The 72089-nt window shown below is 36.0% G+C and overlaps 1 long non-coding RNA gene across 1 annotated transcript; it reads right to left on the reverse strand.

Moving 5' to 3' along the window:
- Positions 1–27188: 27188 nt before the first annotated feature.
- Positions 27189–30438, reverse strand: LOC149784809 (uncharacterized). The gene is made up of 3 exons (XR_016413960.1): positions 29769–30438; positions 28135–28211; positions 27189–27891 (listed from the first exon to the last, which is right to left on the reverse strand). It is a non-coding gene; the product is annotated as an uncharacterized LOC149784809 (long non-coding RNA).
- Between the last annotated feature and the right edge of the window lie 41651 nt (positions 30439–72089).

Below are 72089 nucleotides of genomic sequence, written 5' to 3' on the forward strand. Positions count from 1 at the left end.
ATGCACAAGAGAAAAGTGAAAAAGTCAACCAGTGTGTTAGATTTTTCTGGGTCAAGGGTGCATTCATCCTATTATATTACTCTAAACCGTTTACATTAAAAGAGTTCAATGAGATTCTTGGACGTTACCCTGAGTGGCAGTGGTCAGAAATTAGTCACTATGTGGATTACTTTTGCTCTAGGAGAAGATTGTGAATTGTACGGACTGACCTATTCATGGATGCTTTGCTAGAGAACATTCATGCTTTGCCTGTGGAGTTGAGAGAACGCATTTACCGAGAACTGGTCAAAATACAAGTGAAACGTAAAGAACAATTGCATCCGTTACGTCACCGGTGTTTGAACCACTGGTACCAGAATGCTATACAAGGACTGATTGAGTTGAAAGTGTTCCATTGGACAGACATTGATCAACGATTCCCCTGGTTTTACAAAAGGATTGGTTTGCTATTGATGATTCTATCTACTACATTGTAAACTTACTGCATCGAATTCCAGAGGAAGAGTTAACGAATTACCAACATCTTTTACGCAATGTCAACTTAGTGAAAGAGGAAACTTCTGAACGAATTGTAATGTGTAAATTAGTGATTAAACGATTTAAATTCGACACTGAATTAAAACCATGTCTGTGCAAACGGTACATTTCTTGTGTCAGAAGAGGATTTAGTATGACCTATTCATGGATACTTTACAAGAGAACATTCGTGCTTTGCCTGTGGAGTTGAAAGAACGCATTTACCGGGAGCTGGTGAAAAAAGAAGTCAAACGTAAAGAACAGTTGCATCCGTTACGTCACCAGATCTTTAACCACTGGTACCTGAATTGTATAAGAGAACTGATTCGTCAGAAATTGTTTCAGTGGTCAGACCTTGTTCAATACTTCCAGGCCCCCGATGATCCACGTGTTGACAATTTTGGTTACTTCGAGATTCACCTAGTGCAACGCATTGAGGAAGACAAGTTAAAGGATTACCAACATATTTTACGTGGAATCTACTTAGAGGAAGAGGAAACTTCTAAACGAACTTTGAAGTTTAGGTTATAGTTTGGAGCATTTAGATTCCCCACTGGAGAACGAAGATCTCTGGCTAGAAAGTACGTGTATTGTTTCCGAAACAAAGAGAGTATAAAAACAGGTTGCCATGCCACGACTTTTATCACATGTGATTGAACAGATTCCGTGGAAGGAACTCAATGACCATATTCAAACCGTGGATCATTACCATCAATTATTACAAGAACTGTATCCATTCAATTTGGGACGACGCATAGTGTGTGTCTTAGTGACTTGTTTTCTGGGATTTCGTTTACCAGCCGATTCCTTGTGGAGTCTTTACGCACAGTACTTACCACCCAAATGTCCTTAAATGGTCACGAAAGACTCCTTTTGCTCAAAGCCTTGCGTTTTCATCTGGATACTTCTTGACCTCTACGGGAAAAAAAAGATTCGTCAACTTTTAACTACCGAAGACGTGTATAACGATGTGTGTGTAGCTTGTGACTTACACCCCCATTGGACAGATGTTCGTGACTGGAAAAAGGGGTGTTTTGAGGCTTGGACCTAAGAAGCAGCCCAGTATGCACAAGAGTTGTTCAAGGAAAAAAGTTACTTTTCAACCAGTGTTAGTGACAGTGCCAGAAGAACCCGGAACGGAGAACAACCACTCGCTTCAGGACAGGACTGTCATGGACATTCCTGAAAGGTCATTCCGGGAGGACACTTGTGTGACAATACCTCATGTAGAGACTGTAAGAATATTACACAATGTCCCTAGGACATCTTGGTTACCCAAAACATGTTGTACAGAGATTTGTTTATATTCCACTTTGATCGTTTTGATGTGTTTTTTATTGATGTACATAACTATTTGGCTTTTATGTATTTTTGTCTTTCGTGCTGTTCATATTTGAAACATTCAATAAACGTGTCCTGAAAAAAAGTATATAAACTCTTGTCTTGTCTGTTTTCGTGTCACAAGTGACATTCCTAACACTATGGCTACCTCTGCTGTCTCTGCTCCCACTTCCTCCACTGTCAAAGTCATCGACGAACACTTAGATCGTGCCAGTTGGGAGGCTTTGTATCTTCGCCATCCCTTTGACATGCTCGTTGCTGGACCTAGCGGTTCAGGCAAAACCGAATTCGTCAAACGTTTGATCGAACATAAACATCATTTGATCGATCGACCACCTCAACGCATCGTGTGGTGTTACAAAGAGTGACAATCGTCATACAGCCTCTTGCGAGAAAGTCAAGGCGATTCCATCGTGTTTGTGGAAGACTCCCGTCAAACCCATTTGGTCATTTTCGACGACATGTTAGGAGAAGACGAAGAAGAAATTAAACTGTGGTTTACGCGCAAAGGGCATCACCGTAATGCCAGTGTCGTTTACATCACTCAAAATTTGTTTCAACAAAGTAAAGCCCATCGCACCATCAGTCTCAATGCGTATTACGTGGTCTTGTTTAAAAGCCCTCGAGATAAATCGCAAGTGCAAGTCTTAGCCAAACAGTTAGGAACGCCTTGGCTGACTCAGGCGTACGACGATGCCACTCAAACTCCACACGCCTATTTACTCGTCGATTTGAAACCTACGACCCCCGATGATTTGCGATTTCGTACCCACTTGTTTCACCACTGGTGCCAAGATGGAGGGCCTGTCCTGTACACGTCTCTGTCCTCGACTTAACTTCACTCAACAAAAAAAGATATAAAAGCCTCAGACACTTTTCGTCTGTCTCACACAGTTTGAACATGACGTCCCTTCAGTCGCATCTTCCCGTCAAAATTGATTCGTGCCTTGTATGGCATCAGTCGAGAAAAAAATCCACAAATATGGGCTCGTGTCTTAGAAGCTAGTCTCAGAGAAGTCTTACGATGGTTCACGGTGACAGCACGTCAATTACTGCAAGGGATCATTCAGATTCCTCATCAAACCAAACGCTTTTTTGATCGAAACAAAGTCGCTTTGACCCAACTGGCCGATCCTCGCATCGACACTCAAACCAAAAAACAAATCATTTTGAAACCTGGAGGGAGCGGTACTCTAGGAGGGGTCATCATTCGCTCTCTCTTAAGATGGGATCCTAATGCTCCCAAACTTCTCCCCAAGAAAAAAGTCAAACGAAGCTCCAAGAAGAAGAAAAAGAGCCACGGTGTCAAGACCGAGTCCCCAAGGGGACCCGTGTCTCCAAGAACTTCTCCAGTGGCGGGACCCTTCTCTTACCAGATACCACCCCGGAAAAAGAAAAGAAGACCCCAGAAAAAGAAACAGAGAAAAAGTCCCCAGAAAAAGAAAAGTCCACAGAAGAAAACTAGTCGCAAGAGAGGCACTTCGGCCAGGACGCAACCTTACACTCGCAAACCACGACCTGCAACGGCGGTGACCGCGTCTCCGGCAGCCTCAGGTTCATCCACTTCCCCGTTGATGACACCAAGAACTGAAGAGTACTTGGAGACGTTGATCACACCAAGAACATCTCCGTTGATGACCCCAAGAACTTCTCCAGTAGCAGGACCCTCCAGTTTAGTGGCAGTGGCCGCTGCTCACAAAGTACCTTCTCCCAAAATCAAAATCCAAGAAAGATCGGGCATGTTACAAAGATTACTGGATTTGTCCAAGCAAGAACTGGCTCGATTTAGTCCGTTGCGTACCCCTGCACGACGTGTCATGCCTGTCCTGAAGTTGATACGACGTAAAGACAATCAGTGGCGACGCGTTCCAGTATAAAAAAGACCTGTGACTAAGTAGGGGTATCAGTGTTTTGGTGCTCCTGAAGATGTCACCCTCCAGAAAACATCCCTCTTCTAAACAGCCCCAAGGAAAGAAAAGGAAAGGACTGCCTCCTCGTTTAGTCAAACATGGGGACATATTATCTGTCCTGTCCAAAGCTTCTCCACCCCTACGAAAAAAACTCATTCAATCAGCTTCCAAAGGTCATCGATACCGTGTGCGAATGTTGTTTGAACGTCTTGAAAGGTACGATCCCTTTGTCCAAACACCAGAAACAATGCTTAGGCAAACATCGTCACGTTCTTCGCCAAATGGTTCAAAAGAAAATCCCCATTCGTCAAAAAAAGAAGATGTTGGTCCAACGTGGAGGAATTTTACCCCTCTTGTTAGGTCCATTGCTGAAAGGAGTCTTGGGAACCATGTTGGGAAGACTGGTGGGAGCAAGATAAAAAGGCCCTCTGGAGTCCCAAGATCTCAGAATCGACCCCTGACAACCCCATGGAAGGACGAAAACTAGCTTTAGTACCTTACAAACGATGGATGGAATACCATCGTTGGCAAGAACAACGCACCCCGCATTTACCTCCCAATCCCAATCTGAGCGAGATGTCCCAGTTACAACACGAATTGCAGTCCTTGATTGATCGCCAAGATTTGTCCGAAACAGAAAAATCGCAAAAGTACGGTCAACTGTTTCAACGACTGCAACTCTTTCACCAGAAAGCCTCAGACGAAACAGCTCTTCCCACTCTGAAAGATTTTAAGACCTTGATGAAAAGTCCAGCACCATCACCAGTACCACTATCACCACTACCAGTGACCAAGACAGAAAAAGGAGAAGAAGAAGAAGGGTTTCAAACTCCACCAGAAAAAGTACGCAAGTTAACAACACCACCTACCTCCAGAATTGGATGAATTAAAAAGATGATGACCACCCCTTCTTCATCAGAAGAGAAAAAGAAAGTGAAGACAGAAGTGAAGACAGAAGTGAAACAAGAACCGATATCCCCTGTTCCGACAACCTCCTCCTCGACACATATTGCCGGTCGCACACACAAAGCATTGCAATCCAAGAAAATACCCCAAGAGAAAAAGCATCCTCCAAGAGTGGGTGTCTTATTAACAAACACAAAAAATGGAAAAAGTGCTAGCCAGTATGTACTACGATCCCTCCCATCCTGCAGGTTACGCATGAGTTCAATAATTGTATCGTGCTGCCAAAACGCAACTGAAAAGTCTCCGTTTACCTCAAGTGCAACGATGGTTACAAGAACAAGCTCCTTACACTTTACACAAACCCATTCGACGCAAGTTTTCCAGAAGTCACACCCAATCCAGGAGGCGATGCTAGAGTAGCTCCTGTCAACAATTTCATGCATTCCTTGTTTAGCGAAGGGGACTTGTACTTGAATAACAAACTGGTCAGCAGCAGCATGGATACTTACCCTTACCGAGCGTACCTGGAAAATCTCTTGACGTACGGAAAAGAAGCCAAGAACACTCATCTAGATGCTTGATTGGTATGGAAACCTGACAAAGCGAGTAAGTTCAACAGCATTACAGTTGCTGGGGATGCTCAAAATACAACGGGATTTGTAGAACGACGAACGAAAATTCATCTAAGTCGTAGTTTAGAACTGATGGATCGCTTGCATCTAGACATGTTTTTACAAGAAAAGTATTTGCTGAACCGGGTGGATATCCGCTTGAGACTGAATCGCAGCAGTGCCGCTTTCCATTTGATGGCTGCTGATGGTTCCACTTACAAAACCAAAATCGAAGAAGCCAGACTCTACGTGCGTCGTGTGGAAGTGTTACCTAAATTGGGAAACGACGTCAGTCAGACGTTGAGCAGAACGACCGCCAAGTATCCGATACGAAGAGTGGAAGTGAAAACGTTCACCATTCCTGCCGGACAGCGATCCATGATCGAAGATCATCTGTTCCAAGGACAGTTACCCAAACGTTTAATCCTTGGTATCGTCAAGAATTCAGCCTTCAACGGAGCCTACCATGAAAATCCTTTTGAGTTTCAACATTACAATGTGTCCAAGATTGAAGTCAGTCGCGATGGCAAGATCTTGTTTACCCGACCCTTTGAGCCTAACTTTGGTGCCGCGAAGAATTATTTGAGATCGTACTTGTCCCTGTACGAAGCTACCGGACAGTTAGGAACCAACACCAGTCACGGTATTACGTACGAGGATTATGTAGGAGGCTACGCTTTGTGGGATTTTGATTTCACTCCAGACCAAGGCAACGACGAGGGACATTTCCACCCTATAAAATCCGGCCAGATTCGTGTGGAAATTCAGTTTGCGAGTGCATTGCCCCCAGAGATCACAGTGAACGTCCTCCTGTATGCAGAATTTGACAATACCATAGAAATCAACAGTTTGAGAGAAGTCATTCTAGATTTTTAGAAGCTATGAAAGACTGTTATCCCTCTTTACCTAGTGGACAAACTTTGAAGATGGAATGTGAGGAGACCGTGGAAGAAGAAGAAGAAGAAGAATCCCAAGACGAAGAAGTTATCATGATGAAGTCAAGATGGCCAGAACAAGAAGCCCATTTAGTCTCCTGTTTTGCTACAGTCCTGGCAGATATAATGAAAGAATTGATCAAGAAAGAGTGCTATGGATGTCACAACGATCATCCCAGTCAAATTCAACACGACAAATGTCTGATGTTGAGTCAAGAAGAAAAGTTGGACGAATATATGGACAAAGCTTGGGGTCACATCGAGATAGAATTCGTGTTGAACGAGTGGTATAAAGGCTTGGATAAACATTCTTCTCCTCCATTAACGTCTCTGGAGTGCCATCGCATCGAATCTCTCTTTGACCAGAGTAAGAAGTCGGAGCTAAACGCCTTTTACTTGTCAGACATTTTCAAGCAAAAAGTCAGGATCGAATTGATCACTTATCATTACCTGTGAAGAAGAAGAAGAAAAAAAAAACACAAAACATGGATACCTGGGAACTTTATTACCTTTTGAACCACAGCTCGTACACGGCTTCTTGGAATCCTGTCGTCTGTGCTAAAGATGAACTCCCTCGTCGCAAACCTCAAGACCATCAAGCTTTTGTGATCAACACGGACGACAGTCATCTCCCAGGAACCCACTGGGTAGCCGTCTACTTTCCTCAAGAGGTTTTGTGGAATATTTCGATTCGTATGAATTGCCTCCTTTGGAAGACGATATCATTAACTTTATGAGAAGAAATGCTCAGACCACCCGATTCAATAATGTGAAATTGCAAGGCACAGATTCCTTGGTGTGTGGACAATATTGTGTGTATTTTCTGCATCACCGCAGCCTGGGCTATTCCTTAGAACATTTAGTGACTCATTTTGATCCTCGTTCTTCTTCAAGAAACGATGTGAAAGTAGATAAATGGTTTTGTGACCATTATGCTTATCTTTTGTCTCAAGATAAGAAACGTAGTGTCCATCAATGGCCTAATGACTTCCAACAGTGGAAATCACAATTTCATTCACAACGTTGTCAGCCCTGTTTAAAGTAGAGTGTTAGTTGAAAAAATGTTTTGTCATTTGAAAAAATGTTTGATGTTATATTGTTGGATTATTGTTAAAAATGTTAGAGTTGTTTGTTAGTGTTAAGTGATTTTTTGAATTAAAAAATGTGTTTTGAAAAGAAATGCCTTTGTGGTTTGTTTGGCTATAGGAATCTTGATTCATGCTCTTTGACTTCTTACTATCCCTCTCATGACACTCATTGAACGTTGCGGCTCGAAAACCGTATAGGGATATTTTCCTTCACGTCCGCGCTTTGACTTTAAAGCCGGGGTAGCCTCCAGTCTAACCATCCATTGCCGACTCATCCTCCTACGACGATGTGCTCCAGACTAGCTAAGCTAAACGAAACCTACGTGAATTTGCATAGGGTTAGACACAGTCTGATACCGAAGCCAGAAGAGATAGAGAATGTGAGAATGTTAAAAGTCACTGAAGACCTGATAGAAGAGCTCTTCAGAGAAGAAGTGAACAGGGAGAAAGAAGAATGGACAGAGAAGTACAGACTTCAAAAACAGCAGAGAGAGCAGCAACAGCAGCAGCAGCAACCTGAACCTGACAGAGGCTTTGTCGACTGTCTTATCGACACCAAAGCGTTCTTCTTCTCTTTCCGAAGAAGCAGACCTATCGTCAGAAAGTCTATCGTCAGAGGACGTCGCATTCTTAGAAACTAAAAGATCGCCCTAGCTTCAACTTCGCACACAAAAAACAGCCCTTTTCAGGGCTACCCCAATCTCTAGAAAAGAAATAACAATAGATTTGCCAATGTGTGTATGTAGAGTAGTGTGAATATAAACACTGACTCTTTTGTGGTGTGAGTGTATGTGTTTGTGATTGTAAGAGATCAAGTACGTTTGTGTGGATAATGATAATGTTTTTTGCTGTTTGACGTGCGTGGAGAGTAGATTTGGGATTTGATTTGACTGATTTGCGTATGTGAATAGTATATTGTAAGTGATTAATAAAAAATTTTCAATTAGTAATGGATAGTAAAAAAGTGAGTGTTTCTTTTAGGTCCACGCGTTTTTTGGTGATGATCTAGGTAATATAACTTTTGTCTTAGGGGATGTTTCCTTCACATCCGCGCTTTAACTATAAATTGAAGATCGCTAGGCAGTCTAGCTACCCTGTTCATTCGTTAACAAGACAATGAATACCAGAATAAGCAAACTTCTTGAACTCCAGATGCATCTGGAATACGCCAGGCGCCTGTTAAATGAACTGGCAGCGGAGGCCATAGTAGAAGAGGGAAGACTAAAGAAGGAAGAGGAGGAGAGAAGACAGAGGGAAGAGGAGGAAAAGAAAATAGGAGAGAGGATGTCGTACAATATTCCAGAGACAGAGGATTGGGGTGCTGAAGCCAATCATCCTCCCTCTGCGCTCCCAGTCAAAAGAAGAGTGAAAGGAGACTGGAGTCGGAGACGTGTGTGTGGTGCCAGATCTGGAAGGTGCCATCATTAACCAGGTGCCCTGGAGTTCAAAACAAGCAGCCCTTTTCAGGGCTACCCAAACCTTTAGAAAAGAAATAACAATCGATTTGCCAATGTGTGTATGTAGAGTAGTGTGAATATAAACACTCACTCTCTTTTTTCCTAGTGTGAGTGTATGTGTTTGTGTTAGTAAGCACTCACGTACGTTTGTGTGGATAGTAGATTATTGGGTTTTGTAATCAATAACGTATGTTTGTGTGAATATTAGATTTGGCTTTCATTTTAATGCTTTGCGTGTGTGGAAAGTAGATTTTGGAATTGTTTATTGCTGCTTCACGTATGTGGATAGTAGATAATATGAGAAGAGAAAAGTAGGGGGATGTTTTCCTTCACCTCCGCGCGTTGTTTGGTCATATTCTAGGTAATATAAATTTTGTTTTAGGGGGGTGTTTTCCTTCCCGCCCGCACTTTTCGTATAAGAACCCACAAGGTTCGTCGTTCGCACCATTCTACGGAATAACCGATACAAGATGGAAGTGTCAGCACTGTTTAACAATTTAAGAAATGTTTACTTTTGGATGATGGACGGAGAATATGCTATAGAAAGAATAGAAAGAGAATGGAAGTTAAGAAAAAGTCTTCACTATGTGAATGAACTAAAATTAGCAAGGAAGATGATAGAGGAGATGATAGAGGAAGAAGTTAAGAGATTGAGAGGATGATTCAACCAGAGTATGTCAGAGTGGGGACAATAAAAGAAGGCCATGGACAAGGTAACAGAAGTAAGAAGGTTTTTGGAAGAGATAGAAGAAAGGTCAGACTGGTTCTTTGTGGAAAGGGGCAGTGAACAAATAAAGAAAGCGGAGGAACAGATGAAAAGGGTATTAGATGAAGAAGTGCAGAAAATCAAGGACAAGTGGGAATAGATAGGAAAGAACAAGAGAATAGAAAGAAAAAGGAAGAATATGAAAAACTGAACAATAACTGGATAAAAATCCAACAGAAGTTTAGAGCAATGGGTCACCTTGACTGGATACCGGGAATTGAAAATAGGAAGAAGAAAGGAATAATGGAAAAAGTGAGAACTTGGTGGAAGAAGTGGAGGAGTTAGAAGAAGAAGAAGAAGAAACCCAAAGGCCATTTTCAGGGCCACTCCAATCTCTCGAAAAGAGATAGACTTTCAATTGCCTACCTTTTTTTTTATTTTTTTATTTAAAAAAAAACAAACAAAATCCCATGTTAAATTCCCCTTGTCCCTAGACAGACCCAAACTCTATTCCCCATGTTCAATTCCCCTTGTCCCTAGACAGACCCGAACTCTATTCCCCATGTTCAATTCCCCTTGTCCCTAGACAGACCCAAACTCTATTCCCCATGTTAAATTCCCCTTGTCCCTAGAGTGACCCAGCAATATCTCCCATGTTAAATTTACATAGTCCCCAGAGTGACCCAGGGGTGTTTTTAATGGTAATTCCCATTGTCCCTAGAGTGCCCCACTTCACTACTGACATCAACAGTTCTACAAGCCCAGGGACATCAATAATAAGTGGAAAGAAGTTCCATGTTAGCAGTTATTGTGCCATATTCATTTTTATGTTGGACCATGTGTGTGTCGTGCTGGAATTTCACATGAATAGTTTAGGAAATGAATTATCTTACGTTCCATGATTTCGGAATATCAAAGCTAGAAATATGATGTTAGTCCATAGTGACTTAAACCATCTGGTGGAATTTTATTGCCGAAAATGCGAAGATGCAGGATAGTGATGGAATCAATGTGCCTAGCCAAAGAATCACATTTTTCTTCTCAGATATTTGTTGAACAATAAGTTAGAACTAATGTTGCTGTTCATTATTGTAAGTTCTTGGTTATGTAGAACTTGTTATTTTACCTTAATATGCAAAATAGTATGTATTTGATAGGGACTATTTCTGACCGTGTTACGACTCATTGCATCATTAATATATTGTACTCTCGCTTGATTCGCATCGAAATTCACTTTCGTTCAGTTCTACATAATCATAGATATGAATATACAAATAAGATTAAAAGTAGAAACGCACATCACGGACATTTTGAGAGAACAACTTAATTCTGTCTAAATGTTGTGTTCATAGGGATTTTTCCATGCAGTTTGAACAGTTGACTTGGTTACCGCCATGCCTAGCCATGAGAAGGAGAAATATTGATTGGCTAAATAAAGTCATGTGACATGATAGGAGTCTATAAATATGAGTGCAGACAGTGCACTGGCAGAAAGCTATTAGAGCGGCAAAGTATGAACATCTAAGTAGAAAAGAATTTTGGCCATGTATTCTATAACCATCAATTATATATTTTTAAATAACCGTTATTAACTTTGGCACTTTAAAAGTCCCAAAACTGAATCAAATTGTTGTGAGAAATTTTAAGTAGATTTATTACATGATTACTACTGAATTTAAATGCCTTATAATTATTATATTGTACTTCTTTATACAGCCGGTGCTATCTCCCACATCACTGCTCAAGTACACTAGTACCAACAAAAAATTGTCATTGATATCGCGCTACTATGCCCGAATGTGTTACAGTCAATCTAATAAATTTAGCTGTTAATATACGCACGAATTTAATAATAAAATTAATTTCACCATACTATGGTGTATTACAACGTTGTCTTTTTGCATTTAGACAAACAAGACTGCTCTTTGTTATCAGAAGGTGATATTGTCGTGACAAACACTGTGTTGATGTAAAGTCGGTATGCGATATTGAAAGGCATATTCTATCTCACCTTTATTATTGATAAAATGTATTTTTTAAAGTCCTGAATCCTGCTCTATTCGATTAATAACACACAAGGTGTTACAAAACATAAAACCATGAAATTGGGACTACAACCAATCATTTAGAATAATAATAATTGAGTCGTCGTCCGCAAATACCCTTGCTGTATTTAATTTACATTAAAGCGGCTCTTCTACATTCCTTCAACTGTCTACTGCAAAAAAACAGGCCTGAAACCTGTAGATAGATCTCAGTAACGCACACGTAGTTAACTGTTCGCGAACACACCCACTAGCCTAGCAGGTCGGTGGTTTTCGTTCACCGTGCTTTAGGGTTATAAAGGGGAGCGTTCGTCAATCGCGCCATACCAAAATCAAGCATCCCTCAAAACACCAACCATAATTACCAAGGATCAAAGAAGAAACCACGACCACGCATGCAAAACCAGCCAGACGTAGTGTTGCCTTTAGAAAGGTTTTACTGTTTCATGTTAAGTATAACTCCCTGAGTAACACGGAGATCGCCCATGGGCTGATAACTCAAGGAGTTGATATCTCCAGTGCATACAGACTGTTGACCAACCGTGGTTTCATGTCCTCGGCAATTTCGTTAGAATTCACTTCAAATTCACCCCCTCCCCTTTCTGGTCTTCTTTGATGGCTACTCATACCCTTTTGAGGAGTATATAAACCAGCCACACTTTTTCAGCAATTGCAATTCACGGGGCCACCACGCCACCAAGTGCAACTTTAAGCAAACGAATGACACTTGAGGTGGTTGCCACAGTAATAAGTGCACATTTCCGGGCCGCAAATGTGCAAATTGCTATGAACTCCAGCACCCCATATCGAACGCCTGCTCATACACCAAGAGGGAAAAGAAAGAATTCGACTTACGACGGAGCAAAACCTAATTAAAAGCCAAAGAGCTGACACCACTTCAAAACTTCTCAACAGAATGAGGAAACAGTAACCCCCTAAGTAATGCAATACGTAACACTCCTACATCAAATCAGCTAATACGGAAGCCACCCTCATTCCCCCAAAGGCTATTCAGCCAGTAAATTCGTCATGAGGGATAACGAAAATAGGGGTGGGGGTGGGGGGGGGGGGCTGGCTATTTCTGTCAGTGACTCACTCCCAAATACAACTTTCGGACAACATTCAAACCCTCAGGTTGACTCAGGATACCCTAGAGTACCACTCGCTTCTCATCCACATAGGCCAACTGACAATATAAATTTTTAATATTTACGACCATTGAAGAACATATGCTGTTTCCCCCCTAAGCTATGACCAGATACCCAGATCTGCAAATGAGTATATAATTTGTGGCGACTTCAACGCACATATCAAACGTTGAGGAGTAACCCGCCTTAACAAGTGAGGCTCATTGATCGATGAACGGGTATACATTAATAACCTAGTGATGCTCAATGACGGAACTAAAACTAGGATTTGCCCAGAGGATGGTTATTTATCTGCATTAGATCTAACAATCTGCACTCCCAATTTAGCCACCTTGACAAACTGGGAAGTGGATAGAGAAACAACATTAGGAAGCGACCACATTCCTATACACATTACCATCAATTTTACCAACCCAACCGTTACCTTCTCTAATGTTCAAAAATGGAGACTGGATAAAGCCGACTGGCACACATTAAACTCCTTACTCGTCGACATAACTAGAGAACAATTACAAAATGAAGACATTGACACATTTAACAATAACATCCTAGACATCATAAGCGCGGCTGCCTCAAAAACATCCCCAAAACAGGAAAAAAGAACAAATCTATCTCAAAACCGTCCAACCCATGGTGGAATGATAATGGCAAAAATAGAATCAAAGAGAAGAAAAATGCCCTTAAGACATTACGGCACACCGACCAATCAACAGACTACCTGGAATGTAAATCCAATCAAAAGCATACTAAGCTTGTTATCCGCAAAGCAAAGGAAAAATCATGAAACATCATGAGCTTAAAAAATGGAACTCGAAGCAGGTTTGGAAACAGATAAAAGTTATGTGAGGAAATAACACCAACATGCCCAATATCCAAGGAATGAAAACAATAAAGACAAAGCTAACCAACTAGCAAAACATTTTGCAGGAATGAGTAGTAATAACAATCATTCAGCCCAAATCCAAGCACACCGAAGAACTTTAGAACATAAATACCATCATCTCTTCATATACTTGAATACCAAATATTCCCCACTTAATGCTGATTTTTTCATTGAAATATGGAAAATAGCTATTAGGGACAAACAATCCACCTCACTAGGAAAGGACAATCTAGGATATGAAATATATATATATAAATATCCCACCAAATATGGAAACATCCTGCTAGATCTGATAAATCAATGTTGGAAATCAGGACAGATCCCGACAAAATGGAAACAAGCAATAGTTATTCCAATCCCTAAAGCCGGAAAAGCCCCTACAGAACTGTGGTTAACATACGAATCTCATTCACTGACACTATACGTAAGGAGATGGAGACAATGATCAACAACAGACTAAAACACCATCTTGAAAGTAACAACCTGATCTCGAAAAACCAAAGTGTTTACCGCAACAAAAGGTCCACGTTGAATGAACTAGTGAGGCTAGAATCATGCATTAAGCTAGCATTCAACGCTAAACGTAAATGCGATCGACATCTCTTAGCAATTTTTCTTGACCTAGAGAAAGCCTTTGAGCTAGTTTGTACTGATTGCCTTATCGCTAAGCTGAACCATTACGGGATTAATGGCTATATGTACGAATGGATTCGAAACTTTCTAAAAAAAAGACTGATCAGAACCAGAACAGTGGACCACTATTCAGAAAATTACGAATTAGAGAACGGTACCTCCCAAGGAAGTGTGTTAAGCCCAACTCTTTTCAACCTTATGATCAACGACATAGAATATGTTGTCGACCTTAGCAAAATTGACTTATCACAGTTTGCTGACGACAGTGGCATATATAAAGCAGGTAACCCATCCAGCCAACAACTCGTCGTTGATTTACAAACCAATCTAAGAAAAATTGTTAAGTGGGCTGACAAATGGCGATTTAAACTATCAAAAGGGAAAACAACCGGAATTGTATTCTCCCCTAACCCGAAGTACATGATAGATCCTCACCACCCCCACCCCCGTACATACAAGACGAACCTATTATATTTGAGAAAATAGCCAAATTCTTGGGTATGTACTTTGATCAGCACCTCACATGGAAATACAACATTAGTGAACTAACCCGGAAATGTAATTGCGACCATAAACCTCTTAAAAAAACATCAAAGTACTGAAATGGAGAGCCAACCAAGATATACTTGTAACTCTTTCTGGGGCCCTAATTAGGTCAAAACTGGACTATAGGTGCCAGATCTACGCATCAGCCAAACCAACCCTCCTTAAACAACTAGACATAATCCAATCCATGGCGTTACGTATATGTGCAGGTTCCCTAAAAAATCACTTATAAAGAAGAATTACAGATCCTCACAGGTGAAACACCGATCGTACTGAGAAGAGAATAACTGATTTTAAGATATGCAGCAAGAATCTGATTACATGATCCATCCTATCCTACGAAAGACATCATCAATAGATGCAATATCCCGTTTCGCAAGAAACTCGTTCCTAACCCACCCTCAGGAAATAAGATACACATTAAGTAAGGAACTAAATATTAATACCTTCAGGCGAAAACCATCCAACACCCAGACCCAATCACATGGACATCCAAAACTCCAATTATAAACTTCATAGCAACAACTTTTGGCTCCATAAAGGACCTACCGCTAGAGATAAGATCCAAAATAATAACAGCAATGACAACTCCAATGACAACTCCTATGAAGAATATATCAAAATTTACACAGATGGATCAAAATCTAATAACACAGACAGAACTGCTGCAGCCAAAACTATCCCGAAAATAGATGAATAACTGGGAACGAGTCTCCACGACAATTGTTCTATATACACAGCAGAGATCTCGGCCATATTTGAAGCAATATAATTGGTAGACAATCATAAGTTCCTCAAAACGCTAATAATTAGCGATTCGCTACGTGATTTAAAATCCCTGGGAACCGGAAACTCAACGGGTGAGAAAACTTTCTAAAAGAAACAGAAATGCTCCTAAAATCATGATGAAACAGTACCAAATTGTGGAATTCATGTGGGTACCATCCCATATCAATATCTCAGGCAATGACAAAGCCGACTTGGTGGCAAAATCAAAACTTAACGACTCATATCCAATCCATATCGACTACAGCATCCCAGATATACACAGTATGATATCCAAGAAAATCACATCAACAAGGTAAACTGAATGGGATTCCTGCCCCAAAGGTCGTACACTATACTCAATACAGAAAACAGTGTGCCGCACAACCAAAGCCCCACCAACACTAAATAAACACAATTAACGATTCGTAAACAGGATTAAAACTGGCAAAACTTTGCTAGCATGCAGTATAGGGAAACACGACAAATTCAATATAGAAAGAGGTTCAAATTTCACCAATTGGTACAAACACTGAGGATCTGCAATACGTGTTCAATTTCTGACCCAAGTACAGAACACAAAGGGAAAAACTATTCAGCTCCCTAAAGATCATTTGTTCGCCCTACTCCTATCCGGAATTGCTGTATCGGAGAAATCCAAATCCAAACCTAACAAACGGACCAATTCTACTTTTCCTTAGAGAGATGTATAAAGTTGGAAAAATTTAATAGCACTCCAACATCGCCCACAATTATTACCATTTAGCTTATTACCATGTATTCTTACATACCTGAATTATCTTGCAAACTCCCACTAACTGATCATGTAATTAGTGGTCCTGTCAGACGGTCCCTCTGTGGCACTGTGGGGGCATAAAAGTGATCCGTCAAGCAATGCAATAGAAGTACAGGCATTCCACTAAATAATTAAATATTTTATAATTTATTCCCTCTTACCTACACTTCCCATCATCCCATTCCGTTTCAATAGCATTACAAGCTTGAAACAACCTACCATACTATCAAATCATGTAATTGGTACCGCTATCATACAGACTGCTATGAATTCAAATAAACACCTTCTATGTAGGTGTGCCAAGGGGGGAGGTGGGTTAGGAGGTGGCATAGGGGTGATCAGTCACATAAGGGTAGTACTTGCCAGTGCGCGGGCCGATGATACACTTGCATCTACTGCCCCGAAACAGCACGGCAGGCGGTATTATTAATCTGATCCGTTAGGCAATGCAATATAAGTACAGCAATCCCAAAGTGGTTGGCAGCAAAATCACCCCTATGATTATTTGTTTTAATACAGATACCACCATGCTAACGAAAACGTCCATCTTCTTTCTACATCTCATGATGTAGTGGAATAGTTAAAATATAATTTTTTAAAAAAAAACAACAGGCCCACTAAATTTAAATAATAAAAGATGGCTTAAATCACAACCATCTGGACCAGCTACACAATTTGGCAACAACTCGTTTACATAACTTAATAAACATAGGTAAGACCCCAAATTACCTTTATAAGGTGGCTAAAACCCAAAGCCATCAGGGCCAGCCGCACAATGTGGCCACTTAATTACTTATTTAGGATATAGGACTCAAAATTATATGTATAAAGTGGCAAAATCCAGCCATCAGCCCCCCCCCCCCCGCACAAGGAGGAAAACTTTAGAATTAAAATAAGTCTCCCCAAATATTAACTTCTTAAATAACTTCCCAATAAAAATATTAGGTTGGTCCACTGTACCAACACCTCCACTACGAACAGCACAAATAATATTTTAAAATTCATAAATACGGTTAGACGTCAACATTTACCTTTCGGAAAACACGGGAACCAAAAAAGAACCAGCCTATACAGCACCTTCCTCCTCTAAACACCGACCCTGCCTTGCCACTTCCGGACATATTGTGCTCACCATATGAGTGAGTGCGTGTGAGTCTATTCCCACTCACCACATCTCCCGTGGGACAATACGTCCCGAAAAAGGACTAAATCAATTAGCACACTGTGTGCATTAAAGCGATGGAGGTCGCGGAACTATTCCGTCCACCTTCGAAAAAGTCATTCAGCCCCCTGTGGGGGCGTTAATCGGTCGTGTATGCCCTTATGTACGAATGCGACCTAAATCCAACAATCGATCGAACGAATAGCGCCAGTCAACATTGAATAACAAAACAAATGTCAAGCGATCACGTCAAAAAAAAAAAAAATGCAGACGTTGCAAGAAGTGGTGGAAGATATTGTAATTGTGGAGGAAATGTAGGCTAGGTTGGAAGATGGGTCTAATAGTCTTCTCAGAGTAAAAATTGAGATCAATAATTTAAGAAAGGCCAAAGACAGGTTCAGAGAGCTTATAAAGAGGATAAGGAGAAGTCGGACAAAGAGGAAAATTAACAAATGAGAATCTACGATGCTCAGCTTGAGAAAGAAGAGGAGAATGAGAAAAGGAAACAAGAGAAGAAGGAGGAGGAGGATAAAGAGAATGGGACGAAGAAGAAGAAGACAAATATAATGGATAAGATGAGAAGATGATAGAGAAGAAGAAGGGAGGAGAGAAATTAGAAGAGACTTAAAATCCCCTTTTCAAGGACACTCCATTGCTTCGAGAAGATCTATATTCTCTCTTGTTTCAACAATTTTTAGTCGACTTCTTGTGTGATAGATTTATGTTGATAAATCTATGTGTAATATGTATATGTCTCTGTCTATGTCTCTAACTACATCTCTATGTCTATGTCTCTTTGTCCCTAGAGTAGTGCTTACTCAGGTAAGCCCCTTTCCACAATGTTCCGCCCTATTGAGGTCAGCCACTTGCAACATTGTTGCCGGTGTCCAGTACCGTGACGTCACCCCTCTCCAAGTTCTATTGATCCTAGATAGGCCCAATCCATTGTCGCTATAAATTCCCTATGTTAAATTTCTCATGTTAAATTCCCATATACCCTATAGTGAAAATGACCAAATTTAACACTGACCCCCATAGACCCTATGGTGCCCCCATTCACTACTATCATTGCTCTTTCCAACTTACTGAAGTTACGGATTGTTACAATTATCTAATCGTTAACGGGATTTGCAAAAAGAAATAAGTGCGAAAAGAAACTGACTTTTCTTTATTTCTTTATCAAATTAATGTTGTTTTTCTTTTAAAAACGAAGAATGAATTACACATTGACTGTAGCATGAGGTACGTAAAACTACTTGCGAAATGGAGAAATAAGAGCAAAACAAAACGCATTTTCGAGTAATTTCTTTATTATTTGTTCAAATTCCATTTTTCTCCTTTTAAAAAAACCCAGATAGGGCAAACGATATTGAAAAACGTATTTACAACATATCATATAAAAACGTATTTACAATATCCCCAATATTAGCACTTGGGATAACGGAGAAATCCTGCCAGTCATTAAATATTCATTTATGCAAATATGCAAATGATTTTGTTGAAACGATGGTTTTCATTGGACATTGTGGTTTTAAGCAAATAACATTGACGTTGAGACTTGTGCTGCTAGAAATTTAGTATTGTTATCAGACCGGTAGTGCATATACTTCAACCGTTACTAATAATTCATTATACGTTTCATTTCAGCGCTGGTAATTACATTTTATTTTGTTTACTATTACAATTTTTTAAGTACTATTTGAAATTGGACCGCCATTGGTGGCGTTATCAATTTTCGTGGATTGGTTGAATTGCAAGGTTATTTCGCTAGTAGTTCTAGTTTTATTATTATTATTATTATTATTATTATTATAACCGTATCTATGAATTCTTTGTACGTTTATATTTTTCAATAGACACGTTTTTAAATTAGAACTGAAATTAAACGAAACAGTACGCCTCATACCCATTTATGACCGTTATCAGTTTTCGTGGTTTAGTAATAAGATCGTATTATTTTATCTGCACGGCATTACTCGTAGTAGTATGTATACTGACAGCGTTACTAAGAAATAAGTTACATTTTATTTGGGTACTGGCAATTACATTTCTTTCCGATTAAAACACTTCTAAGTTTATTACCGTTATTAATTTTCGAGGAGTGGTAAAAGAAATCATTGAAAAACCCACAGGGGCTCGTATCGTTGTTTACAGTGGACCTGTCATACATGTGCTATATTGTAGTTATTATATAGTACATTAGTCCGAGTTTCCTCTGACCCTTGTCTCCCCATTTTTGATATTTGGACAACATAAATATCGTATAATAAATAGTACATGTATGTATGACAGGTCATTTGTAAGTAACGATACGAGCCCCTGTTGAAAAACCAATATGGTGTGGCCTAGCTTCCGACGATATTGGTTCTGTGGTATCTCGATATTTGAACTTTTTGGTAAAAATAATTCGAATTTTGAATAATTTTAAATCAAAAACTGAATTGACTGAATCTCATAAATTTTGTGACATAACTACACAATTTTTAAGACCCTTTTTGGTCTGCTTAATTGATAAATATGCATTATACAGTTTCATCACTCAAATGTATGTTACCGTAGTAGTTGTAAAGACTTTGCTGGGTCTATATACTGGTCCATATCTTCCCATATCCTAGACGTACCAAAATCCATTCAAAAATCTCCTAAAGCAAACATTGGACAACCTTGATGGTAATCATATTGATATTTTACAGTCAGCTGATCATTAACATCAGATGTCTGTTTAGCGGATGCATTAAGTTGAATGATAACTTTGTCAGTACATATCCATATCTGGTGACAATAACAATCAGTACTGTTCGAGTTTTACGGATAACATGTCCATATAAATGTACATTTGCCTGTATATTATAGTATGTGTTTTAGATTTTTAACATAGCTTTAAAAAAATTTAAGTGCGAAATGAGTGTTTGGTATTGTAGTGAGCAGACTGATCATCGGAGTTTTATGATACCTGTATCCAATGACGGATCTTAAGGAGATAAATCTGTTAATACTTTGATGAGATAGAGAGTTTGATTTTTTGGCTAAGTTATAGCCTTTCCAATAAAATTTTGACTAAGTCGTTTTTAGATGAGTTTCGTCTTTTTCGGTGAATATTTTGGTAACCCCTTTGACTTGCTTGCTGACGTTAGCCCAACCAGATGAGCCCAGTAAATACGCATGCTGAGACACCTAGCCTATGAAGGTAGCTTGAGGGCTTATGGAGTTACTTGGATTCGAGTGACAAAACAGACCATGTACGACATAAATTGCAATCAAGCCCGTCTTCCAAACTAGCACCATAAGACGGTCTGCTGGAGGTAAAATAGCCAAGTTGCCACATCAATATTTTCTGATTATCTGGAAACCGCATTGAAATTTTGACATGCGGTTTGCTTGCTAGATCGGCCTTGGTAAGACAAACATAAGGATGGTTCGTCCGCCTGTCTCCGACCTACAACTCCCCCATAATGTGAAACGAGTGTTTGGTACTAAGGTAGCGGACGGATCGTCGAAATTATATGATACCTATGTCCAAAGGTGCGTCTTCATAAGAGTAATCTAAAAACACCTCATTGGTGAGAATCGGTCGATGCATTCGTTAGAAGATTGGATTATTGTGACTTAGGGTTAGGGTTTAGGGTTATGTGCTTCTGGTAATAACGCAAGGACAATACGATCTGGATGCACATTTTACAGCAATACGTGTCTCATGGAGCCCGAAAGATCGGAACTTGGTTCATGAAAATTGTTATTAGTAGTTTGGGAGAAATTCGGATTCTTGTGATTTCCCATCGATGTGGCATAGGTTAGGGTTAGGGTTACAGTTTTCTGTTAATAGCCTACGAACGGATGGGGTGATCTGGATGCAGTTTTCACTATGATACATGTCTCATGGAGCCTGATAGATAGGTAGTTACTTCATGAAAATTAGTCCAGAGGATGTGTAGGAAAATGGATTTTGTCATTTCGAGTTAGGGATAGGGTTGTCTGTGAAGTAACATCAATATTTCGGTAACTCCAATAATGTGAAATGAGTGTTTGGTACTGTTTCGGGCGGACGGATCAACGGAGTTCTACGATACACATGTCGATTTTGTCATAAGAGGTTTCCTATGCTGGATAAAGGTAAGTCTGTGATCACAGTTAATCATATGGAACTAAGTTTTATCCTTGGTATTGATTACACGTCAAGTACTAGTCTTGCTTGGTGGTGTTCACACCAGTTACACGTATGCAAAGTTTTTGTTTTATAAAATTTCAATTAATCTGCAGATGATAACTCCTATTGAAAAATATGTAACATACAGGTAATGACCATTAAATGTTGTTTTCTGCTAACATCTTCAACACTCCCATGACTCAGGAATACGATGTTGTCAAGACTTTTTTTGTATCGGTTAGTTTAATGTATATATATATATATATATATATATATATATATATATATATATATATATATATATATATATATATATATATATATTATTATTGATCGGATGTTTATTGTATCGATAGTAGTAAATATAAATAATTACTTATGGGAGGATTTGTAAATGATTAGTGTACATAGGCTTAGACCTTGAGATTACCCTTCTGTTGAAATTGAAAACTGTTCTTTGTCGCCATCGGGCTAGAGAAGTGACCAACGTTTATATGGGGGGGGGGGGGGTCGCAGTCGCTAATGAAGGATACGAGTACAGGATGGATGATAGTCATTTTCTGAACGTACGTGCTTGTGGTGTTTGTTTACGCATCTTATCACTTGTAAGGCGTGAACTCGTATTTACCTAGGTGCAACAGAATTAGTGAAGAGTTGGTGTCAGCTATGTTTTTCTGGGTCATACGGATAAAGACAAAACCCAAACCAATGTGCACATACACTAGAAATAACAGGACATAGCATACAGCACACAGACGCTCAAAATGTAGATAACAGCAGAGCAGAGAGATACAGTGAGCGAGACAGCGAGAGAGAGAGAGCGAAAGAAAGCATGAGACAGAGCAAGAGAGCGAGTGAAAGACAGCGAGCGAGAGACAGGTGCAGAGAAGCGAGACGCAGAGCACGAGAGACAGAAAGAGAGAAAACGAGAGCGTGAGAGAGTGAGTGAGACAGAACAAGAGATATCAAGCAAGAAAAGCAGAAAAAGCCTAAAACAAAGTTATACAGGGAGAAGACGGATAGAAAGAGTAAGTGGGACAGAGCAAGAGGGAGAGAGGGATCGAACAAGAGAGAGAGAGAGCAAGAGATAGAGAGAAAAATAGACAGATGTATATATATAGAGAGAGAGAGCACGAGACATACATATGGAGACAGAGTGAGAAAGAGACATAGAATCTGTGTTGGGGTTTGGACCGAGACAATGCTATCCCAGTCAAGGGGTTACATTATTTGTCTCCCCACAAGGCTTGCCGAGGGGGATTTCCTTGTCTCGGTCTTTTTATATGTCTCGGTCCATAACCCAATGAAGATTCTTTTTCTCACCCAATAATTTCCTTTAAAGTAAAAAATAACTTCTCACTTTTGAAGTGTAGTTTACGTACAAATATTTACGTGGTGCATTCATACAAACGTGTATGAGGACTGTGGCGTGACCGTGTCATCTAAATACACAGTAGTTATGCATGAGCCAAAATAAACCCCAAAACAACATTAAACGTTGCATAGTATTTAAGTATTATTACATTAATATATGAATGTTATATGAAATTAACAAGAAATAACTAATTTTTATTACAAGAGAATTTTTCATTTTCATCAGATCTGATTTAGAAAATTACATTGTAAATAATGGAACGATACTGGGCCCACACTTCTGTTGTAGTAGTAAAGGCTACGTGTCGACGGCTAATTGATTCATTCTGGCTGGTAAGTGCAATATTTGTCGTTAACTATTGTAAGTATATTTTTGATTCAACTGGGGCAGATAGGATATGCTTAACAAAATTAGAATAAAGCTTGTTTGACAACACATTTCTTGCTGTTACTAAGTTTTCTGTAGTTGTTAAGAGAGTTGGGAGGCTATGAAGTGTATAGGTCTATAGTCTGTGTGCACAGATCAGTGTTTTCTGTCATAGTTCATTTCACACAGCAATGAGAATTTTGTCCCATCTGTAGCACAGTAAATTTTCAGGTCAGTGTCATTAATTGTTGCAAATAGTATATTGTTTTACACGAAGTATCTAAAACTAGTTAGGTAGCTTTAGCTACATTTAATGACGCTGACCTGAAAATGTACTGAGCAATGCCGGCATATGGGATAAAATTTACTATGTTGTGTGGAACAAACTAGCATAATATCAAAAATCTCGACATCGTATGCATGTGTATTACTGTCTCTCTCTCAAAATGTTTTTGTATTTTGTGTTCTCAAAGATGGATTGACATAAGTTACTATGTTTTTTGTTATATATTTTTGTTGTTTGATTTTAGAACAGCTACATCAGGCACAGCAGCAGACAACAAGGATTTCTTTTTTTAAAAGTAGTTCTGAGTGCATAGACATCTTGACTAAGACGACTAGACTGAGATAAGAAAAGTAAGGTTAGCAAAACAGCTAGATTTTTCTGTCGCATGGGTGAGAAAAACAGAATAATAGCCATTTGAAACGTTTATTATGTATTCCCAGCCACAAGAACAGCATAAAAAATTTAGGAAACATTAATAATTTTCAACAGTGGTAACATCAATAGAGCGGTTCAAATACAAATATTGAAAATAAAGTTTTATAAATGTTCATCTCACGAAGACGTTTGATGAGTTTCACTATAAAACGATACAACAGACGACAGCTGATAATATGAAAAAGAAACATTAGTGGGTCAATATTTGAAGCACAAATAGCTCTGGTTGGTTTCACGTGGACATCATATAACAGAGCAAAATCAAAACCCATTTATTGATGGGATAGAAATGTAAATAAAAGTTTGGGGTTAACAAAAGAATTACTGACTATATATCATGATGAACGGAGAGGAAAAAAATTCAATACTGTTTAGACTACCTGCATTTTACGGAGCCGAGCAGTGAGAACCATTAACTATGTCATATCCAGTATGAATTGACTTGCAGTCACTCTAGAATTAGTATTGGTGTAAGAAAATAATAAATAAAAGGAAAACAAACTGTCCAATATATGGAAATATTCTTAATTGGAACAGCTATCAAATTTATTACATCAAAGAAATGAAAAGATTTCTGACTCTCTACTAAGTTTTTTATTGACTAATACGACAATTGTTATGTCAGTTAACAATCATGAAAATAAATGAAGAAAACACATTAAGTATATGTGTGTATGTGTTTTAGATTTTTAACTCATCATTAACAATCTTTCAGTCACATCGCTATAATATATTCAGTGTGACAGTTTGCAGTGATGTCAAGCACTGGGGCAGCATGCCGCAGATATGGGGCATCATGTTGCAGATATGTAGCATCATGCCCTACCCAGTCACATTATCCCGTCACCAGGCCAATCAGTCCTAACACTAACCTCTTAATACTAAGTGCCAAGTGTGGCAGCTGCCAGTACCATTTTTATAAGTCTCTGATATGACTCTGTCAAATGTCACTCATTCTTACCAGCATGTACAATACCAGTGCATTTTCTACTTACTGATATGTATTGATTAGGGCTGAAAGCAGCCAACGTTTTGTAGATACAAACAATGGAAGCAGACAGTGCTGTTTTACAGAAGAGCAAATTTCAAATGACCTACTGACAAAAGTCGAGGATATAATATATAGAACTAAATTCTTATCTGTCCTTTCAGATGCTACTATTGATTCTGCAGCAGTTAGAGACTCTGGGAATGCATTCTTTTTAAAGTTGTAGACCCTAATAATAAAAGTGTGTTTCAGCTGTCACAGATCTCAACTGCATGCATTTATATGGTGCAGCTTAATAAAAGTAAACTTTTTTAACAGTCTTGCCTTCCACTATGAAAACAAAGACAAGAGGGTCATTTATACAGACAAGTCAACTTTTTAATTTACTTGCCCATTGTCAACGTGTTTTTGACAAAAGTTCTGCACCCCTGTTCTCTCTCTGTGCCATATTATTTTGCTATTGTATTTAGAAATACAATATAATACTATGTACTATTGTTGAACTACTAGTTTGTGGGATGGATCCCATAACCATGGCTACCTTTGTATGGAAAATAATAATAAGGAAAACAAATATTAATGAAACTATCAAATGGGCATACAAGGAAATGTGATGCTATTATAATTAAACAGTGATAAGAGTATTCTACTCTTCAATATGGCTAGAGCAGAGGTGGGCAAACTTTCCAGTGCAAGTGCCGCATACTCAAATTTACACCCTGTCGCGGGGCCCCGAGTGGCCGAGTGGTCTAAAGCACTCTCCGTTACGGATCACTGCCATCTCACATCTGTCCGCGCAGGTTCGAGTCTCAGATTCAACCAATGTGGGTATGTGAGAAAGCTTGCCAGTAGCTTCTCGTGGGTCGGTGGTTCTTTCCGAGGTTTTCCCAGGTTCTTCCTCCACCATTAATACTGGCCGCCATGTATGGCCTATCGTGTGCTGAAAATGGCATTAAACCCCATAACAACAACAAAACCCTGTCGCGGGCCGCATAGTTCATTAAGTAAAATAATTAATATTTGAAATAGCAAAAACAAAAGGTTTTTCTAAATAACATCATAATTAATTTTCAGTTGTTAATATGTTGTTAATATTTGAAAACTTAAACTTCAAAAGAAGCACATTTATTTCACAAACAGAGTAACATAAACAGAGTCAGTGCGAATGATGACTTGTTCCTAGGCCGCACGAAAACCCTTGGCGGGCCTCAGGCCGTAGTTTGCCCACCCCTGGGCTAGAGTGTTAAAAACCTGAAAACTTGTATACTCTACACATAAGGAAGATATTATCACAATCACAAATAAATCTTATCTAAATCCAGAAATTTTTGGTTAACATAATAACTTTAGCAAGGGATCCTGATATGTGTACAAATACAATTTCAAATATAGGATGATAAGAAGGTATTTAATGTACACTGTATACATGATTATCAGAGTTAAAAAATGTTACGTTAACTAAAATTCCAAAAACAAAATTTTACGCATTTTCTCCAACTTCCAATTATTATTTCATATATAATAAATAAGTACTTTACTGCTGTCCACTTTTATTTTAAGTAATGTAAATATGAAAAGTCCCCCTCTACACTGAACAATTTGGAAAAGTGGATACATTGATAGCAGCATCCTCCAACACTTGAAGCTGCTTATTTTTTGAATCCATGAAATGGCACTCTATCAAGTGAGTGATCATGTGATGTTCAATGCAAATGGCTTTATGTGATTTTTCCAAATTGGTTGCAAACATAGTTTTTGCAATGGTAACTTCTGATAAATCACACTCTCTTTCAACCGCTCCGTTGGCCTTGTGGTTAGAGCGTCCGCCTCGGATGTGGGAGGTCGTGGGTTCGATCCCCGGCTGAGTCATACCAAAGACTTACAAAAATGGTACTAACAGCTCCCTCGCTTGGCGCTAAGCATTAAGAGGTTAGTGTTAGGACTGGTCGGTCCGGTGTCAGGATAATGTGACTGGGTGGGACATCATGCTACATGTCTGCATCATGATGCCCCAGTGCTAGACATCACTATAAACTGCCACATTGCAGACATCGTAGCGATATGACTGAAAAATTGTTAAAGCTATGTTAAAAGTCCAAATCACACACACACACACACATTTTCTTTCACAATTATATTGCTAACAACTGGTGGATGTAATGAGGTTTCCTGCAGTAAAGAATTGGACATGGGAGATATAACTTCTATGTTGTCATCTTTTATCCAGGTTTCTCATAGAAGCTGTATCTTTGAAATAAATTCTGCAGTTTGCTACTCAAATTCCTGAGCACTGCATTTGTATAGCATTCATAAGTAGTGTATCGACATTGGTGGCATTTTGAAATATTTATCTCATAAATGCAAATACAGTTTTGGATCACTATAGACAGAGAAATAAAGTGAATGGTGTCTGTAACCAGCACATGTCTTATAACTTAATTTTAAAAATGTACAATGTGATGTAGTTATGTCCAGGGTGAAAAAAGTAGAAGTTTTCCTCATTCAAAAGTGGTGATGACTGCCATAACCCGAGGACAAAAAAAGAGCTGATATAGTACTCTAGGAAAAAACAAAACCTGTGAACCTATACTGGAAAATGCAACCAATACAACTTCATATCACATATTTCCAAGTTAAAAACACCAAATATATAATACATAAATTTTAATGCATTTATGTTGCCAATAAGAAAATTAAATGGGTTAAATTCTGAACAGGTATTCCAGAGTTTGGCATAAATGCTTAAGAAACATGCACATAATCTCCACCATTTCCCTTAATTGAGGAACATGTTTGCACAGGAAGTCTTCCTTAGTGAATTTCACAGGACACTCAGAACAGCTGAATACCTACAATGAAAGAACAGTTTCAACAGTTATAATGTTACTGCAAAAGGAAAAGGACATAAATGATAACCAAGCTGCATTGTTTTAAATAACAGTTTATTATTTACTATATTTCTAGAATAGTGATTGAAAAATGTATCACATCTAAAGATAAGAGTTTACCTTTACTGGTCAACTGTGAAAGCATTAGTCACAAAACAATATAGGATACGGAAATACAGATCAAACTTTATATTTTCTACGTACCTTTGCAGGGGCAATTCTCTGGAATAATCTTTTATCTTTGGCTACTGGTTCGTAAAGGCAGCATGAATGTGTTGATCCTTAAAAAAATTATATGATGGCAAGAAATGAAGGCAACCGGTAACAATAAAAAAATAATGTCAACATTAATATGGTCAGATGTAAAAGTTTAATACATCCAAATAAAATTTGTATTAACTACCATTCTAACTACCACATTATCCTTAATTTCATTTTCAGAACAGACATTACTTTCACAGTAGTTGCAACAATAAATTATAATACCCCAATTATAATCAAATCTTTTCTTCCATTATTGGTTCAGAAAGTATCTTTCTGATTGATACAATCATACCTTGACACTGAACAATTCCCTTGTATATGTTATGAATAGCTGCTTGTGATATTACAGGAATAAACAGCAATAGTCACTATTATCTCATATTGATCGAATCAGCATAAAAAGGTATACATCAGTGCACACATTTAAAAGGATATCTTCCTTACAATAAAAAACCTGAACAGAATGAAATTACTCAAAGTAACAGCAAACCTGATACAAAAGAAAAAGACACATGTTAAAAAAGAGACCATATAAACGTGTCTCTTGTGGAATTATAAATGTCAAAATAAACATGTCTTTCAAGAAAGAAAAAAACAATTAAAAACTAAGAAAATGCTAACAATATGATAAGGATACACCCATGGGCTGTAATGGGTGGAATGTGAATATTCATGTTGATCTATAAAAGAAATTAATTTTTAACAAATATTCATACAAATGTACTTTCCATTATTATAAACATTTTGCAAAAATATATGCAGTTTATGAACAAACTATAATATACATTGATATTACTGGCACTTTCAGTTTTCTCCTAGCAGAAATGAATAAGCCATTATCAATGTATGTTGGTATCTATATTCAGTATATAATCAATAAGCGTTGACGGTTCTCAAATGACTTAGTAATCATGTTGTAACAAAGCAGCTTCACAGCCATCAGTAAATTACTATCAGCCAACATTAGCATAATTTCTCATTATTTTCCTACTCAAGTAAAATCACAAGGACTTTCGCTGGCCATGGCTTTGGACCAATGTTTTTATTTTAGATACATAAACTGAGTTAATGTTAGTATTGACAATATTAAAAACTTTTCCTAGGTACCAAGGCAATGGTGTAATGGTAGTGGAATTGAGGTTTTAATACCAATGTTGACACTTAAATGGTCGTATATGGCTGACAGCTTTCATGGTGGGGAAGTAAAATGGATACATCGAGGAAGCAGACCTGCCAACCCTAACAAGGTGTCAGTATCATAGCTGATTTTTTTCCATAAGTTAGGTCAGTTTTCTGTAAGAGGTAATAAAAAATAATGTTCTGCTATTGTCAATTTGGAAAATATGCATTTTAAAAGTCCAGAAGTGTGATTCAAGGCTGGTGTACCAATGGAAAACATCGTGTTCAATAAAGGTAAAACTAAATCACAGAAAATTAATAAAATCATAAGTTTAACTATACCATAAAATATGGATCATGGAAGCTAGGTCATAGATAGAACTATCAGTGAACCAAAAACATGTATCTGTTAATTTCAAGGCGCATTTCTAATGACAATTATTGTAATATCTCACCGATGGCACTGGACATAAATGCAGATCAGTAGTTATTTTTGATAACTGTCCTAGAGGTAAAGCTTGTTCCCATTCTTCAATAAAATGGAAAGAAAACTGTTCCTGCAAAAGTGATAAAATATAAAAAACTAAAATGTTTACATAAGTAATTATTTTCATTGCAACTAAACCTTAAATATCATGTACGTTCCAGAGAACAGTACATAAAGAAGTGGAAAACAAAATATATTCTGAACATTCAATTGTTCTCCATGAATTACTCATATGATAATCAAGATGGCCTTAAAAATGTAACAGTGAATAAAAACTGGGTATATAATAGGGGGGTTGGGTTATCATTCACCAATGGTCAGGTTTTCACAACTTAAACATAAAGAAATTCATGATAAGTAACCAATAACATGGTTAGCTTACCAGAAATAATTGTTTTTTATTTATGACTAATGCAGTAGGTGGTTTTGAGAGTTCCTCTTCCAGCTTCACATGCCACTGCTGAAATATATTTCTTCAATAGTGGTTAGCAACCAACAAACATAACTTGTTGTCACTGTTACTATGCACAAGATTATTTTAATATGTTACCCAGTATATGAAATATTTTAGCCAAATAAGTACAATTGTAATAACGAATCAGTTAGTATTGTCATTAAAAAGTTACTATAATCATGATTAAGGCCTTCATAAGGACCAAAATACTGTTATCTGCCACAGCAGATTTTTCTAGAGAAAATATTTTCATAGCCTAACTTGTTTAATTTTTGTTTGTGATTTCACCAATTTGTGCTGACAGTAGCATGTGATTCACATTTTCTAAAGTTTCAGTGCACTATTTTTATGTTCAAAGATACATGAATGAGAAAAGAAATATCTGACAGTAATTGAGTGACACTTTTGAATGTAGACAAATATTAAAACCTTAAAAATGCTTCTTAAAAATCAACAAAATTACAGCAACATCCTCACTGACATTCACTAATATCTCATGCTGCTCTAACCTGCATAACAAAGTATATATCTGCAAAAACATTTAGATGGTTATCTTCCTGAGAATTATTTTTTAATAGAAACAAATTTCTCAAAGTATCAGCATTAACTCTTGACACATAAGAAAAAGAATCCTGCTACAATTAAATAAAAGACCTAGTAAATGTGTCACTGGAATTATAACTGTAAAATTAAGTACATGCCTTTCACGGGAAAGAAAAAAAGAAGAATATGAGAACAATATTATAATGATGGCTGCACACATGGGCTGTAAGGGGTGGAATCTGGTGAAGAATATTCACTCTAATATCAAAAAATTATTGTGAAATAAAGATGCATAAAAATGTAATTTCCATTATTATTAACATTTTGCAAATATGCAGTTTATGTACAAAGTGTAAGATAGGTTCATATTGCTGGCAATGTCAGTTTTTCACATATAGAAATGAATAGGCCATTCTCAATCTATGTTCAGTAAATAATCACTAACACTCAACAATTCTCTGATGACTTAGTAATCATAATGTAGCAAAGTAGCCATACAAATATCAGTAAATTACTATCAGCCAACAATAGCACCACTGATGATTATTTTCCCGCTCATGTAAAAATATCACATGGAAAAAGGGAAAAGACAAGAAAAATAATAATATTAAACAGTAACAACTTTAACAAAGTATGTAAACTTAAGCTGCATTTACCCAGGTTCCAATAGTCTGTAATAACACACACACACACACACACACACACACACACACACACACACACATAATGTATGTATTAATGAACACATGCACATTGGATAAACTTGAATCAAATACATAATCAGTGGGTACATTTTGTTTTTGTATGAGTGAACAGATTCAGTTTTATCATCTACAGAATAAGTTAAGATATGATTTAACTAAGCTGCAAGATTGATTATATACTCTATAATTGGAAAATATAGCAGGCATGGCCATGCATAATAGATTAGATGTACAGTACCAAACCTTAATTTCTAAGATGGCCAAATATTGTAATTTAAAAAAAGTTTCATGTAAATTCTGGGCAAAATATAAATCAATTATTAAAGCAGTAAACAACATTGTTTGAATATTATATGTACAAATGAAGTAAAAATAAGCTAAGTACTCACAAAATTTTGAAACCCACTGGCTTTCATAAATACCCACAGGAACCCCAATACGATTTGTGTACCTTTGTTAAAAATTGAAAATTCCCATTGCACGAGTGTTGTATCTATTCTTTTTAGTTGTTTTAGACTTTTGCAGGCCAGGCAAATGTTTTTTTAATTACAAAAAATATTGTTAGTAGTAACAATATAACAAATTTCTTTTCTAACGTGTGTACATTCTTAAAATGAATTGAAATAAAAAAGAAACCAATTTGGTTAATAATGAACACATTTTGTTATGACTGAATAATAAATAGTAATTTTAGAAATAATACCATTATAGAAGGTAGGTATGAACATACTGAGCTTTTGTACTGTGAGTAAAGATATGCCACACTTAATGATTTTATTATATGCTGATGAAAGGATAATTTTACCATAAATTAACATACACATTCTGAGATTACATTAACATTATAAAGTGGCATGATTTATATCATTTGTATCGTAACTGATAGATAGTAGTTCGAGTCATCGGAGAAAGATATTTATTTGTTTTATTTGATTTTTAGTGAAGCTTTACCAATGTATCAGTTACATAACTATAAGGTTTCCTTGTCATAGTCTATAGCAGGGGTGCACAACCATTTTTGGCCAAGGGCCAGATTGCATTTTCTAAGACCACTTGAGGGCCACAGACACATTTCTTTAATATTATTACTGTTCACAGGCCAGATTTCTGTGTTGTTTTAATTTGTCCTGAGGGCCTGACAGAACAAGTTTGTGGGCCAGATTCGGCCATCTGGCCAGGGTTTGTGCACCCATGGTCTACAGTCATGTCTAACACATGCCGAAGACATATTATATTAGTGCACAACTATTAGGCATTAGATAGCTATAGTAAAGAATGTTACTGCACAGATAAAGCTAGAGTATAATAATTTTGATCTATGAACAATAGATGTGTCAATGGCTTTTAAAATTTCTGGGTGGGTGTAGATATGACATGATCATATAAATCATGTTTCATATGAATAATTCCATGAAATCTTTGTGAAAACCCAGACATCGTTCAAAAGCCGGAGCCTGGACAAAACTGTGGTAGGCCTAACCTAACCTGTGATTATCAACCATAAAGTTGAACATGGATATCATAATTATAAAACATTATCAATATACATAAACAAATTATCTGTACTTTGGTCAGTCCAATTACTCTTAAATAAATAATAAGTACATTAATAATTTTACCTGTCTCTTTAAAAAAACAAACATGAGTTATGACTTTTTAAAAAACAAGTAGGGGCACAATATTATGATTTAACATGGACAAATTACTGTAATGGAGATGCCATTCAAAGAAAAATTTAAAATGAAATAAATACCAAAGAACTTTAAAGAATATAGACTGATATGACTATGTGACCTTATTCATGTTAAAAGCAAGTTTTAAGTAAAAACTATAATATATGTTAATCATCTTATCCTTGTGATCCATCGACTTAAGTTTCTCTCTGGATGGAAACTGCTTTACTACATCTGCATAAGACATACGGGTGGCACAGGTCTGAGGATAAAAAAATTCAGCGCTATTTATCTGCACCATGTCCTCACAAACAACAAATGACTCCAATACTGTTTTCAATACATATGCACCATTTCTGTTTACATGGAGCCATCAAGTGCTAAATGCATACTTCGATCAAACAATGGGTTATAGTCAATACAATGGCACTTATCACATTCTCGGCTTAAAAATGCCATCATTTAGTGCAACACATCCTCTTTGTAAGTCTGGTAAAACAGTCGAGTTTCAATGCAAAGATTTAAAGTTAATGGTGGTTCGAGGCAGAATTCCAAACATCGACCAACAGTGTGGGATTCGTTTCCAGCAGCTGATGAATAAAGTCTCTGTAACAACTGAAAGAAATGCACAAAAAGAATTAACTAAATTAAAATGTGACTAATAAATCTGTGAAAATTTCAGAAAATCACCATGGTAACTGCTGGTATTTGGAAATATAAAAAAATAATCCAAACATAGAAACATCTGCTACCAGGGTTATTTTGTTCAACTAACAAGCTCTAAGCAAAAATAACTATCCCATTTTGACATCATATGGCAAGATTTAGGAACAATGCATACTATTAAATTTTCTTGTAGCAATGTAAAAATTGTATGTAATGGTACAAATTTTCTCATAAAGTTATGTATATATTACCTAATTAATGTTACCCTCCTCGTGATGTTAAGCCTGTATATTTGTTGTATTTGGTGGGTTGTTAGTTAATAAACGTAGCTTGTTGGAAGCCGAGAATACCAAAATCGGTTAAAAGGATGACAAGAATCTTGAATGAAATAAAGCTATTGAAACACTTTCTTCCATATTTGTATGTCTTTATTCATTTTGTTAAAGAAACATACTTCAACTTAATCCAATTATGGCGTTCCCAGCAAAAATCACATTCCAGGCAAATGAAATGTAGGCCAACATAACTTGAAAATAGGTCCACATGATTGTGGGAGAATTTGAATTTATTAGAAAAAGAGCATCAGAGTAAGAACAATCTCGCTAAAACATTATGACTTTAATTTGTAGAAAAGTGTTGATATGGGCTGTAAAAATGAGATCTTTCTGAAATCTGACTTCTCTTTATGATGCTAGGTGACACCAAAACATGCTACACAAGCACCATTAATTCGACAGTAAGACCTCGACCCCAAAACGTAACAATTAGGGTCCATGTCTTAGATTGTAGGACGACTAGACAATATAAATGCTAAACATGCAAAAATATTCTCGAAAATTGTGATGGTCTTATTATAATTAAAGAGATTATTTGGAATTCATCACTAGCCAGTTCTACTCTGTAAGATCAATATAATAAATTAAATATACAATACAAATTTATAATAGTTCTGCTGCAAATATTGGGCACAAATAATTACAAATGTTTCTAAAGTAAAACTAACAAGTAAAAATACCTTCTAAATAATGTTCACATCTTTTCCAACATCATTGGAACCTATGTAAAGAATCAGCAGATCAGGTTTTTGGGCTTGGACAATGTCTAACACTTTGGATTTAAATATGGTGATATCTACAACCAATTTTGCACCAGGAATACACAACAGGAATAAGTTGGAACGATTCAGAAAACCACAGAGTTGCTTCAACTTTGAATCACATGCAATGAAAATGATCGACGCTCTGGCAAGTATGCAGCAGCTATATAAAATATACAATGAATATAAAATGAATATCAACTATTTAAAAGAAGTTGTTGTTGTTGTTGTGGGGTTTAACGCCATATTTCAGCACACGATAGGCTATGCATGGCGGCCAGTATTAGTGGTGGAGGAAGAACCCGGAAAAATCCCTGGAAGAACCACCAACCCATGAAAAGCTACTGGCAAGCTTTCTCACATACCCATGTTAGCCAAATCCTAGACTCGAAACCACGCAGACGAGGTGAGATGGCAGTGATCAGTAACAAAGAGTACTTTAGACCACTGGGCCCCTTTAAAAGAAGTAAATGTCTTTCTAAAAAGAAAATAGCAATGACATAAACATGAAATTATACGAATTATACATATGTCGTCTGCTTCCGATATTTACAGTGTCAAATCAAGCAAAGGAGAATAATGACAACTTCAAATTTGCTTTTCATGTAGGTTTAACAAACAGTTTAATTTCTGTGTTCAAATATGCAGAGGGATATAATTCCAAATTCTCAACGTTATGTTACTTACGCAATTATTCAGCAGTTACCGAACAGGATGAACTACGTCATTATGTTGTCTGATGGAAATAAACTAGCCTATAGTGTATGCAATATGGCACCGTACTAGTATGGGAAGTCCGTTAAGCATGAAATGGTGCAGGGGATGCCAGCATTAGGGCCATTCTGGTCACAGTCAGGTTATAAATTATAAATCAATGATTCAATTGACTCAGTTCTATGCACTTTTTATCACATTAAACGTTCTAGTTTTTGAAATCGGTAGGGGGGTACAAAAACAAACGGGGATGTAGAGACAGACTATAGTAGTGTGTGAATAACTAAGCAAGCTAAACTTCTTACGAAGCAATCAAACGATAACACATATAAATGAACAAAAAACTTAGCAATGTAAGTACAATATCAAATAAATTCAACCAATATTCACAAAAAGAGAAAATAAAGTCAAACTGATAAAAGAATGAAACGAAAATTCAAATTGGTCTAGCAGTTGGTAACGTGACTATGGTCTATACAAACTAGTTTGTTAAATTTGCGCACTAAAATAAACTGTCAAATAAATGAAAGCGTCAGCAGTTATAATTACCTGTATGTCTGATAATTTTTAAATATATATAAACGAAGAAAATTGTTGCTAAGATGCAGCAATTAATAATTGTTATTGCTCAAATTTGAAAGGTATCCACATGAATTTTGGTTCAAGCCGAAGCAGGAAGTAGAACTGATGGTTTATGGGATTTTTTCCGAGAGAATGTATTGTACAACCAATCAAAGCCATTGTTTTAGCGGGTACATTTGCATATCTGAATATATGAATATTTAATGACGGGTAGGATTTCTCCATTAGCACCCCTCTTAGAATGTTTTGTCATATACCGATCAGTACAAAACACGACACCTTTAAAATATTTGCAAGAAGAATATGGAAGTTTAACATGAATATATATTTCCTTTATTGCTTAATCAAATGGAATATATGATAAAATTACATTGAAGTAAACTCGTCCTAATTTTTCAAAACATATTTACCATTTAACTTGTAACAGCAAATAGCGGTATTATAATGATTTGTAAAAGAAAAAGACGATTACGTGTAGTAAAAGAGCACATAGGTTCCTTATAACTTTATCTTACACTATTAAATCCATTTCTGAGAAATAATACCGTCCATTACAGGGTCACTGGATTGTGGTCAATTTCCATTTTGCTGAACGAGTAGTTCTCAACCTTTAGGCGCTATTTCTTTTCGTTGTTTTATTCATTTTTTTTTTCTTCTTTTTTTTCTTCCTTTTTTCTCCCGCCGAAGATGGTATTACCATCCATGTATACAACATCCAAAGGGTTCGTTTTCATGGAATTATTGAATTTGATAAATAAATAAAGAACATATGAGAGTTATTTTCGCACTAATTTCTTCTTTTCGCAGGCCATTTTTCATTCCGCAGTACATGCTAACTGATCGTAGGACCAAAATGTCATGAAACTTCATATTTTAAATATATTAGTCGATGCGTTTTGCCGTTAATTTCGTTTTAAAAAAAAAAATTAAATTTGATCAATAAATAAATAAAAAATAAATAAATAAATAAAATAAGAGGTTTTGGGGCTTGTTTCTTCTTTTTGCGAAAAGAACTTTTTTTTTGCACTTGGATACGACCCTTTTCCATCTCATTTGTTTTCGCTATCCACAGTGTTTTAGACAACATAAAATGTCTGTGCTTTTCCGTTAGTCTATATGCCGCATATATTTGTTTCAAACTATCTAAAAAATACCACTTACTTGAATAGTTATAAGGATAATTTATCCAGTTTCATATAGATTCGAATGACCGATCAAGAAATGAGTTTATACAATTATGTTTTCTTGGAGAAAAATATCTCATGGACCTGTGGTCAGTTTTATTTTGCACGAATATCTGTTTCGAATAGATCATAAAACATCTCGCCAAACTACTTTAGATTTTCGACTTTTTATCTATTTTTGTTCCGGTATTTTCGTTTTGTTCCGGAATTTTCAGTTTGTTCCGGTTTGTTCAGGTGTCGAGTCGGACCGTACCCATACTGTTTTATTGCCTGTCAGGCATTTTCGTTTGAGAGTATGCAGCCTTCTTTGGCTTCGCCCGCAATCCTTCGGCAATGAATGAAAATTAATCCCAGACACCTTCGTAGTTCTGTACGTGCTGGTTGGCTACAATTCACATGCGTGCTATTAATCTTCATAATTTATGCTACAATCGCAATTTATAGCCTTATTATTATTATTATTTCAACCCAGCAGCACTTGGCGGAAGTTCCAGTATATCCACGTTGCACGTCACTCTATAGTCATTGTAACAAACGGTTCAGAGGTGAAGTTTGTGAGCAAGGTAGAGTAACAATTTGAAGAGACACATTAGTCACGGAGGATGTCCAGGGAGATGATGCACGTGGTGATGCGCACTGAGGATAAACAATTCAAATGCAACGTGTGTACAGTTTGTAATAAAGAGTTTAAGAGTCACTTCAATAGGCACATGATGATACATACTGGTTACAAACCATTCAAATGTGAAGTGTGTAATACAATGTTTAGGCACACTTTTTCTTTGAAGAAACACATGAGAGTGCATAATGGGGATAAATCATTCAAATGTGAAGTTTGTCATCAAATGTTTAATGATAATAGTAATTTAAAGAGGCACACTATGATACATACCGGAGATAAACCATTCAAATGTGACGTTTGTGATAAAATGTTTAGGCGTAGTAGTCATTTGAAGGATCACATGATGATACATACCGGAGATAAACCAAACAAATGTGAAATTTGTCATCAATTCTTTAGTAAGGTTGGTAATTTAAGGAGACACATTATAATACATTCTAGAGTTAAGCCATTCAGATGTAAAGTTTGTGATAAAATGTTTACGCATATTGATACATTGAAGATGCACTTGAAGATACATACTGGAGATCAAAAATAAATTTAAATGTGAAATTTGTGCATAAATTCTTGCACGAAATTCAAATTTGGAGATGCACATACATACTGGAGATAAACCATACAAATGTAAAGTTTGTGATAAAATGTTTTGTCAGCAAAGTAAATTAAGGACGCATATTGTAAAGCATTCTGGAGTCTGTCCATTCAAACATGGAGTTTATGATAAATTTTTTATTCAGGATGATAGATTGAACAGACATGTGAGTTTACATCCTGGAGTTAAAACATTGAAATGTGAAGCTTGTGATAAACTGTTTCTGTGGAATTCTCATATGAAGATGCACTTGACGATGTGTACTGGATTCAAGGAGGTTAAATGTGAAGCTTTCAATAAAATGTTTACACAATGGTAATTTTGAAAAGGAACATGATAAGTCATACTGGAGATAAAACATACAAATGTGAAGTTTGTGGTAAAATGTTTAATGATAGCAGCGAGTTGGAGAGGTACAGGGTGATACATGTTGGAAATAAACCATTTGAATGTAAAATCTGTTATAAAATGTGTAAGCAAAATTGTGATTTGCTAATGCACACAAGAACACATACTAAAGACACACCATTCAAATGTGAAGTTTGTGCTAACATGTTTAGTCATAATACTTATCTGAAAAAACACATGATCCTGCATACAAAAGAGAAACCAGTTAAAGGTGAAGTTTGTGATGAAACACGTCTGGAGAATGTGAATATTTATATGCTGATGATGCCAAATGAAGATAAACCATTTATTTGTGTAGTTTGTTCCAAAACGTTTCCTCGGAAATGGGGTTTGGAGAGCCACATGAGGGTACATATTGCAGAGAAACCATTTGAATGTAATATTTGTCATAAAATGTTCAAGCGATGCAGTAGTTTGAAGATGCACATGAGACAACATACTGGAGAAGACCATTCAAATGTGAAGTTTGTGGTAAAAAGTTTATCCAAACTTGTTCATTGAAAAAGCACATGCGTATACACACTGAAGATAAACCACTCAAATATGAAGTTTGCTGAAAATTATTTGGGCAGAATGTTTCCTTGAAGAGACACATAAACATGCCTGCATTTGTAGACCTGTCAGAGTTTGATTTAAATTGGCTTTTTTTCCATCAACTACTCAAAAGTGGGATAGACGATGGGAATGTTTTATTTGTAGCCTATTAGTTTTATTTGGAACAATACGGGAAGTTGCTGTAATGATAAGAGACTTTACAAAGCTGGTTACATTATTAGATATCAGTCTGGTATATGAAATTATTGGCCTGAAGAGATTCCTTAAGGATCTACATATATGTATATGTGCACGTACATGTGTATAATTGTATATACACATTTGAATGTAGATATTTCTCTCTCTCCCTCTCTATATGTGTGTGTGTGTGTGTGTATGTGTGTATATATGTATAAATAATTTCTAACAATGGAAAATTAAATGTGGGGAATCTTATTTTTGTGGAATATATTTGATATTTAAGGTTGATACAGTTTTAAAGTACAAATGATGTTATATCAGTATATGTTGCAAATGTGTCTATTTTTGTTTGGACCATTGATTGCACATAATTTACATGTACAGGGTTCTCAATAGATTTCAAAGCTTAAGAGGCAGTTAACCCTTGACCCCAAAACCTCAATAGTCGAAATGAAAATGTCAAGTGTCAAAACTGAAATCTTGAGTCAGTTCATTTGGACAGTTGTTAGTTCATAGCTGTGATTCCTCGTTACTGATGGAGACAAAAGATATTTAAAATTTCTTGTCTCATGCAGAATAATGAAAAATACTTGTACAATAATTTGTAAGAAACATACAGTTTGATTTTTGTAAAGGTCTTTCCCTTTCTAGCTATGTGTCGCTGTGTGTATATTTTGTATATGAAACAGACAGCAGATTATTTTGTACTTTACTTTCAACTTCTTAACATATTCTATTATCAACTCCTCAAATCATTTTGTAAGCAAGTATATAGCCATACAACTACGAAGGTTTTATATTATTCAGATATCAAGGATGTACAGCTGTATGCACTGAGTGTTATATCCATTAAATTTTTTTAATGATCCATTAATTAAAATGCTTGAGATTTTAAATGTTCTACCTATTGAAGAAAATTAGTCGCCAATAAAACACAATCCATTGCTGAAAAATGTCTTCACAAGAAGCCATATATTCCCATTTCGTCTGATTATAATTTAAAGGGCTATCGAACAAATGCTGATATTTATTACAAATTAATCCAGTGAAGTCATAAATGAGTCTGAAATTTTAAACATTCAGCCAAATGAAGCAAATTAATTGCCAATAAAACAAGTCAAGTTCATCCACTTACCTTTACAACTGGCTTCGCAAGCCGCCCCTCCAGTTCTGACCATCTTATTTTATAATTTGATGTCCAAACATACCAATGCTAATATTTGATCAAAACCCAAACTAAAATTGAAAGCTTATTTTCAAGGCTGGGTCAAGCTTATGGGAAACTTAGATTTGAAACCACTTCAAGCTTGTAATTGGTAAGGTTGCAATTAGCAGTCATCAGATCATTAAATAATATTTAATCAGATAAAAATAAGAGCATATGAATGGGATCTGAGGGAGGAAATTTTTATACTTTTGTTCTGTATGGCTTTGGAAATGTTCTACTAATTTACTTCTATGTAGAAATTCATTTGGGGATGGTATCAAATGGTTAGGTTCCCTCTCTCATCTATCAAAATGATAAACTATTAGGTGAAACCAAGAATGTTTGCCACTTGAACTACTCTGAACCACCTCTTCTAAACAAAATCCTCAGAATAAAATTCTGCATCCTCCTCTGCTCCTGGTGTTATTCAGATATCATCCACTGAAGTGGATTACAGCAACATGTATTATGTAACCAGGAAAAAAAAACAAGTATTTACCTCGTTGGCAAAAGCATTTCAATTTTCGTTCAACATTCCAAAATCACATATCAAGTCCAATAAATATCAGTAAGTGTTACTCAAGATCATTCTTTAATGAGCTCTAAGTTTTAGTTTTACCATCCATTTTGCAAGGGCTGTGACACATGTGAAACTAATGGCACCTTCGAGCTTTAAACAACAACAAAAATCCGATGAAACTGAATAGGTACCTTAAGACATTCTGAAATAATATAAATGCCATCTTCTTTGAGGATGAAAAGAATTAAATGTAACAACTTTGAACAATTCTTAACTTTGATATGCAAGAGGGAAAAAAGATCCTAAGAATAATGGAAATGAGATTCACAAGCATGCGTTTAATTTTATAATCTTGTAAGACGTAACCCTATTGTCAATAACTGACAGCACGGCATCGATTGGTGCAGTTTGGCAACTGCAGCAGTAAATAATAATGATCTGCAGAGTTGTCATCTCCATCATTGGGTGAAGCAACATTACAAAGTAATTTTTTTATGTATTTAAATCGTAAAAGTGAAACAGAATGCTACTGCCAGTCTACAGTCCCAAAGACTGGCAAAATACAACACACTTTTGAGTTTACTCACCAACATGATAACTTCATGACTTCAGATTATCTCTTGGGTTATAGGATCGGTTACTGCACATATATCGGTTCTGTGGGCAATGAAATTTACTGAATCAATGAGCTAAATTGTGATGGTTCAGTCTTCTTGTTGTTGTTGGGTTTAACGCCATTTTTCAGCACAAGATAGGCTATACATGGCGGTCAGTATAATTGGTGGAGGAAGAACCCTGGAAAACCCAGGGAAGAACCACCGACCCACGAGAAGCTACTGGCAGGCTTTCTCACATACCCAGATTAACCGAGCCTGAGACTCTAACCCACGCAGACTTAGTGAGATGGCTGTCATCCAGAACGGTGCATGCTTTAGACCACTCGGCCACTCTGGGCCCCGGTTCAGCCTTGGAAATTGCACCTAATTTTTTTATTTTTTTTTGGAGGGTGCTCTCACCTGTTTGATCTTCTCAGACCAGTTAGGGAGGCCATCCTGCCCTATTTGTAAATGATTGCTATATTGTATATTTGGTTGTGTGGTATATTTTGTTATTTTTAAAAAAAAATTTTAAAGGTTAATTTGTTTAAATTTTTAAAAAATATTTTTTTTAAAATACTTTTTTTGTAACTATTTTTTTCTTCAATCTAAACATTCATCTTTTTCTAGAAGAAGAAAAACTTCTTCCGCCGTCCTTGCATTTTCTTCTTTCTGCCTTTTCTCTTTCCTCCTAATTCTGACCTTTTCTGTTTTTTGGTCTGAAGTTTCTGTAATTGTTGTTGTTGATAATTCAGGTATCTGCTCTTTCCTATTTTGTTTGCCTTGTGCCATTCTCTTTGATAATTGTCTTTCCGTATCTTGGTCCTGTGCACTAGTATGTTGCTTTTGTTTTACTATATCTCTATTCTCTGTCATTTGTCCTGCTGATTTTGTTGATGCTGTTGGTTCAAAGTTAGATTTCCCTGCTGTTTCAGTCTCAATTGTTGTTGTTGTTTTTGGGGCTTGTGCCTTTTGTTGTTTCATTTGTTCCCATTGTTGGTTATTTTGTCTCATTTGCTTTTGTTGCTGTTGGTTACCTTGTTGTTGAGAGTGATGTATTTGATCTCTCTGCCTAGTTGGTGTTTCTTGCTCATGTTGTAATCCAGGTTGCTGTTGGTGTAATGGATTTATTGTTTGTTGTAATCCTTGATTTTCCTCTTGTGCTGGTTGTATTTGTTCTGACATTATTATTGATGATTGGGCTTGTAAAGTTTTTTCTTCTCTTTTTTGCTGGTGCTGTTGACATTGTTGTTTTGGATATTGGAAATTTTACTGTTGCTTGTTGTTCTTGTCTCTCTTGATTTTCTTTGGTTTGTTCCTGTTGCCGTTCTACTTGTTGTTGTGGTTTACATTGTTGGGGGTTTAGTTCTTTTATTTGCTCTTCTTGTTGTCTTTGTTGTTGCTGTTGTACCTTCTGCCTTTGATTTGAAGTTGGGTTTTCTTGCTATTGTTGGATTTGTACTGTCTGTTCAGTGTGGATTTGTTTCTCTTTTCGTTGTTGGCTTTGTTGTTGTTTTGGGCTGTGCATTTCCTCTATTTGTTCGTCTGGATATTTGTTGTTGTTGCAACACTGAAAATGTATATTATTTAACTGAAGTGCATTATCAGATGCTATAAATAAAAACTAGATTACCGGTAACATCTTGTAATTTGACAGTGTAGTTTCTTATACTGGGCATGATCTAGCCACAACATATATACTTCAGTATTTCAGGAAGTAATTGTCTCTTGCAGAACTGCCAACTTTCAACTTCCATGACTGATTGCAAGCTTGTGCAAACTTAATCAAGTATTTTAGGTTTTGTAAGCTTGTGAGCATGGAAAAATTCCTTTTGCAAGCTTGTGCAAGCACCCTTACTAGCTTGCACAACCTCAGCTAGCTTGTCGTAAGCTTGCAGCAAGCTTGTCATAAGCATGCATTTTGGTTTGGGAAGGCAGTCCATTCATTTTCAAGTTGTTTCCTCTTCCTCTATAATAAACTTCAAACGTAACCAACCTAATCATGACATCGGTAACCTTTTAGCTCCACCCAGTTCATATGTATCTTCCATTGGTGCAATATTATTGGCCGTCAAAGTCTAAACTGTTGTCAAGCAGGTGTCAATCAGTGCCTCATACAGGAAATTTGTTACGGACAGCACTGTTGGTAAGAATATAAGCCGGAGGGGAATCAAAGGTAATTAAGATTGATGTTCCAGCCCATGTCTACATATGTTATAAAGTATACAAGTCAGAATTTCAACTCATCAAAAATGTGTCTTATTAAAATTCCATGCATTATAACCCTAGAATGTGTCTGTCATAAACCCTGATATATATTATATTAGGTCAAGCCAGGCCTGAATTTTAAGAAGTGCATTCTACTTTTGGACCAAATAGAGAAAAGTTCGTGCTCAAGATGGTGAAGGAGCACTATATATATATATATATATATATATATATACAAGTACAAACATGAGCAAGGTTGTCAATGGACACGTACACTTGGCTTTTGACAGTTGGAATTTAAATGTTACCCATTTCTGTTTCTTGGAAATTTCAGCCTCTGCATTTTTATGATGCACATTGATTTCAACCAATGCTTCATTTGTAATTGCCATTCATTTGCCTCTGGTATACAGTGAGTGTGCACTGTCTGTAACAATTGTAATGGCCAGTAATGGGCATTTGCTAGACTACTATTTACCCCTTATTGGCCCCCATGTAAAATCATTAGGAGCTGGGCAATACCAACAGGTCACTAATATCATGCTTAGGTGAACATTGATGACTCAAGGTTAGATCATTTTATAGTCGTTGGGGTAGCCAGCATAACATGAGATATAAATCATATTTTATCTTCTTGTCAAGTAAGTCCATGTCGCTCCACACATGTTCTGTAATTTGTCACGTGATTGCGATATAAATAGTGTTTTCTTTTGTCGTCAAGCAACTCCATGTCACTCTGCACTCGTTTTATTTGTCAATGCTTCCATCTTGTAATGACATAACACATGAACAGATCATGTCGTCTTTGACACCACTGACAACAACTTCTTTCCTGAATGCAGCAACACCAAAACACAAATCAAATGACGGTTGTAAATTAAATATAGTACCCAGTGTGATCACACCAGTGTCCTGTTCCAACATGAATATTATAGTACCGTTACTCAGAGCCATGCAGATGTCCATGTCATTCACACAACACACACCACAGGGTAATGACTCCAGACTGTCTGATGAAGACAGGATCATGCTGTCATGGTGTCTGTCTGATAAAAACAGTAACATGCCATCATGGCATGCATACACACATGCTTTACACGCATTCCAATATGTGATCACCAGCTTGCCTCCATGCAGAATAATGATCCAAGTGTCAACGTCATCTGTAAATAAAAATGTTGCACCCATCAATAATAACATGCATACTTATATTAAAATACAATATAACTTACATTCATCAACAGATTGAATTTCATTATATTTATTACTTGAAATAATTATATACTGTCATAACTTTTCACCATCACAACAACTATCTGTAAAAATGGGCATTCCATGCACCACCATCTGTCACCATCAGCATCTAATCAAACAGCAATGCATCTGGTAATGACAGATTGGGGGTGGGTGTAATTATAGACCTTAAAAATAAGTCCATTTATATCCCAGTGGTCACACTAGGATTTTTTAAGTTAGGAGTCCAGGACTTCCATTTTGGTAAAAATAGGAATCCCACCACTAAAGGTTGCAGTCCCCTTCCAGAAAATGTGAACTTTGAAAATTAAAAGAACTATTAGTTTTCTCTGAGTTTAATTTAAACATTCTTTATAATACTGACATATAGCTTGTTTGACCATCAGAGTGTAACTAAATTTTGTCAATCCAAGGAAAGGTCTTATTCCAAACACAAATCCAGGCATCACCCACTATCTTACACTTGGCTACTGTCTCATTTGAAATACCAGTTCTAGGAACTTAAGCACTCTTCTGAATGTCATTGCAATTTTCATCAGTTTGCTGTTAAATCCCAAAATACTTATCCAAATTTGCAAACAGTATTTTGTCTAAGTCTTAAAATGTCTTGATTTTGAGGTCACATGCTCTACTTATTCAGCTACACTTGGAAATGAACACAATAATGAAAGCTAAAGTTGTTTATTTGATGTACAGATGATCACATGTACATCTCTGGGTCTTTCTGCCTCTGGATTCAATCACTCTATATATCAGAACATTTTTTCACCCAGCAGCAAGTCAAAGTCTTCGAACTTGCCACACAGCTTTTGCATCATGTTCTTTGATGTACTTTTATAAATGACTACATGTACATATCTGTGTACGTCTGTCTCTGAATTCAATCTTATAAATATCATCCCATTTCTCCACCCAGTAGCCAGTCGAAGTGATTTAACTCTTTGCCCAGCGTTTGCATCATGTTCTTTTGATGTACTCTTTCAACGGCAACATGCTCATCAGGGGTTCTTTCAGCCAATGAATTCTGTCGTTGAAAATATCACCACAGCTATTTAATTAACACATATTCCCACTCAGTAGGTGGCTAAAGCAGGGCTGGCAAGTCTTTGAATTTTGCTGTCACCTCTTTCATGTGGACAGATACAAAATTTGCATCCAATTTGCATGATTCGCTATTTATGGCAGCTAGTATATTTGGTGAAGGAAGAGCTTGTGATTGAACTTTGACCCATGGGAAGTTAGTGAAAATTCAGCTTACAGTGATCAAGGCTCATTTCCATGTGGAGAGAGGAGTGATGTACATAATCTGTAGAGGCGAGTGCATTAGACCACTCAGCTGCCAAGGACCACACAAGTTCACGAAGGACATGGTACATATGTTAGAACATTGGTCATGAAAATCTAAGTTTAACTACAGATACTGGTCCAGATAACGTCTTGGCCAGTTCATGCATATATTTACACATAAATTAATGCAACTTAATTATTGCATGTTATTATTATTATTACATATTAAGAAAACATGATTGCACACTGTGCCAATTGAACATCAACATGTACAGGGATACTTGACATGATTGGTGTGTTTGGAAATGTGATTACACACTATGACAGCTTCGTAGCAAGTATGACTACACACTAAGATCACTAAGATGTACATCAACCAATTGACATGATTAGTATGTTAGGAAATGTGAGTAGACACTATGACAGCTTCATAGCAATTGTGATATCACACTCTGCCTGTGTAATATCATTAACTGTACGACTGGTGTTTATGTTTTCCTCAGCGTCTCTTTCTTTATACATCTTTTAATAGTTACGTGTACAGATACTTGTTATGCGACCACACGCACACACACTCTAACATAATAAGTGAGGAACAACAATAAACAATAAAAATTTCTAAAATAAATAAGCACAATATGAACTCAATAGTAATAATAGTAATACATCTACACTAATAATAATGATAATAAAATATTAACATTCTTTAGCTAAGGTGATTATTGTATAGCTATATTAAATGGTACAGGTACATTATAGAGAGCTGGACAATTAAAGATCAAATACAAGAAAAAGCTGGTATGTTTTGTTTAAGCTGCAGTCTTTACACCATGTATGTTTGAATATATAACTATAACTTTAAGCTATAATATAATCTAGTTCTTGGTGTAGTTGGAAGTAATTACATTATATGCTTCCTGACCATATATTATTAAATGTAATTGTCCCTTTTGGCCAAAAATGTGTTTCCAATTGGCCGGCCAGCTTTATATTTTGTTGCCAACCATTGCACTTTTTCCACCCCAGTCTAAAAATACCCAGAAAAGTTAAGTGCAAAAAATTCCTGAAATTGATTTGTGCATCTAGTTTAGCTCAGTACTTGATGTGCTTAGTTCAGTGTATATATTAATTATTATCATATATATGTTTAATTTTTCTTTTAATTCTCTACCTACCCACCATAATTTAAATCATTTTTAAAAACTCCCTGCCTATCTACCTATCTACCTACCCTAAATTAAGAAGAAAAAAAAAATTAAAAGATCCCTACCTATCTGCCTACTCTACTTTTTGCAACCAGTTGAATAGGAAACGGGTATGTTTTTTCTTTGGCCTTATTTCACACTACCTTGGCCATCATACCATTATGTTCATATTTGTTACTGTTGAACAGTGTTGACATGATCCCCAGGTGTATGTAAAGTACAATGATTCATGTAGCTTCTTTTCGACTATATCACACCTTTTTGTACCTAAATGGAAATTATTTATTTTATTTCCTGGACAATAAATATTCCTTGCATGATGATTATCGAAGCTCATCAGGAGATACACACTACAGCACCAATGTTTACATACGCCATTTTTAGGCAAGGCAATGACATCTGTATAAACCAGTAAAAACTGGCTTTTTCACACGTTAAAAGTCTCAGTGAGAGAAATACTTAGTAGCAGATATCTTTAACTACAGTTAACAAGTGTGACTTCGTCGTCAGCGATTGATATTTGTGTGTGTGTACGTTTTTGGATTCATAACCAAGATATACAGTTATTAATAATAAATATTGAACTTGAATATTTAAGGTTGATTAGTATTAAATTCAATATATAACAATGAAGACAATTTTATTTATAATTTACTTAAGATAAATAAATATGCCTACATAAATGATCATGTTGACACCTACATACATGACCATGTCAGCACCTACATACATGACCATGTCAACACCTACATACATGACCATGTCAACACCCACATACATGACCATGTAAACACCTACATACATAACCATGTCAGCACCTACATACATGACCATGTCAACACTTACATACATGACCATGTCAACACTTACATACATAACCATGTCAACACCCACATGACCATGTAAACACCTACATACATAACCATGTCAGCACCTACATACATAACCATGTCAGCACCTACATACATGACCATGTCAACACTTACATACATGACCATGTCAACACCTACATACATGACCATGTCAACACTTACATACATGACCATGTCAACACTTACATACATGACCATGTCAACACCTACATACATGACCATGTCAACACCTACATACATGACCATGTCAACACTTACATACATAACCATGTCAACACCCACATGACCATGTTTGCACATATATACATGACCATGTCAGCACCTACATACATGACCATGTCAACACTTACATACATAACCATGTCAACACCTACATACATGACCATGTCAACACCTACATACATGACCATGTAAACACCTACATACATAACCATGTCAGCACCTACATACATGACCATGTCAACACCTACATACATGGATGTTTGAGGGACACTTGATTCATAAAAATGAACAATTTTATTTCAGATATAATTTACATTTAATTTTATTTAACTATTTTAACATGTTTGTCTTGAAAATAAAGTTATAAATTGTTGATGACAATGGAGTAAAAATAAAATATAATACTTGCCTTGTGCATGTGTTTGTATGGTTATCACATTGTTCCTCCAGCCTGTCACGTATAGATTTCCACGGTCCCAGAAAATGATGGTAGGTTGAAGTGGTATCCCTTCCTTGTAAACGACCACTAGCACACATTTATCTGTCAGATGATGAATGGAATTGGAATCATAGTCACACAGAAATAAATATCCATTGTCAGTTACAGTTATTCCATATGGCGACAGTCTCTTATGTTTGTATGTAAATGTCAGTTGACTGGGATTCAGTATCTTTTATATTGATGCTAGGGGAAGAGGAGTCATATTTAGGCCAAATACTCGGCGAATAGAGGATTAATTATGATTTGACTGGGTAACCTTTGATTAAAATATCAGTGTTGTCAGTTATAGCTTTAAAAAAAATAAAGACACAAATATTCATGATCCGTGGGTATTTTCCTAATCTTATAGTGCCGTGTTGAAATCAGTGTACTGGAGACCAGAATTGTAATGCCAGTGTACTGGAGACTGGAAATGTAATACCAGTGTACTGGAGACCAGAAATGTAATGCCTGTGCAATGATGCATGGTAATCTGGTTAGGAATTTGTGACACATTGTGTAATCTGTAAAGTTGATACCAAAATGCAGGATTTTGCATGAGGTGTTAAATTTAAGAAAGTGATCGAAGGTAATATTTGAGGGCTTCTGGTTCTTCAGTACAAAAAAGTTGACCTTTTCAGAGTGTTTTATTCTTGCATTCCTCAAGACATTTAAGCAATTTAAGCGAAAAGAATATTCAATTAAATCAATACATGTTTTAGTTCAGTTTATGTCAAAATGCATATACATATGCAAAAGCTTTCTCCGAATAATAGAAAATGAAAATAAAAAAGACAAGTATGAAATTTAGGAATACCAACTCTGAAACTTTCTCCATAGGATGAACTTATCTTGGCAGAGTATTGGAGAGTAGTCAGCAACTTAAAAGCCCAACAAGAGTAAAAGTGATTTTTTTATATATTTTTTTTTTGCAGAATGAGTTTGGAGGTTTTGTCATTGCCACATTCTAATCCTGATTAGAGTGAAGAGATTGTTCATTTTTCTACAACAATAAAATTACACGAGGGTTGATATGAACCAGAAAACATTTGTGAGCCTGTTAGGTGTGAAACTTAATAATCACAATTAATGCTATCAGTGGTCATCTGTCAGTGATCTTGTGAATGAAAATAAAAATGCGTGTGTGTTTAATGTAAAAAATTTGTGGCAGTGACTATGAGATATACACCATCAGACATTGACTCAAAATAATTAATAACACTGGCTCAAAAGGTATGTTTTTTCTTTCCTGTCTCAGTCTTAGAAATGACCTGCCAGTGATGATCGTTCTGCCCTCAGATTTCAAAGATGCAGAAAATTAGTAACTAGCAACAGTTGTGAGGAAAGGAGAATAAAAATTCTAATATTGTAAGCAATCTTAAGCATCCGTTACAGAATACTGTACAAGTATTTCTCATTATTTAACATGAGACAAGAAATCACGAGCATCAGTTTGCTTCTCTAGAAAAAAACAATCCCAGCTAGGTGATATTGGGTAAAAGTAAATGATTCTTGATATTTGATCTTGGACTCTTTGAGATTTCATTTTCGACTTTTGAGATCTTTGTGCCAAGGATGAAATGACTCTTCGGTTTCAAATGTTCAAATGTAATGAGAACCTTATATATATATATATATATATATATATATATATATATATATATATATATATATATAGTGTGTGTGTGTCTGCTTTGGTTCGCTGAGCTGTACCATGTCCTCAGTTTCTCAATATGTATATTTGCATATAACAATTGTTTTAAGTGATACATGTACTTCTTTACCAAATATAATTGTTTTTGGTATTGTATGTCCTTTTTTAACACAGTTTGCATGTATACAATGTATCATGTGTATGTGAGTGTGTTTGACCATATTATTGTAAAAGAACAGTGTATAAACTGTACGTTGTACACATTGTACATGTAATTAATTTTACCTGTTATAAATACCTAGGTTACATAATTATTGCAAACTGGTAACAATGCTAATTAACTACCACTTAATGCATTGGGGGAGGTCCTTCTAAAGCAGAAGTTGAAAAGTTTTGTACCTATACCTTGAAGCATTCGCTACCCTTGTAACATGTACAGGTGTCTTGTTGCTATTGTATTCATCCTATTGTATTAATCTTAATTTCATTGCTGCTAAAACACTGCTATAACTATACATCAACTGCAAATTTAAGCATAAAAGTTGGTGTCCCAGTTTGTTAGACCGTTAACCTTGGATGCGGGAGGTCATGGATTCCAATTCTGGCTGAGTCATACCAGAGACTTATAGAATGGTCCTAAAGCTGCCTCATTGTTGTTGCTGTTGTTGTAGGGTTTAACGCCATTTTTCAGCACAAGATAGGCTATACATGGCGGCCAGTATAATTGGTGGAGGAAGAACCCTGGAAATCCCCGGGAAGACCACCGACCCACGAGAAGCTACTGGCAGGCTTTCTCACGTACCAACGTTAGCCGAGGCTGAGACTCGAACTCACGCAGACAGAGGTGAGATGGCAGTGATCCGTAACGGTGAGCGCTTTAGACCACTCGGCCACTCGGGGCCCCAGCTGCTTCACTTGGCGCTCAGTATTAAAGGGTTAGTGGTAGGACTGGTTGGCTTGCTGTCATGACAACGTGACTGAAATATTGTTAACGCTACGTTAAAATCCAAATCACATACAGACATACATACATACATAACAATCGATACATAACTAATCATTCCCTTCTTTCCAACGATGTGGACACAGCCAAGAGCAAATATGGAACTACTCTTGACGTGTGGATTCTTAATATAACCAACACATTTCTAACAACAGTTCATTGACAGGAATGCAGATTTATTGTTAAGGTATTTTTCGACATGCTTGTAATAACATCATGTTTTGTATATTATTTGCTTCATTGACTACTGGCTTTATTTAAAATCTTGCTGTCAGGAAATAACATTGACCCATAAAGTGCTTCCCAAATTCCAAAGTGTTGCATATCGTATAAAAAAAGGAAACAATACAACATATATTTTATTATCAATATTGTTTATTTTTTAGATTTAATTCAAATGAGGAAACATAATCAGTCTTCTGCACTCTAACGTTTAGCTGTTTCTTCTCCTGCTCAGGCACCTGCAAATTAAAAAATAATTTGAATGCTAAAACAAAGTCAGATATCATCTCAGCACTGCTTACATATTTAGAAGTCACATTAACTAGCATTATGAAACTTTATGAAACTTTCTTCACTGCACTTATGCTTCCCTTAATATTGATAAGACAAGTTACAATGTACTTTAGCACTTACTTGTCATTTCAGGCAAGTGAATGGTGAAATCATTTTACGCATAGATGAATTTATTTTGTCCGAATATTTCATGTGAAAAAACATTCCAAGTTGAAGGACTTGCCCGATCAGACAAGATGGGTGTAAATTGTAGTTAGCTGTACTCAAACTTTGAAAGCTCTGGGAACTACGATAAGCTGATTCATTTTTCAATTTCGAAAAGCACCGCTTTGCAAGTTGTTTTTAAAGACAAAATTGAATCCAATATTAATGAAATACGAGTCAAATGGCTGACCTTGTATTTTATCCCTCCGCATTTGTTGGGTGCATATTTGCGAGTTTCCGATTTGGTATCTTCAGTTTCACTTGCTTTCGCTTTGCCATTATTTTTCAAACAGGCTTCTGCAAGAGTAACACAATGTTTTAAAGTAAGTCTCACAACAAAGGGTGGATTGCATTGTTCTAAATGCCAGCAATAATCAATGAAGTATTTATTGAACACGTACTTTGAAATGTGGTCTCGAATTCTTTTATATAGATGTAATTGCAGTATATGTGTGAAGAAACATTTAGTACTTTATCCATTCATTACAAAATCTCTGACGAGTTACATGGAAAACAGACAACTGAAATCAAGTCATACTTATCAAAACCCTGCATATAACAAGCTCTTGAAATGTCTTTTTCCCCTTTACGTCCCGTTATGCTATACTCTGATCAGAGTCTTTTTGTTCCTAGCTCATTCTGCGGATTACTATCCCCAACATTATACCCTCCAAGTAACCTCAGGTAATATATCTGAATATAATAATAATAATAATAATAATAATAATGTGACAAAATATGATTTAATATAGTTATTTTTGCCATGGTTTTGCATGCAAATTTGTTTGCTCAAACTTACAACAATTTTCCAACACCAACTATGCAACACAATGTACTAACAGCAATTATAAAATAAATTAATCACCGTGAATCATTTAACTTCACAAATGACATTCACTCTCTCTAAGATTGAATTAAAATAGCCTAAAAATATGAAATAGTTTATATGTAGTAAAATACATGTACATGTTTATCTCTAAACATGTTTTGTCCTATATCTGTAAAACGTAATAACTGACCTACACATGTTCTACCCACACAAATATTCTGCATGTACGCCAGCACTTGTACGATGCGAACTGAGGTTCATAACAGCAAATAAATATTATCGACACGATAAAAGTTTTATTTGAGAAAATAAGGCCCCGAATTACCATCTTCTTGGAGTGTTTGGGATTCTCCTCCAATCTCTGACAAAGGCCCTTTAGTTCCTATTATGAATCACATGGCGTTGCAAGAATTTCTTCTGTATAGTCTGTGTCTGGACCTTGTGTATTAACTAAAACTTCCCTTAGCTTCTCCTGCTGATTCTCAATAAATATGTCTAGTTTCATAAGTACGCTGAGCTGGAAATCTGTAAGAGATTTATGATACCATAAACATATGTTTTGAAAGATAAAAATCACTACTATTGTTACTCGCCAGGGATCTTTTCTTGACCGAGAGGTGTCAATCTCTGGCGAGATTCCCGCTAGAAGTCACAAGTTTACTCCAAATTTCCAAAGACTTCCATACAACTTCTCTTGTAAATTAGACAGCCCGACGTGTCCGTTCTATACGTAAATTTTACTTTAATCAATGCAAGACCACTATATCACAAGCTGACAAATATATATCAACCGTACATCTGCATGGCTTCTCTTCGTTAAGTTTCTGTACTATCAGCAGTTCTCGCCGTAGAAACTTTACAAATGTTCCTTAACACAAGGAACTGTTTTAACTACGCCACGTTAGGCCAGTAAAACTATGGATTCCAGGCATATTTCTCCAGTACAGCTGCATCACATTGGCCACCATGGCGACATAAACGATATCTGCCGAGTCCCTTCTTATTGATTCCATTTTGTAATTTACCGGCTTTCTACCGCAAATACTGTCATTGCAGTCACATCAAAAATGTACACCACTAGATGTTATTTGGGATTTTGTTATTCCAGGAACACTCATTCGGTTTTGACCTGAATTCACTACTAGTGAACCAAGGCATCATGGAAACTCACTAACACTTTACTCCGTGACCTTTTGCTCCTAGTAAGTGGCTAATTATATCAGGTTAAGGAATATTTCCTTTGTCCCGAATTCCAATAATCAGACAAGTAATCACAAATATCTAAGAATTCCTTAAAACGGGGCGCTATAACCAAATGCGCATACTCCAAATTTATTACAGAGGGCAAAGGCCCTCTAGTTCCTCCACTGAATCACATGGTGTTGCAAGAATTTTGTTTGTATATTCTGTGTCTGGGCCTTGAGTATTAACTAAAACATTCCTTAGGAAGGTCAGCTGCACCTGCTGATTCTCAATAATTGTGTCCAGTTTCATAAGTACACTGAGCTGGAAATCTGTAAGAGATTTATGACACCATAAGGATCTGTTTTAAAAGATCAAAATCATTACTATTAATTGCTTGTAAAGATCTGTACAGTGAACATGGGTTTAACAATGAAAAATATTTACGAAATGAAATACATGCTTTTTGTGCAATTTCTTTGAAAAGAAATAAAACGTTCTGTCAGTAGAATCCTGTATTTTTTTTACTCCTGAACTTGTTGTTTCACCACTTGTGTCTGCAAAGTTTACATTAAATGTAGATAGTTTCGGTGTCAGACTTACATATGACAATGGTGTACCTAAGAAAATAAAATAAAACCCCGATGGAATGATGAACACAGTAGACTCATCAATGAGAAGAAACAAAACCATTGTGCATATTGTTGATATATACAATGAAGTCTTGTAGAGTATGTTTAATGACCTATAATTGGACTAATTACACATTCTCTCAGGATACGACTTGGCGTGCCGCGTGTTTGAGACCCCTGTTCTACAAGATGACAAGACTATTATCAACTGAAGTGACAACACACCAATGAGACTGATGTGCATTGAAACAAAAACGTTTTTGGATGCTGCAAAACGCATTTTGTTACTGCCGCAAATTAATCAACATTTTGTAACACAAAACACTTTAACTACCTTTGATTATAATTAAATTCATGAGTACAGTTTATAATTGACTTATCTAAATTTAGGGAGTAGTAAATTAAATAAGAGATTACATACAAGTCAACATCTGTATTACTTGCTTCATTATTCTCGTGTATATTTTTCCCAATCCTCAATACTTACTACTTGTAGAGGTGCTGTCAGAGAGAAATCGTTCTACTGTCCTATCCAGAGGGGATGGGGATGGCGATGGTGTTGTCCTTCTGGATGCAGCTAAATATACAAAAATAAGCATTTGTCATTAATTGCAGTAAAACAGAAACAAAGAAACCAGCTCGATTTCTTTCGCATGTAAACAAAATGCATACTGGTCACACTGACTATTGTATATTAGGCAGTGATACAATATCTCACAAAGGGTATTCATTTTGAGTGAAACATTTAATCTCATAGATACAGCATGAATAAGTTTCTCCTAAACACATGTTATTAAAGACACAGATAAACAGATTAAATGTATACATACCTTTGATAATGCATTCCCAATTGCGGCATGGTTTTATAATTACCTTTCTTTGCTATGCATTTTAACAATGCAAATTATATTGAAGTTTGTAAATTAATTGGGAAAATCAAGATATATTTATGAAAGGATTATTAATCTTCAGCTTTCAAATTATTGCTAAACACAAGTATCAAGTCAAGGATTTAGTCTCTCCCCAATTTAGCTTGGATAAATATGTTTAAAATCAGTAACCACAGCAAACTATAATTAAAACAATGTGATTTTGCTTTCTGATCATAAAAGTATATTGGATGCCATCCATGATGCATGCATAAAAAGTAAAGTTTCAGCAATGAGTCTTTTTACAGTAACAGCAAAATTTATTTAATTTACATAAAGGCAGACCAGTAATGCAGGCTTGACTAATGATCCCTTAACATCTGCAAGATTCTTTCCATAAACAATACCAGTGTGAAGTATCACATTAAAAAGAAGGATGTAAAGCCTAAATAGTCTACAGCATATACTGACTATCACCAATCTCCTCGTCAGACCGATTTATGTATCGCTGATGTCTTTGGCCTGTGTTTGTGCTCTTCGTCTGATTCAACGTTAGATGTCTCATCTGCTTATTTGAATTTAAGTAATTCCTTCTGATAGCATTCTGAATTTGAAAAAGTCCTACAGTTAATTACATTGTGTCGACTTCAATGTTTCAATTCATGGATGTTGTGATTACTATGAAAAGTATAAAAGTCTTTAAATATTGCTATAATTGTACTTTGAAATAACTTTCCAGTAAGTTTAATATTTCACATTCTTGTTTAAGAGATCTTTAAATGAAAAGGTAAATGCCAAAGTACTTACATACCTTATAAATATGAAATTACTCTCTTAGAAGAAATACAATTAAATTTCTCATATCTATCTTACCTGTTGTGACAAAGATCTTGACTTTATATTTTGTCCATATTTCTTTATCTGGCAGCTCGAACTTCTTTACACTCTTAGCAGCATTAAACCAGGGCCAATAGCTGTACAAACCCTGTAAATGTAGCCAGCTTAGCTATCATTTGTTACGCTGTATAGAGAGCCACTGTTGCTCAATTGGTACAGCAGTTGACTCGTAATTCAAGGGTCACGGTTTAGATACCTGCCAATGTTATATCCCTCTAAGAGTGTCGTTGAAAAAGGCAAATGCAAGTTCCTCAGCATGATATAGTCAAGAATATACTAAACGTGCCATCAAAACCATCTAAAAGGGTCTAGATATCATTAATATCAACAAAACAATGCAATTGGTACACTCTTTCATAGGTAACTGAACCAAACTTGATTGAAATTACATTGGTTTTGATTTTGTTTTAAATAGCTTGAACTACATGAAAGTATGTTTCTACACCTGGAACACACGTGTAAATAATGTATATGTAACATTATTAAAAAGTACTGGCAAATATCCATACATGATCAGTAATTTCAATCCATGACATGGGAAGAACATCCACTGCCTGTTCGTCAAGGAATTCTATCACAGCATATTCTATGTCGCTCATCCTATTCGAAAACTAAAGCAACAATTTGTAAAACACTATGAGCTGCTTACCTGGCTCACAATCTTCAACAGGAAATCTTACGTAAGTGCTATTAATGTTAATAATTTGGGATATATCAAGTTTGCACACTACATGCAATTAAAAATCTATTGAATGAATGCAGTTATTTTAAGTCGAAAATATGTTTCACAACTATTTTTAAAACAAAATTAACATGCCTTGTTAGCATTTATCTGTAAAGATGTTTACTCAGAGGATCAAACAAAGAACTAAACATTCACTTGCCAGCTAAAATTAAAGCAGAATGACCAGGAATAATATTTCTGAGCCATGCTCATTGGTCACCATGATGCATTTCCTCTCCAAGCACCTTTCAGGTAGCATTTTCATCTGAAGAAGTCCTTCATAACTTGATAGATTCCAGTGGTGTGTGAGTCGCATGGCTGAAGAAACAGTGGTTGTGATCTCTCGTAAACTCGGCAAAGCAAACTTATGTTGTGCTCTTCATCCTCTTCATTTTTAACAACAACGACTTCACAACATGAAGAATTGATGATTATGTAAGCATTATCTGGCCTCTGAACTGAAAGTGTAGCGTGGCTCTGCCAATGGATGGCATCAAAGTTATTTTAGCTCCCCAAACCTCTTAACAATCTGAGCTAGTGGATTTCCCCTCAACAAAACATTCTCTTCAACTGATAAAGGTAGTTTTCAAATGGGAAAGCACGACATTTATCTAGACTGCCATACACTTCCACATCAGAAGCAAGGTGAGTCTTGCTGTGGACACTGTAAACATGAAATTCTTGTCCATACAAATTACGCCTTTGAACAACAAAACACTTCAACAATTTATCTGCATATTCTCTGTGATGATTTGCAAGTATTGGGCAAATAAGAATATATATTACCACACTGAATGTCAGAAAATGTTCAATCAAATCTGGTCTTAGAATGTCTTTCAGAACAAGTGTTCCAGAATATAGAAGAAACTGTCTGTACTCTGTTCCCTTCCATCCATCATTTTCATCCAGACGTCTTGGTTTGTTTGGCAAAGGTAGCTGGGATGCATCTCCGAAATTCTTCTAATCTCACGCTAACTTTTGAAGCTGGCCAGCGACATTTTAACTTCCTTATTTCCTTGAAGCCAGATTAACAACAGTCTCTTTATGGCAACCCTATGACATGACTGGTGCATGATGTCAGTTGGAAACTGCTTGGTAATATCAATTGGAACATTGCAGAAAGGTGACATTTCATATTGGTGCTCTTCCTGAGCTTGGGTTCTGAATAACAACTGTTCTAAGAATTACATCGTAGACATATTGATAGGTAAGTCTTCTCAACCACACTCCTTTCTGGGTACATCGGTCACAACCATAATAACCAGAGTACTGTTTTATTTTCGTCAATATGGCTCTTGCCGGTGCATCACAAGCATTACACCTTGATCTGACCTGTATGACTTTGTCATCACACTGCAATCCATGGTTTACGAGTTGGTTCATATCTCCAATGGTGTCATGTAGAAAATCTAAATTTATTGGTTTTGTTACCAAATGTTAGTACAATGATAAATGTTTTTATTGGTTCTAGATGAATAGCAGACAAAGTTGGCCACAATGATTTATTTGTGCTATGAAATATGGGAAGAAGCTTTCTCTGGTACAGTTGAAGTCTTAGATTCAAAAAATGTATGATACTTGTCGTTCCATGCATAATATATACATGCCAAGCAGCATGGCAAATATTTAATTCTTAACAAAACATGTTCATGATACTTAAAATGCCTGATTCTTTTCTCAAAATAGTAAAGTCATTTATGCATTGTTTTGTTGCCAGCGTGACATATACTAAACTCTTATTTCAACTAAAATGAGTCAAAATAATTTTCAAAAACAAAATCAAAGTTAAGCACTTGATATGGGATCATTATTCCTGACAATCGGACACATGCAAATTAAGTAATAGTACTTATTGACTTGGCAATGTATGCATTATGTAGGATGCTCAATCTCAAAAGTCTTTCTCTTTATTTTCATACCTCATAATTATTGGAGTTTTGTAAAGCAAAATTAAAAAGAGGTTGATTTTAAGTTTAATTAAAATCTGTATTAACCACATGCTCTTCACAACTATCATTTTACAATATCAGCTTTATTCAGTAATAGCCCCATGCACACAACAATCTGTTTAGAATATAACAAAGAAATAAATCGAGGCTAGCAAAATGACGTACACATTTTTGCGCATTTTTGGCTGAATATTCTGCACAATTCTCTATAACTATGTTTGAATCCCCAATCACAACACTGATCTAAACCCAACAGTTTCCAGTGTAACCAAGTATACATATTTCTAAACATAAATTCATTTAAATTTCACTTGTGGTTGATGTCAATTTATATTACTTGGTATTTAAAAAAATATTTTGGTCAAGAACGCTAAATCTTACGCTCTTGAGCTAAGCGCGCGTAATTCGAAAGGTTAACCTAACGGAAGGCATTTTACCACGGTAACCTATCCTATCCTCGATATTTTTCTTTCCAAAAATATACCAGTGTAGCAATATCATTTACTTAACAGAGTAGGATAAAAGTCACAGAAATATGTCAAACAGTTAGGTAATTTTATGAGTTGAACATGTTGGCCTATATTCCCATTTTCATTGCTTGAAAATGCTATTTCAGCCATGGCACTGCCTTGCGCTTAGCTCGTAGTAGTTTACATGTGCATGATGGCATCAACAGACATCAATCAATACATAAAGGTTACTTTTTGCAACTAAAATGCGAATTTTCGTTAAGTATTTATTGTTCGTACCTTGGTGGTTCAAAATAACTGGAAACAGGAGATACGTCTCTTCTACAAATGCGATTCCATTGGTACAGGATGAGGTAGACATTGGTACTTTGATACGTAAAATATTGTCTAGACAATGACAGTACGTCATGTTTGTAATACAAAACGCTGACGAGTAACATATATCTTTACAAAAGTTGCAACCTTCTTTTAGTTATTGGTTTTAAAAATAAAAATGAATAAACTACGAAACTATGCGTGTTCCACCTGACAATACAAAGTTAACCACAATATTGGTACAACGTTATATGTTATCTTTCTAACAAATACATTATTTCTTGTCCATACTATTAGGATCAATGAATATACATATCATTTGTAATTTGCTATATCGTTTAGATCAGATGACTATTTAAGATCATACTCATATGTAACGTTTTAGCAAAGTTGCCAAAACGTTATATTCCCAAGTAACAAAACCACAACCATGAAGAACCGTTGTGAAAAAGATGTGTTAGCTGGGGTTGTGCTTAAACTTTACGCTATGAGGGGGAACAGTCACCTTTTCGAATATTTTTCCATTGTTTATTTTTAAAAGAAATAACCGAATGAAGATTGCAATTCTGGTTCCTACCTGTGCTATTCGTCAGCTTATATAATCACATAGCACACGTTCATTGGCTTTTCAATTTTTTAAGAATCAGCGAACCGAAGTTTGTAGCTCTTCTGGTACCACCAGAATAACATATGTGGCCGAGGTGATGATTTATGGACTATTTTCAACCGTCAAGGTATTAATATTTATTAATTAGTTTATAATTCAAATTTGTGTTTGCAAAAGTTAATGTTTCTCTTCTGAAACAAAGCTTCTTTATTGGATGATAGTTCAAACATGTTTGCTGACGCATTCATGCACATGTAAACACAGTACCACGAGGTGGTGCCATTTTCAAAGAAAGAATATTTAGTCTATCGTCCAATATATTCAAATTATACATAAAATCACATAAAGTTTTAGCATATTTATGTCTTTCATCTGCCTCGCATTAAATAAGTTATATTGATACAATGGGGAGGTGTGAGAGTGAGGACCTAGGCTGTAAAAAATTTTTTTATTGAGGATATGGATGGGTTTACATAATCAAATGCTTCGACATAATGATTGAATTGCTCCCGTGCTGAGTTTAATAACGTAATATATATCATTCTTGACCAAAATATATTTAAAATATCAAGCATAATAAAATAAATTACAACAATTTAAAGAAATTTATATTGAGCTGTATACATGCCGGTGTGCAATGATGTTAAATAGGACATGTATACAGTACACATGAATAATATCATTTGTCAACTGTACATTCTAGTTATTTTGTAATGAAATGCATAAGCTTGACCTGGAATAATTTCTTTGGTTTGTGGTGGGTAATAGGTCAAGATGCGTGGATGCACGTACATTTCTACAGAATCATATGGAATATTCAACCAAATGTGCACAAATTTGCGAGTTATGTTTGCAATGAAAAACGTTTAAGGTGTAGAACGAAAATAATGAGAAGCAATACATTTAAATTAACAGCCGATTTTAAGATAGTCGTCAATTAACCTTTTTCAAAATTGATTTTGGTTTTACAAACTGTCTATTGTTATAATATAAGAAAATAAATAAAAATATCGTAACCATATAGTAAATTGTTCAGCTTGAGATACCAAAACGTATGCATAATTTAAAAATTGCCAAATCTACAAGTACTGGTACCGAAATTTGCACAGGGCAGATTTTCAGGAATTATCTACAATATCAATATTTGAACTTTGTTTTTTAATATTAATGTTTTAAATAATGTTAATTGACATAAGTGTATAGTGCATGGCACATGGACTGCACTACAACACTTTTTCTTATTGTCAATAACTGATTTTCCTATTTTGATACATAAAAATCGTACTGGTTTTATAAGAATTAAATATGTTCTTTGATACAGATTCTGTATATAATATCCAATGAATCACAGTCGTCTTTGAATTTAAGATTTAAAATGTACCAGATTAAGACTTTTGAAGACCGATTATGACTATGGAGAGGACGATTACTATTGTCGTTAGAGAGCACATTCCAGAGGATTTATTTTACAAATACTGCATTGATTATTGATGACAGTTAGAAAATTTTAATGTACCCTTTGCTATTAAACTTAATTTAAAAACATTAATACTTATCTTTGCACGAGCCTGCTGAAAAATAATAACAAGGCCAGGATAATGAAGTACAAGAAGGAAGCGATATACATGGTTCATCAATTATGCACCACACCAACGAGGAGGAACAAAATGCAAGGTTAGCGACCTGAGCTCTTATTCCAAAATATTGTATATATAGCATTACAAATTGAATGCATTTATACATTGCAATTATAACTAATGCTACTCCTAGTGACGAGGACTATCAAACCTGAATACAGATAAGTACAGTTTACATCCATCTTTGTTTCATCATCCAACTCCTTCGTCTTCTTGTTGTATCGTTGTATCGTTAGCTGGGTTGTTTGCCCTGACTATTGCACCTTTGTAACATTGGTATCGTTTAAGACTGTAGACAAATTACACGAAAGATATATATATACATAGCCAAGTAAAGATTCAAAATATTATTGATTAGCTTATTCATTTTCAAGTTCAGAGTTTTCATCCTTCTAACTCATTTTTCTGTATGACGCCATGTAATAGTTTATTGGTTTTTGGTTCCATCAGTTTATCGCATAATACATTATGATGTACATGTTCCTTCAAATGTAGTCTATGTCTTATTCTTGGTCAGACAATTTCTTCTCTATTCCATGCTTTTGCTGTCTGCCATTGTATTAAACAAACGATGTGTTAATATAATAGTTGCTTAAGAGGAAAACTTTAAAAGGTACCTTAGCACATAAAATGCTAAATTTTGCTTTAGTTCATTATGAAATAGCTAATTAATGTGTTTTTCCTAAAAGTAACACCACTCCGAAGTCAATAATCTAACATTAAGACCATATGATGCAAAAGAAGGAAAGGGAAAGGAACAAATTGTTTTAGCTACAAATACTTTGGGATCATCATGCGTGACCAATGCTAATTTAAGGTGTTGTTTGTGTTAGACAGAATTTTCAAGCAATGCGATATATGAATTATGACATCAAACTGGAAACGGGTCTTGTAAATGTAGTTTAAGTAGGTTTTGTAACGACATACCAACAGAAAATAATGTGCTGAACCAAGGTGCGTGCAATTAAGTGCCTTGCTCCAGAACAGACTAAGGCCTGCAGAAGAGGCATGATCTGGACATGACTCGAACTCGCAAATTTCTTTATGCGAGTCCATTAGGTTAATCATTCAGCCACCACAGATCTAGTAATTTTTGTTTCCACCTAAATATGCTTTATGTGAAGCTCTGCATTGAAATATTAAGATTCCCTTTAAGTTGAGGCAAATTCATCTCGTTATTCCTTAGATATTTTAACATTAAATGAATAAGGAAGCTATCATAGACGGTACTATAATATATTTGAAGAACTCGTTTTTTTTTGTACTGTCTTTCATTGTTTTTATTTCTTTAAATGAATCTAACAAGGAAGTCATTATATACCCAGACCAAACATGGACTCCAGATATCCGGAATTCTAGCCGAGCTCTCTACCAACAAATCTATCCTAGACGACCTCACATGAAGGTATTAGTGACACAACCTCTTACCTTTGAAAGGCAAGTCTTCGTGTCTTCGTCAGCTGCAATTACACTTTTTCCAGCAACGGAATATTAGCTCACCTGAAAACGCCTAAGTGGCTCATCCTTCGCTGGCTACACAATATCAAAGATGAGACATGCGGCACGTTGGACCTAAGCTTGAAACCGTCTCTGCCAGACTTAGAAAAGTGCTCTACCACGTGAGTTATCCGAGGTAACGCATCAGACCCGCTTAACTGTGACATCATATTGCTTTTCGAGAAGTGTCTCGTTCATTCACATCTTGCAGACCTACCTACTGAGTCTGAATCTCAAACTCGTGATGGCAATGAGAAGTATTTATGCGCGGAATAGCAAGACTGGCAACAAATGACAGGGAAGGTTGTTGTTGTTGTAGTAGGGTTTAACGAACCACCGACCCACGAGAAGCTACTGTCAAACTTTCTCAGACACCCACATTAGCCGAATCCGAGACTCGAACCCACGCAGGCAGAGGTGAGATGGCAGCGATCCGTAACGGAGAGCGCTTTAGACCACTCGGCCACTCGGCGCCCCCGACAGGGAAAGAATTCTAGGTTGAACCAGAACTAAAGCCTCAATAATTTCAACAGGTGTTTTGCCTCTATCCAGTATTATGCTGACTCCTCTCCTCAGATTTCATTAAAACGTGTTATCAGGTCGAATCAAATTGCAACGAGAGGTCAAAGTAGAAATTAAAATCGATCTATTTCAAGCAGATTATGTGATCTTTCATATGTGTAAATGGTATATATCTGCAGATTTATAGAATGTATTCTGACTAGCCGCCCTATTCAAACTCAATCAACGAACTTGTCCAAAAATGTTTAACAGTCAAAAGGATACATGGCTAAAAGATTTTTGAAATGTGGTATAAATCAAATAATAATATGGGGAATTTGATGTACCACTTATCCAGATAAATGGTCATCTCTCATCATACTAGTGTGACCACTCGACTTATAATGCCACTCCTATTTTTCCAATTAAGGTCGATGAATGTATATTTTGGTGTGCAGATATCCCTGTTTACAAAATCTAAACTAGGACTCAAGTCAAGATCCTGTTCTAGTCTACATTAGCTTTGATACTTACATGTAGAAGGTAATGTCTATACATATGTTTTTAAAAAGAAAATTTGTCATGATGTTAGCGCTACTATTTTTCAAGCTGAACAGACACATCATTTCGTACGAAAAACGCCGGTAATTCAGTTTCGACTACAGGAGGTAATTACTTGAGTTTTAACATTCACTTTGTACATGCCTGTGCTAACCAGATCAGCTATCTACAGAATCACGTGTATTGCTGTATACGCTTTATGTCATGCCAAATTGAGTAAAACTACATAAATATTAATAGCATATATTAATAGTATTATTGGGTTCATCTACGTCACAGTGACTAGACATATGTCGTTCCAATACAATGCGCAATATATATGTTGCATTGTTGACGTGTGAGAGGTTATCAGATTCGGACAAAACATAACAAAGAACTGCGCATGTAAGAAGAAATAATTAACTCTGAGTAGTTAAATGTCTGAACTTGATTTATTAATTTAAAAAATACTATTATTTACATAACATTACGCACATGAGAGTATGCATTCTAGATTTAAAAGTGCACATGCAATTATTCTATGTAATAATGACCTTAATCAAAACATATCAACTATATACACTTTTAGAATTTCTGTTATACAGGATATTATATAAATAGTTATTTATCAAATTATCCCGAAAAGCAGAACATTTGAAAAGAAATGAGTATTTGAAAGAAATGCAGAATCGTTATTGTTTATAACTTTTAAGTTTATAACTTTTAAGTATTTTATTTTTCTACAACTAATTATCATAGGGAAGCTGGCAACGGAATTGTTTAAGAAATCACAACAGAAATACAAACATTATTTAAATTTATGAAGACAGATGTAATAAACCATAAAATACGATATTTTGCACACCATCGCATTGAATAATCTTGTTTATTTGAAGAAAGAAATTGAAACTAATGCCATAGCATCTTCCTTAACCATCTGTCAAAATGATCTTAAAATACACAAGGTCTTGAAAGGCTGCCATTTTAAAATTAGGATTTCTGACTTGTATAGAAGAGATAAAGAATTGCTGCAGGTGGGATTTGTGTTTTTCTTACGTTTGAGAGGCTGTTTATGCGGTCTGTACAGTGAGTATCCTTGCTTTCAAAACCGATACAGGCTTGAAAGACGTGACTGTAAGATAGGGATTAGAGAGTCCTGATCGAACATTTCGCTAAAGGCAAACATGTCTAACTCAACGCTTTCTTTGTCAAACAAAACCACAGCATGTATATGAAGTTCACCCTGCGTGGATTTAGAGTTCCTGGCCTTCATTTGTAAACGTACTGACGTATAACATATCTGTAATGTATGTCTGTACAAGGTAAGTAGTAAAAATGTATGGTTCAACTACTGTGTTCAATATAATTAAGGAAATTGATATAATTGTTAATTGTAACATGGGCACATCCAATGTAATAACACTTTAGACTAAGCGAACTAGTGCTCTATCTGCTGAACCTCCAATTAACAGTTTTTTAAATAGGGATCTGTTTCAATGTAGAAAAAGTTTAGACCAAATATCACTTCGAGACGTTTTAACGTGGACCTCTATATGCCGTATTAAAGTTTCTTGATGTTTGACCCTGTGTTTGATAATTTGTATTTAGATTCCATTTGGGCCTTTGAAAAACTCATACATTCGTTGTTTTCATTACATATGATCTGTCGAGATAAGATCGCTGACATGCATAAACGGGACTTAGGTATACCCCTGCTTAAAGGAAATTGATTCAAATAACTTTTAGAAACTTGTAGTCAAATATCTTTTCAAATATTAGAAAATGTTTTGAGAATATATTTCTTGTATTATATTTTAGAACGGTTATTTACATTTAAGTCGTAATAATATCATTCTGATTATGAATACCGAGTCATTGAGGCTCTAATAGAAAACATCTATAGACTGAATAAAATAAATGTTTCAATATTCAGTGTTACATAGTCAATACACATATATTGATATTATTATTAATAGTGGCATTAAGTAATAAATAATACGACTGGCAGTTGTGGTAATAGTAGTAGTCGTTGCAGTAGTTATAACAACACTGGACTGACATCATTACAAAAAAACACTTTACAAGATGGATATAATACAAGGAGCAATCAATGTTTAGCAGTATTTACTTTAAAAAATGGTTTGCATCATCAGAAAATACGTTAGCGAAAACAAACGTTAATTGCCCTTGCAATCTTCTGTTCTTTTCATCGGGTTCCTATATGCTACATGCATTCATTATGATGGAACTCTGTGATGTTGTGATACATAACAACACTATGAACCGTTTCAGACCTCATAGCAACACTTCAGTGTCGGAATTATATATAATGATTTGTATGAGGTCTTTGTCAACAACTGTACCATGACCTTATCAACCTTACTTGATAATGACAGCCATATTTATGTCAGACATCAAATATAACAATTACGTCAATGTTCAATATAAACCATTGTATCATACTAAGAGCAAAATCGTTGGTCACTTTTTCCCTTTACATAACTCCCTGTTGCGAATGGAAATGTGTATAATCAGTTACTTGTTCGTGATTACTATAATACGAAAGTAAAGCTGTATAATTCGATGAGCCTAATTATTTATCTGAGACACTTAGAAAATACTTAATCGAATGAGAGGACTATGAATACCTTTATAAGTAGAGTAGTCGGTAGAGAGATGACACATTCTTTCAATGTCGTGGAAATGGGGAACTTCCGCTCAAAGTATTTTCATTTAAATACTTTTCAATTCTGTAGATATAAATGTGTTTCAAGAGGAGGAAAGTTTAGACGAAAGTCGTCAAACCGTTTTAGGTTCTCAGAAGCTAGTGTATGGAAGTGCATCCCCTCCATAAGTGATTCTGACTTGGGCCCTTCCTTATCATTTCTATCTAAGACTTTGTTCAAATTCTTGAAGAAGCATTGACAAAATATGAATGAAATAATTAGGAGGGTCCTTGTGGGTTCTGACTTGATAAACTTCCTACAGAGTGGACCGAGTATATCAGAGTTTTTGATTAAAATATTTAGATTTGAGCCCATGCTTGAAAATATCTGGTTAGAGATCGGCTCTAAAACTCGAACAAGTTTAGCTGAAATTTGTTACTAAAAATTGGAGTCTTCATACATGGCAAATTTAAAACGTCGGAATAGAGATTTCCTCCTTTGTGTAAGTATCAACCCTAATATCCGTTTGCAAAGGATCATGATATGAACCCCTGTTTCAGATCTGTTACACTTGGTACAGCTAAAATATGCATTCACCGACACTTATGTGACCAATAGGAGGTCATTGTAAATCTAGTACGCATTCTGGTATGTAGAAAGATGACCATTTATATACATAATTGAGACTAAGGATCCCCCTTTATAAAGTATTTTGATTTAGCCATTTTTGAAAATTGTGTAATCATGTATCTTTGTACAATTAAAAAATGTTCTGACGAAGATCGTTGATCGACTTTGAAGATATTGGATGTTAGAGAATAAAATCATAAAGCTGCAGATACATAACATTTCCACGTGTGAAAGATGCGATGCACTGCTTGAAATAGTTTGTTTTTTACTTCTACTCTGACCTTTCATTGCAGTTTGCTCGGACCCATATAATACATTTTGATGAAACACATGGAAAGTGGTAAGCATAATACATGGGTCAGAACCGGAAGTAGAGCACCTGATAAACTATTGAGACTCTAGAACTGGTCCGGCCAAGAAAGCTTCTCCTGGCATATGTTGCTAGTCTTGGCATAATGATGTCTCATTGTCAACAAGTGTTTGACGTTCAGTTTAGGTCTGCGAGATGTGAATGAGTGAGACGCGATGGCCTGTCTTCCAAAAGCACCATAAATGTCTCTGAGGATAGGGCCGTATGCTTTACATCAGATAATACAAGTGGATGAACACTTCTCGAGAGTTCAAGAGATACATGGTGAAGCTTGGGTCGCGCCTCACACGTTTCCAATTTGACATTTAGTGGCCAGCGATGAGGTGAGCCCTGCAGGAGCTAGACCTAGATGTACCCGGGGGGTGGCAGTGTGTTATATAAAATTTTGGCAATGTGATTTGGTGAACTTACTGGATTGTTGCTACAGCATTGTTTTTAACTTTATACTGTAAGATTCCCCCAACATTATTACACCATTTAAAACTTAATTTGAAAAGTGAAGAATGGAAACGCTGATTATGGTTCTGAAACACATAGAACCCAATGCTGACTAGAAAGTCCGAAACTTCCATCAAGCATTAAAACAAGATCAACGTTACAGTCCATCCGGGAGGAGTAGAGGTAACGTATTTTCAAGCTGGCTGACATTGTCACCATATTGGATGTCACATTCTTATTTGGGACATACAAGGCATCACCAGTCATTTGATCATTATGGAAGGAGTAGCGATAAGATGCCAGGGCAAAAAGTACATATATCAAGCACACATTCAGATGGGTGTGATACTCTCGCAAATTAGTTCAAAATCGCACATATAAGAATGCACTCTGCGCTGTTCACAAGTTTTATTTAACTGTCAAGACAGAATGAAAAATAGTTTTAAAAAATTAAAAATAAGAATACTTAATTACGAAGAGACAGTTGGTTATAACCATTAACCAGTTCAAGAATTGTTGTGCCATTTTGTATTTGTTGATTTTCTGAATTGTATTAAGATTAAAAATCAAAATCGGCATCCTTCAAATCGGAGTCAACATGTGTCTTCTTCTGCTCAGGCTCCCGAAAATTGAAAAACAATAGTTTTAATACTTGTGCGGAGTTTTGTCATTCAGCACTTGTTACATATGTAGATGTCAAATTTGCTGTTATTACCTGAGCAAACAAATGGATGTGACTTGTAATTGTCTCTACTCAGGTTTGGTAGTCCCAGGCACTAGGATTAGCATAGGATATTTTTTGGGGTTGCAATTTAAAAATGCAGCCACTTTTGCAAATACTATACAAAAAAGGACAAAGTCGAATCCGCTATTTATGAAATAAGAACTAAAGAGGCTAACCGTGCATTTGTCCTCCTCGCTGGTGTGGTGCATAACTGATGATCATAGTATCGCTTCCTCCGCTTGTTTATCCTGGCCTTCTATTATTGTTCTAGCAAGCTTCTGGTTGAGTGATCAGTTTTCAAAATAAATTTAACAACAAATGATACATTAACATTTTCTGTCATGACTAATTAATGGACTATTTGTAAAATTCTGTGTTCTCCAATGACAATAGTAATCGTCTTCTCCAAAGATCATAATCGGTCTTCAAAATCTTTAATCTGGTACAGTTTAAATCTTAAATTCTAAGACGATTTGATAACTGTGGTTCCATGGGTAATTTTTTTTTAATTAATACTCTATATCATGGCACATATGAATTCTTATGAAAACATGCATTACACTTGTGAGGCAGTAATTCTTAAAATAGTTAACTCAATTTTTGGCAACAAGAAAATGTGTTGTAGTTACAATGCTTGTGATATTCAGATTATATTGATGCTGGAGCATAATTCCTGAATATCTAACATTTGCAAAGTAAGTAACAGTAGATTTGGTAATTTTTTTAATTAAGTAGAGCATTAACTTATTTGTATGCTCATGCTGAAGAATTCAATACATGGTTACTGTATTTAAACCGAGTTTCTTACATTATAACTGTTAGAATTTCGCAGAAAGAAAAACAATTTTGAAAAAAGGTTCATTACAATTTACCTTCAAGTATATCGTCACTTTAAACGTATTGCTCCTCATTATAATCATTCTACTAATGTATGGTTTTTCATTTTTTTTTCATAAACAAGACAATATACAAAACTAATCAATTCAGAATATATGCGAACTATAACAAGGAAATAAAATATGGCTTGCTAAAACCACGCTATTTTTGCGGATTTAGCTGAATATTACACGTGATTCTGTAAAAATCGGTGTGAATCCCCAATTATGGATCTTGACCAATAGCCCCAACTAAAGAACTTCATATCATTGCTAAGTGTCTAGACTGCGTTGTTGATAATAATTGTTATTAATGTGTGTTGTGTTCATGTCCTATTTAACAATTATGGATACCAGAATACATACATCTAAACATAAGTTTCTTTAAATTGTAGTAATGCATTTCATTATATTATACTTGAAATTTTAAGCAGATGTTGGTCAAGAATTATAAATATTACGTTTCTGAGCTAAGTGCAATTCAAAGATTCACTCGAACCATTGTATTACGCAACCCCTTCCATGTCCTCAGCATTGTTCTTTCCAGCTCAGCCCCAATTCCATTTTATCAATTTAAGTTAGATAAAGGTCACATATATATGCCAAAAGTTTGTCATTTTTATTCGTAGACTGAACATGTTGGCCGATAGACCACATCTTCTTTACTTGAAATGTGCATGAGTGCGTCAACAGACATGTTAGGACAATCAGCCAAAAAAGATATTCTCTGTATCA

This window comes from Sinohyriopsis cumingii, chromosome 14 (assembly GCF_028554795.1).
Source record: "Sinohyriopsis cumingii isolate HCF-2022 chromosome 14, ASM2855479v2, whole genome shotgun sequence".
In the NCBI taxonomy this organism is placed as follows: Eukaryota; Metazoa; Mollusca; class Bivalvia; order Unionida; family Unionidae; genus Sinohyriopsis; species Sinohyriopsis cumingii.